Source organism: Impatiens glandulifera, chromosome 3 (assembly GCF_907164915.1).
Source record: "Impatiens glandulifera chromosome 3, dImpGla2.1, whole genome shotgun sequence".
NCBI classification, from domain to species: domain Eukaryota; kingdom Viridiplantae; phylum Streptophyta; class Magnoliopsida; order Ericales; family Balsaminaceae; genus Impatiens; species Impatiens glandulifera.
Window position 1 is genome coordinate 10643432 of NC_061864.1, and position 60028 is coordinate 10703459.

General features: G+C 28.8%; 8 protein-coding genes across 10 annotated transcripts; 6 read left to right on the top strand and 2 right to left on the bottom strand.

Moving 5' to 3' along the window:
• Positions 1–308: 308 nt before the first annotated feature.
• Positions 309–3861, top strand: LOC124931380 (glutaminyl-peptide cyclotransferase-like). 2 transcript variants are annotated; one of them, XM_047471830.1, is made up of 11 exons: positions 309–619; positions 826–882; positions 1168–1203; positions 1774–1838; positions 1945–2008; positions 2652–2769; positions 3075–3172; positions 3253–3323; positions 3409–3436; positions 3515–3569; positions 3665–3861. In XM_047471830.1, exons 1-11 carry the CDS (start codon positions 404–406, stop codon positions 3775–3777), a joined length of 921 nt encoding a protein of 306 aa, XP_047327786.1. In that variant the 5' UTR covers positions 309–403; the 3' UTR covers positions 3778–3861. The 2 variants fall into 2 exon arrangements, with proteins under 2 accessions (XP_047327786.1, XP_047327787.1); XM_047471831.1 differs by lacking the exon at positions 3409–3436 and having other exon boundaries at positions 3665–3806.
• Positions 3862–5011: 1150 nt separating this feature from the next.
• On the top strand, positions 5012–6836 carry LOC124932217 (probable RNA-binding protein 18). The gene is made up of 4 exons (XM_047472835.1): positions 5012–5174; positions 5734–5807; positions 5883–6009; positions 6508–6836. The coding sequence occupies exons 1-4, from the start codon at positions 5172–5174 to the stop codon at positions 6805–6807; spliced, it is 504 nt and encodes a 167-aa protein (XP_047328791.1). The 5' UTR covers positions 5012–5171; the 3' UTR covers positions 6808–6836.
• Positions 6837–8480: 1644 nt separating this feature from the next.
• LOC124930322 (protein DETOXIFICATION 35) lies at positions 8481–10837 on the top strand. Its single transcript, XM_047470677.1, has 7 exons — positions 8481–8921; positions 9013–9638; positions 9731–9787; positions 9864–10102; positions 10179–10297; positions 10381–10467; positions 10583–10837. The coding sequence occupies exons 1-7, from the start codon at positions 8640–8642 to the stop codon at positions 10646–10648; spliced, it is 1476 nt and encodes a 491-aa protein (XP_047326633.1). The 5' UTR covers positions 8481–8639; the 3' UTR covers positions 10649–10837.
• Positions 10838–12646: 1809 nt separating this feature from the next.
• LOC124930323 (protein SRC2-like) lies at positions 12647–13820 on the top strand. Its single transcript, XM_047470678.1, has one exon. It carries the CDS (start codon positions 12702–12704, stop codon positions 13605–13607), a length of 906 nt encoding a protein of 301 aa, XP_047326634.1. The 5' UTR covers positions 12647–12701; the 3' UTR covers positions 13608–13820.
• Positions 13821–33843: 20023 nt separating this feature from the next.
• Positions 33844–36220, top strand: LOC124931369. The gene is made up of 2 exons (XM_047471817.1): positions 33844–34167; positions 34781–36220. The coding sequence occupies exons 1-2, from the start codon at positions 34075–34077 to the stop codon at positions 35945–35947; spliced, it is 1260 nt and encodes a 419-aa protein (XP_047327773.1). The 5' UTR covers positions 33844–34074; the 3' UTR covers positions 35948–36220.
• A 2581-nt stretch (positions 36221–38801) lies between these two features.
• Positions 38802–40821, top strand: LOC124929184 (probable CoA ligase CCL9). Its single transcript, XM_047469477.1, has 4 exons — positions 38802–39092; positions 39164–40214; positions 40290–40393; positions 40482–40821. The coding sequence occupies exons 1-4, from the start codon at positions 38892–38894 to the stop codon at positions 40698–40700; spliced, it is 1575 nt and encodes a 524-aa protein (XP_047325433.1). The 5' UTR covers positions 38802–38891; the 3' UTR covers positions 40701–40821.
• Positions 40807–41969, bottom strand: LOC124929185. 2 transcript variants are annotated; one of them, XM_047469478.1, is made up of 2 exons: positions 41807–41969; positions 40807–41676 (listed from the first exon to the last, which is right to left on the bottom strand). In XM_047469478.1, the coding sequence occupies exon 2, from the start codon at positions 41674–41676 to the stop codon at positions 40909–40911; it is 768 nt and encodes a 255-aa protein (XP_047325434.1). In that variant the 5' UTR covers positions 41807–41969; the 3' UTR covers positions 40807–40908. The 2 variants fall into 2 exon arrangements, with proteins under 2 accessions (XP_047325434.1, XP_047325435.1); XM_047469479.1 differs by having other exon boundaries at positions 40807–41690; positions 41807–41923.
• A 14838-nt stretch (positions 41970–56807) lies between these two features.
• LOC124929693 (myb-like protein X) lies at positions 56808–59309 on the bottom strand. The gene has a single exon (XM_047470092.1). The coding sequence runs from the start codon at positions 59307–59309 to the stop codon at positions 56808–56810; it is 2502 nt and encodes an 833-aa protein (XP_047326048.1).
• Positions 59310–60028: the final 719 nt, after the last annotated feature.

Here is a 60028-nt window from a genome sequence, read left to right on the forward strand (position 1 = left end):
TAGGTAGGAATTTTTATATTTATTTTTATATTTGATTCCTATTTAAAAACACATTAAATTTATTATCATATATATATAACATATCATTATTATATATTACATTTATTTATTTTTTTAAGATAATATTTATATATTAGACATAAATTATTTAATTTAATATAATTTCTCTATTTCTTATCGATATATAACAAATATTCTAAAGTAAAAGGTTTTGACTTTGGGATCTGTAAATAAATTTGATGTATAAGATAGTAAGTAATACGGAAAATCATTTTTATGTATAAATAAAACTGCAAGGTTAAGTCTCTCTCTCACATCAGCCAACGACCGACCGACCACGGTCCAGATACCAGAGTCTAGCCGACCGTGGACTTGAAAGAAAGAAAGAAAAGTAACAGCATCCATGGCCAGCGGTTCAATAAGGAAGAAGATAAGCAACAGCAACGGCTCTTCATCTTTATCTAAACATATGAGGAAAATCTCCATTGTTCTCCTCTTTCTCGTTATTTACGTTGCTAGCATTCCATCGAACGTCTCGAGTGTGTCCGGATCTTCCGTCGGAATCTATTCCATCAAAGTCGTCAACGAGTATCCTCACGATCCTAGAGCCTTCACTCAGGTAAAAGCGCTGCTGCTGCCTGATGAGACTTAATTTGATTTCGAAAACTTATATATATATATATATATGACGTAAACTGATCAGTTGATTAAACCCTCGTGGTCCGTGGAACATGTGATGGGATTTTGCTACAATTTCTAATTTTACATGTTTTCTTTTGCTCGTAAATACTCAATAATTGGGCGTGCTTGATTGATTGATTCCAGGGCCTCCTCTACAGTGGAAATGATACTCTATTTGAATCAACTGGCCTCAATGGACAGGTACCATTCATTCCTTGCAACAACTCATGTATTTGAATCAAGAGCAAATCTTTCTGTCTTCTATTTTTGATTATTGATAATGCCTCTTCTGGCGGAACATGCTATGCTAGGGTGGGTGGTGGTCCCGCTTATGGGGTCAAATCAATATGCTTTAAGAAGAAATATTTTGAATATTATAAATCACTATCTATTTTCCACAGCTTTCCTCTTAAAGTATGCTAGTTTGATTTCATGATAAGTCTTGTTAATTTGTACCATTGACACTTCTGTTCTAAATTGTTTCAGTCATCTGTTAGGAAGGTGTCTCTCCATACGGGAAAGGTACAAATATTACTGACTCTCTGTAAATTTTATTATATCTTTGCAATTCTGGGATAGGATCCTTGTGCCCAAAAGGTGATTGTTTTTTAGTCACATCAAGCTCCTCTGTGAGGAGACAAAGATTCTTTTGGTCACAGAAGATCTAAGTCCTATTTTTCTGCCTCCATTTCTTAAAAACACTTTAAAAATTTTCTCTCTTGATGAAATATTATTTCTCTATATGATTTTAAAGTTGTTTTAAGAAAGGGACAGCCATTCGGACATGACCTGGGACAGCAGATCCAGCCTCCACTTGATGTCCTTCCAATTATCTAAAATCTGTCACTAAGATAATTTCAGTATAAAAGATATGGAGATCGAACCTTGTTATATTGTATTGCATTGCATCACCACCTTGTAAAAACTATGAAAACGTGTAAATTTAATGTGCTTCACTCTTATGTTATGTATATTTGTGTCAATGGTGTGCATAGAACATTGGGTCCTGATATTTGTGTTTTCTCATATGTTTTTTATTTTATTTTATTTTACCTGGTTATGACTGAAATATCTTTTTCCTTGTCTTCCCAGGTGGAAGCCATACACAAGCTTCCTCATGTTATTTTTGGGGAGGGATTAACCCTTATCCATGACCGGTATGTGAGGAAACAACTGTTATCTTAGATCCAAAACTAAATTCATGGAATTGGGTTTTACTTAAGTTAGGTTTCTCATATATTACTTTTTTTATGCTTTCTGTAGGTTGTATCAAGTGATCTGGAAGGAGAAAACTGGTTTCATATATGATCGTTATAATTTAAGCAAAGTTTGTGCTTCTCCTGTTCTTCTTACATTTGTTTCTTGGGATTGCTCTTTATTAGTTCATCTAATGGTTATTTGGATTTACTGATACCCCATTTAGATATTCATGTCATACGATCCTTTTAGTTCCCTAAGGTAATGTTTGGTTGAGGCGGAATTGGAATTGGGGTCCAATTTCAAATCTTTTGTTTGTTAGAGGAATTATAATTTCAACGAAATTAAAAATGTATCTGAATCTCTTAAAGTTTCAATTCCATGATTTCACCAAATTAAGAATTGAATTGTAATTCAATCCAATTCTTACAAAATTAGAATAAGAATTCTAATTCCATTTATTGATTGAAAAGGTTCCCATGTGTTCACCATAATAAGCTCTCATATAAAAAGATACCATTTGACAAAAGTATAATCTGGACTAATAATGTGCACCAAGACTAGGGTCACTCCAAGCAAATCTTCTTCTTATATATATATAGATAGATAGATAGATACAAGTGCCTCATGGATTCATAATGGAAATTTTCTCCCGCATTTTTGTTTGTTTTTATTCATTTGTCTTAACTATTGATTATTGTTAATATTTTCATGATTCACAAAACTGTTTTTCTATTTCTGCTTACTATTTCCACCCTTGCACCCTTTGGCAGGTAAAGAAATTTACTCATCAAATGAAAGATGGTTGGGGTCTGGCAACTGATGGGAAAGTTCTTTATGGGAGTGATGGAACTTCCACTTTATACCAGATGGATCCCCAAACATTAAAAGGTTTGTCAAGTAAAGTACTGTTAATCCCATATTCACTTATTAGAGTCTTAGTTTGGTGGTAGTGTACTGGAACTTCTACTTTGTTCCAGATCATACCACAAAATGAAAGGTTTGATTGTTCTCTTAATAAACTCTTGTTTCTCATCTCAAAGGATGACTTTTACCTTTTTTGAGGATGTCTTGTTCTCTTAGTTGCTTTGTTAGTCCCATTTACTGCTATTATAGAATTTGTCCTGTTATTCTGCTTATGTTTATGCCCTATTATGTGACTTTATTGCTGTGTCTGAAGTTCCTTTCCTTTGCAGTGATTAAGAAAAACATTGTCAAGTATAAAGATCATGAAGTATTCAATCTAAATGAACTAGAATATATAAATGGTGAAATCTGGGCAAATGTTTGGCAGGTATTGCCTCTTTTGCTCGTATGCTATTTCCTCTTAGGCTCTTACATAAGCTAACAATATATTTTTTTTTTGTTTTTCAGACGGACTGCATTGCAAGAATCTCTACCAAAGATGGCACTGTTTTGAGTTGGATTCTCCTTCCGAAATTAAGGTGGCTTCATTTTTCTTCTATTCTGCAATAAATTCTATTATCAGTGATTTTATTTGTTGGCTGAATTTACTATATCATTGAACAGGGAGGGACTGATAGCATCTGGCCACAGTGTATGTCTTTTTTATTATTAGTAGTAGATTTGAGTGCTTTATATGTTTCTTGATCCTGAAATGTGTTTTTACTTCCAGGGTATTGATGTGTTGAACGGCATTGCGTGGGATAAAGATAACAATAGGATCTTTGGTAAATCAACTATGGCTAGCTAATATTATTTATCTCTTCCAAGTTATATAATAAATAGGCTGTGAAAATCATTTTGGTGAGTGTAATTTTTACAGTGACTGGGAAACGTTGGCCAAAGATATACGAGATAAAGTTGCTACCTAGCACAAAGGAGGCTGCATCTAGAGGAGGAGGCGTAGAGAAACTTTGTTTTCGTCAACGATTTTGAAAAAAATAAAGATTGACATTAATCTTTTATTTATAAAATTACTTGATGAATTTAATTAAATTCTCAGATTTGAAATAAGAGAAACGAAATCCCAATTCACCATCAACATATAAAGGGCATTTGTACTAGGTTCCCTATTTTGTATCCCTAAAAATAATATAAAATAATAATATCTCTATTTTAGAGAATCAAAATATAAATTATTCTACATTACCATTTTTATCTTTATCTATATATCATTTAAATATTCATTAAAACAATCAATTTTTTAACCACTTAATTACTTATTTATATATATTTAAATATTCATAAAAGAGAAAATATATTATTTTATTATTTAAAGATGTTACAGTAATCCCTAAATATAAAGTAAAACATTTTTTTATAATTTTTATATTATTTATCTTTATAATAGATATAAAACACATTTTAAGGATTATACTATAAATGTCTTAAATATGCCTTAAATGAGTTTAATTGTAAAAAAAACATTTGCTTTTTAAATTTATTTAAATTTAATTTAAAAAGAATTTAAGTTGAAACAGATTTAATTATAGTTATTTGTTTTATATAGGTTTTTGACTATTCATTTCAGAGTTTATTTTTATTAAAATAATTTAAAAGATATTAATATATAATAATAATAATATAAAAAATAACAATTTAAGATAAAATATATTTTAATATTTTAATTAATAAATTATAAAAATTATAAAATGAGCATTAATTATGTCTATTTATATGGACTTGTTTATTTTGAATTAAATCTAATAATTTTAAAAAAATTAATATTTTTTCAATTAAATATTTTTTTTATTTTTATCAAATTAACTGATTTAAATAAAATATCTACAATGTAATTTTTAACAACAACGTCATCATGATATCAATTAAAATCATTCTCAAACTAAAATATTATTAAATAATTAATTAAGAAACAAGATCTATCTAAATCTCCCTTTCCTTTTCCCTGAATGATCTCTTGTGAATCTGTTCCTTTAGATCGAGACCTAATTTTAGAGTTCAAATCGTCGTCAATCAATCATTGGAGCTGCCGTAACTTGTAAGTATTTGGCCCCGTTTAATCTATATATGAAACGTTGATTTTATGGCTTGAGGAGGGTTTCGTTGGAGGTTCGATTTAAGAGTATATCCTGAAATATAAACATAGTTGATCTGGAAACTGTCAAAATTACTACTTTCATTCTTATAACCTTTCATGTAGACATATGATGTATAAATCGAGAAATTTAAGTTGTATGAAGGAGTTTTAGGTTATACTGAATTGTAAAGATGAAGTTTCACATGATTGTGCTTTCTTTTTCCTCTTCTCAGGTTGATCAATATATCCTGTAACGGTGGCCTTCTCTAGAATTTCCTTGGTTAATTTTCCCATGGTAATTACTAATTATCACAATTCTTGATATGTATTTCTGATTTCTTGTAGATTTTTTCAAGAATTTGGTCACTCATCAATCTGTATTCTCACATACCACAGTTGTTAGATTTCTAAGGTTTTGTTTCTTTTTGCAATTGAGGAAGTTACAAAATGGGAGAGAGTCGTTTTTCTGTTTATGTTTCTACTGAATAATCGAAACTCTAGCAATTATAGGACATCTTCCTCTTGACTAAATGCCCTATCTCTATTAAAAGTGCATGTATCTCCTGTTAATAAAAACTAAGTATCACTGCAAATGATGAGATTCATTTCATCTTAAATCTGTACTTGTTAAAGAAGCTTAATCTTTTGCACTTTGTAGTTGATTATCTGTGGACTTATCACTATTGGATCATCTTGGATGTTGCTGTTATTGATTCAGGACTTGATTTCTCATTTTGCATAGTCATTGACTAATCATATTTTATTGCAGTAATTTCTTTGTCGCCAGATATCTTATATTGGCTTTCTCCTTTCTGATGTTTCCTCCAAATCTTTGTAATTTCAACTGTTTTCAGGATGCAAGTGGCTTTGTTGAAGAAAAGTCTGAGTGCAGACTCTATATTGGCAATCTTGATTACAAGATATCTGAGTAAGCAGTATTAGACTTCAAACTGATGTTGTTCTCTTGGCTGCATAATTAAAGATATGTTTGCCAATATTGCAGGGCAACTTTAATTAAGATGTTCTCTCCATTTGGGAAAATTGTAGCAGAAGATTTCCTATTGCACACACGTGGCCCTAAACGCGGAGAACCACGTGGGTTTGCGTTTATCCAGTTCAGTAATAGAGAGGTAAGTTTGCAGAACGAATATTGATTATGGGTGCATTTGATCAAACTAAAATTAATAGTTGAATGCTGAATATTGAAGTTAAAACATTTAAAAGATAAATGTTGAATAAATCAAATGAAAATTTCTAAAAAAATTTAGGACTCTGATGTGTAAGTTGATTTGAGAAAATCTGGAACTAATATTACTGTGTTAAGTGAAGTCATATGTACTTTATCGAGTTAAGCTATCCATTTTAGCTTAATTTTCTAGATTAGTTTGAGATGAATTTAATTATTTAAGTGATTTTAAACAAACAGTTATGAAATTAACTTAATTCAATTAAGAACTTAATTAATTTAAATTAAGTGATAGCTATGTTTGTTTGTGTCATTTTTGTACATTTTCACAATGTTGAACTGAAGAGAACTCTCTATATATAATAGAATTTTTAAAATAAAATGTACTATTATTATGATGTGTGAGCAACAGCTAATGTAAATTTGTAAAGTGAGGATGCAGGAAGCTAAATTGGCAAAGGTAAAGATGAATGGGAGATTGGTTTGTGGACGTCCATTAATTGTACGTCTTGAAAGTGAGAAACACCAGGCTGAAATGACCCACAACTCTGGTGCAGTCTTTGGCTGTGAGAATGGTTCCGGACTTGGAGGAAGTAGTTCGGGGCAGGTGAGCCGAAGTGCGAAAATAGCTGCTATAAAGAACAAGCTTAAAACTATGGAGGGAGAAAGTGAAAGTGTTAAAAAGAAGCAAAAACAGTCACAAATGACTTGTTCTAGTCTAGATAGCTTGGCACCTTCATAAAGTGTAGTGTTAGTTTAGATAGTTTTTGACCAACCTAACTTATTCTATGTTTTTTACATCACTTTTTGGAATATTGAATGATTCCAATATGATCCATTGACATTGAATGTAATATGTGGCAGTTAATAATAACAAGATTTAGGCCTTGTTCTCTTTAGGTTATTTAAAAAACCCACACAAAATCCATTTTCCAATCACTTCTCTTCCATCACTCATATCATTAACCAAAATACAAAAATACCCTTTATTTTAAATTATTATTTTATATTTTATTTATAAATATCAATACTTTTTAAGTCTTTTTACTAAAAATAATCATTACTTTCTTAAAATTATCACCTATCATCTAAATTTTCTCTCTCTTGGTTTTTTTAAAAACCAAGAACCGAACAAGGCCTTACCCATAAAATTTATCTTCAATTGTCATTAAAATCATCTAAATTTAAGTAAGGATCATGTTAGTGGGTTGTTAGGCTAAACGAGAAACATACTTGTATTAATTGCATTATTAAGCAATTCTAAAATATTGAACTTCATCAAGAATAACAAATAAGACATCCTTTGTTAAATGCAGTTTTAAGATATTTCTAAATTTTTGTACATAAACCTCAATATAATTAATGATAAACAAATAACTCAAAGACTTTTTCATCCTTTGTTAATTGCAGTTTTAACCATAGACAAAATTTTAATCTAAACCATTAAAATAATTCATGAAAAAACATAACAGCAAAGGTCATGTATAGAGATTCCAAGACCCATCCTTTGTTTATTGCAATTTTAACCATCTTAATTATTTAGAATTTTAAGCCAATGACAAATATTTTAACCTAATTCTTAAACTAGTTAGTTGATAGAAAAGAAAAAAAAAGTTAACGCCAAATATCACTATTGCATTTTTAAGCAATTCTCAAAATTTAAACTTAATCTTTAAGCTAACTCACTAAATACTAATAACAGCCCTGATCAAAACAAACGGTGATTTACATGTCTGATCATGGTTATATAAAAAAATCTCATTTAATAAAAAATTGGGATTTTTAGAATTATTAATGTGATATTTTTTATATTTAAAATTTATAAAAATAAAATAAAAATATTTTATTTAATTAAATAATTTAATGTTTTAAAAATAAATAATTAAATAAAAATAACTTAAAAATCGACTCTGCATATTATCTCCAAACACCTTTCATACCAAACAACCAATAAGACTTAAGGCATTGTTTGATGAGTAATATTTATTTGATTAATTACTTAATTTTTTCAATCTAAACATTTATATGGATAGTTAGAAAAAACAAAAAACAAAAATAGTTTTATTTAATACAAAAACTATATCAATTAACCCAGATAATAAAAATTTCCATCAAATTTTGTTTTTAAAAATGGACTTATTTACAAAGAAAATTGAGAAAGCCTACTTTATAAGGAGTCACGTGTCTCACTTGGAACCTTTCATCCCACCAACCAAACACCCGGATTCCTTTTCTTTTCTTTTCTTTTGGCTGAATAATACAAATTTCCATCCATCGTGCAATATTTGTTTGAGTAAAAAATTCAATTTCATTCTCAATAAATTTGGGATTGTAATTTCTAAAACTAAAAAAAATAAAAATAAAAATACATCCAACAATTAACCACCGACTAGCTCAAGATGTCACTAGTTTAATTTCAAATTATCTCTTTGCCGGGAAAAATCCTATAGAGATTATTAAATATTCATAAATCTTTCTGGTTATTGTCGGGTCCATTAACTATTATTTATTAAGGCTGTCAAGTCCCATTTTCCTCATCCAATTGTTGTCGGCGCCGGAGTTTTGAGTGCGAATATGGAAGCAACTCCATTGCTGGTAAATGATTCCGGTGAACCGGAGCTGATCAATGAGGAAGGAGATTACAGGGCTTTGGAGAGCTTTAAGGAATTGAGGAAAATGTTCTGGATAGAAAGTGTCAAAGTGTGGAAAATCGCCGGTCCGATTATAGTAACGGTTCTCTGCCAGTATGGAACAAATTCAGCAACCAACATTTTTGTCGGTCACATGGGCGATATTCAGCTTTCTTCCGTTTCAATCGCTCTCTCTGTTATTAACATGTTTGCTTTTGGATTCATGGTAACTAGCTAGCTAGCTAGATCTAATTCATTCCTTCATTCTTTAATGTTAATTTCATGACATTAATTAATTTATCATTCTTAACTTGTAGCTGGGCATGGGAAGTGCACTTGAAACACTCTGTGGACAAGCATATGGAGCCGGCCAAGTTCACTTACTCGGCATTTATATGCAACGTTCGTGGATAATCCTCACAATCGCCGCAATCATCTTATCTCCAATTTACATATTCGCCACCCCAATCCTAAAGATCCTCGGCCAACAAGATGAAATCGCTGATCTAGCTGGAGTATTCACCATCCAGATCCTTCCCCAGCTGTTCTCGCTTGCTCTCTGTTTCCCCACTCAGAAGTTTCTCCAAGCTCAAAGCAAAGTGAACGCGCTTGCCTGGATCGGAATCGCATGCTTACTTCTTCATGTTGGCCTCCTCTGGTTATTCATTATCGGCCTTGGAATGGGCACGACAGGAGCTGCCATAGCATTTGATATATCCGGTTGGGTGCTTTCGTTGGCTCAAATCGGTTATGCTATCGGTTGGTGTAAGGAGGGATGGACTGGACTGTCGTGGTCCGCGTTTAAGGACTTATGGGCTTTCGTTAGACTCTCGATTGCTTCGGCTGTTATGTTATGTCTTGAGGTTTGGTATATGATGAGCATAATCATCCTTACTGGTCATCTTGACAATGCTGTACTTGCTGTTGGATCCCTTTCCATTTGGTAAGTATACATATATAATATACCCAAAAAGGAAAATTGAATTGGTTAGAACAGGGTTTATGCATGGCTTTATGTCTTTTTCTTCTTTGCAGCATGAATTTTAATGGGTGGGAAGCAATGATATTCATTGGAGTAAATGCTGCAATAAGGTAGTGGAAAAAGATACATGGGTAAGGTTTCCAGTTGTTATAAGTTTGGTGATTGTATTTGTTGTACGTGTTTCAGTGTTCGTGTATCGAATGAACTTGGATTTGGTCATCCTAGAGCTGCCAAGTATGCCGTATACGTGATTGTGATTCAATCATTGGTGTTCGGTTTAGTGTGCATGGGACTTATCTTGGCATTCAAGAACGATTTCGCCATTATATTCACAGATAGCAAAGACATGCGTCAAGCCGTGGCCAAACTAGCATACCTTCTCGGCTTCACCATGCTTCTCAACAGCGTTCAGCCAGTCATATCAGGTCCATTTCTTTCTTTTATATGATCTTTCTTAATTAGATCAACCTAGCCTTGATTTGTTTGTTGGATATTAAGCAGGGGTGGCTGTAGGGGGCGGTTGGCAAGCTCTAGTGGCGTATATTAACTTGGGATGTTACTATGTCTTTGGGCTTCCTTTCGGCTACTTGCTCGGTTATGTTGCCAATTTTGGAGTACAAGTGAGTAGCCGTTTTCTTAGTTAGCCGGGGTTGGTTCTTGAATCTTGATTGGTATAATAATAATAATAATAATAATAATACAGGGTCTTTGGGGAGGTATGATAGCGGGAACGGGGATGCAGACAATTCTTCTATTGATTGTGCTCTACAAGACAAACTGGAAGAAAGAGGTGAATTAATTAAAACATTTGTTACATTTGAGTCTCGTGATGTTTTTGTTGTTGTTGTTGTTGTTGTGTGGGAAACCAACAACTAATTAGGAAGTGGAATGTGTTCTGTTTGCAGGTGGAGCAAACCACAGAGAGGATGAGGAAGTGGGGAGGCCAAGATTTAAACAATAATCATGTTTGATGATGAATCATGAATCATGAATGTCTCTTTCTCTTATGAGTATTTTTTTTACTATTGGTGGTGCATGCATGGCCTTTCGATGATTATTTAAATTATTAGAGTCAGCATCAGTTGTAGCATTTTATTTCTTTTAGTTTAGGATTATTTGAGTCTTTGACAAAAAGAACATTCTCTAGTCAATATCTATTTCTTTGGTATTTTTGTCTTACAATTAACATTGACTTCATTTGAAAAAAAATGTATGGCAATCTAAGTCTCACAAGGAATGTCTTATGATATTTTTCAAAATTATTAGCACGCAATTGTGAATAGTAAAGTATCACCCCAACTATAATAATTTAAGTTTTGAATTTAGGTCAAGACTAAGGCTGTTGTTAGATACCCCATGTCACAAGTTTTTGGTGACTATTTTTTTTATTTTATTTTTTTATTTGAAACATAAAATACTCATGTTTGATAATTCAAGTGTGAGATTTATGTTTAAGATTTCAAATGTAACAAGTTAAATTTTAATTTAAAATATATTTAGGTGTTGTGTAGATCAACTAACTAGTAAGTTATAAAATAAGCAATCTAGGAATCCAAGTTGGATCGGAATGGAGAAATTAAAGTAAGTTTTGTTTTGAAAAAAATAATAGATAAACAAACTTAAAATTTAAAAAAAAATTAAAGATAATGTAACATTGTTTGATAAAAAATTATAATAATTAATATTTATATCTTCTCAAAGTAATGCTTCCAATCATTTTTCTAAAAATAATAATATGTTAAATATGTATATATATATATATATATATATAAATTTTAGGTATAAATTTAGTTGAATTTTGTATTTGACCGTAAAATTATTTAACAAAGTATTTTTTAATAAATTTGATAAATTTAATAATTTAAGAATGCTAAAGTCCAAAAGCGGGACTAGATGAAAGAAGAAAACATCTCTTTATAGAACAAACACAACTTTTGTTTTACTACCTTTTAAAATTTGTTGTATTTTTTATTTATAAAAGTTTGATGAAAAATCAATCACAACATTGTGAAATATATTTTTATAACATGAATTTCATCTTTTAAAATAGACAAAACTCCATTTTCTTTTTTAATTTACATGAGTTATTTAAATAAATGTAAAGTTTGGGAACAAAGAATCCAAACAGCTCCTCAAAACCGTGTTAAGTCCGCGTATAATTTTAGTGGGGATTTACTTCAATTGCAAGTCGCTAACAAATCGAATATTCCCCACCCAAATTATTTGAAAAAAAGAAAAGTCATGCCCATTTTTTATCCTTACCTAGCTATCTATTTATTTAGGCAAATTTTGTAAAAAATATATTTTTAAATAAATAAATATTTTTTAAGTATATTAATAGATAAAATAATAAACTTTATTAAAAACTTATTTTTTTAAGTGGTTATTAAATATTAGGAACAAGACCCTTGTTCTAGATTGTTCTCAACTAATCTGGTTGAATTTGCCTATTACAAAAATAATTATTCAATATTATTATTATACAAATATTCTCAGGGTACACATATATTAATATTTAGAATATATTTGGAATAACAATTTGAATTATATAATTAATGAAATAATATAAAATGTAAATTAGTATAGTCAAGAAAAATAAGGTCTACGTTCCTCTAGAATATAGTTAAAACAACATTCTACTACCCAATAATAATCACACACGTGTAACTAAGACAGTAGCATGGACTCTTCCCTAATTTTATCCTGTTCCCGCTCATTTATTGACAATTATACCCTTTCCAATTGAACATTGTTTTGTTTACTTGTGTGATTTTTATATGGAATGTAATATTACCTTGAACTAAACTATTTAAATGATCAATTGTAATATTATTTTAAAATATAAAAAAAAATTTATAAAATGTTTCTTTTAGAAGGCTGAGGGACCGGGCGGTAAGCAAATATCAGACTGATATAGGGGTAGTATAGTAATAGATTACAAAAGATTTGCTATATATAGCAACACCAATTTATCCCAATTCAACCCGAATCAATTTCACAGAATTTCTCAAGTTTCCATCATCAATGGCTTCCCGTGAAATCGAGGTAACCGTGATATCGGCAAAAGATCTGAAAAACGTGAACTGGCGCCACGGCCGGGTCAAACCATACGTCGTCATTTGGGTAGACCCGAAAAACAAGTGCACTACCCGGGTCGACGAAGAGGGTGACACATGTCCTTACTGGGACCAGACCATTACTATCCCGTTAACCGCCCCGATCGACGAAACCACCCTCTACATCGACATCGTCCACGCCGGCGCCGAACAAGACACCAAACCCCTCATCGGATCCGCTAAACTCCCCCTCCACCGTGACTTTTTCAATGATCCTGAACAAGCGATTCGCAAACTCGATCTAAAGAGACCCTCCGGCCGCCCTCAGGGAAAGATCGAAATCTCCGTCCGCGAAGTCCGCCGGTATCCTGCTCCGGATCCGTACTATGCCCAATCATATGGTGCGGGAAAAACATCAATTGATTACTCTCAGCCTCCTCCTCCTCCTCCTGCTTACAGAAATCCATACGGTTACGATCAGTCGTACGGACAGGGACAGCCTCAGTCGGGTTACGGTTACGATCAGTCGTACGGACAGGGACAGGGACAGCCTCAGCCGGGTTATGGATACGGTGGCCAGTCGTACGGGCAGCCTCAGACGCAGCCGGGTTATGGATACGGATACGGTCAGGGGGGCGGGGGTTACGGTAGCCAACAGGATCCGTATGGGCAGCAGCAGGTTGGAGTGAAGAAAGAGAGCAAATTTGGAGGTATGGGGACGGGATTGGCTGTGGGTGCGGTTGCAGGGGTATTAGGTGGACTTGCTCTGGCGGAAGGAGCGGAATACGTGGAGGATAAGATCGAAGATGATGTGGCGGAGAAGGTGGAGGATGATCTCGCCGCCGACGACGACTACGGCGACGATGACTTCTAGAAGAAACTGCATGCTCTGTTTACCGGTGGTTGACGTTGACGACGGTTGCTTTTTCCTTTTTTTATGCTAAATAAATGAAAATTATTCTTCTTCTTTAATTTTTGTTTTTCTTCGTAAAGAGTATCTTTCGCAATTGTTTGATTCGAGATGTTCTCTTGATTTCCGATCATAATATAATAATAATAATAATAATAATAATATTTTTATTTTTAATTTAATTAATTAAATAAATAAGTATCACTCTAATTTTTTTTTATAAAATATGCACACTCTGTTAATCAATTTATTAATTAAAATATAATATATTTAAAAATAAATCTTATTTTATTCTTATATATTCATACTATTTAATTGGTTTTTTATTAAAAATAAAATTTAGCTTTTCATTATTCGTTTAGTTTAACGAGAATCTGAAGAAGACAACCAATTAGCTGCCTAGGCATGCCAAATAAATACAGTTCTTTTTCTTTACTTTTTTCAATTTTTAAAATTGGAAGACCTTAACTAATTTTTAAAATAGTATAAATCAATATAATAAATTTTCATTTTAATATAAAGTATACATCTGTATTGATCTCGTGATTTAATTAAGGTGCTTAGAATTTGAACAGTATAACACACAATTTAGGTAACACTTTACCTATTATGGGTCATTTTCTTTATACAATATATTGTCATAATTATTATAAATAATAATAGTTATATTATTGGTTATATATGACAAACTTTCTAAATTATATTTTATTGTAAAACTTGTTGGGAATCCATTATACATGCATTTGTGGAATCAAATTGAGGCAAACATCATAAGTTATGTAGCATCAAGTAATTGTAGTATAGGGGTAATTAATTTGGTATATACTTTCTTTCTATCGTTTGTCATTTTCTTTTTTTAATTTTTTTTCAGAAATATATATATTTTAAGGTCTGCACGCAACATGTCTAAGTTTGTAGTTATAGTTTTAAATGACTTCTAGTTATCCATCGCTTTCTAAATCCATAAAAAAAAATCTGTTACTACCTAATAATCATGATAGAAAACATATGAATTGGCTTGCCTTGCTTTAACAGTTGGTCACCCATTGCATATTAGGGTTTTATTTGTAGTTATATATTTTATGGTCTCTTTTGTTTTTATATAATTTTTAAAAAGTTAACACAATCCACTAGTTATGATTTAACCCTTCTTAATTAGAATTGAATATCAAATTTTTGTTCTCTTAAGCATAACTTTTTCAACCTGAACTAACTAATGAGTTCGGTTAATTTGGTCACTATTAATATAACTAAAATAAAAATTCTTATTACCAATAGAATCAAATATTAAACTAGTTGTTAAAGTAGATTTTATTTTAAAGGTTTAAAATCAAAGTCTCAGATAATAAAAATATTAATAATCAGTACCAATAACATAATTATATGTTTTTTTTTTCAAAAAAAATTCATATTAAATCGTTTAAGCATAGCAACCAAACATGACATGAAAAATAAATTGAAAATAAGAAATTAATAAAATAAGAAAAAACAATACTCAATAAATTATTGAGCTCGTAAATTTTCGAGAAAAACGATTAATTCTTCAATAGACTCTACTCGTTTTTCTGAACATATCTCAGAAAACGTCATAATAATAGTATTATGAATATATGCATTGGACGACTATGATCATTAAAAGTTCGACGATTTTTCTCCAACTAGATAGTCTACCAAAACATAATTAGGATAATAACTCAAATATGTAGACGTGTCATATTAGTCGTGTCATATCAGTCGCATCAATCCAAACTTCTCAACAACTACTCAAATACTTAGGCATCATCCAATGAATCTCAGTAATACTCCACAAAAGACTCCAAATATTAGTCATCCCTCGACAATACAAAAGTAAGTGAGTTGGTGATTCAATTTCTTTGTGACACATACGACTAGCAATAATACAACATCATGCATATAACACTTTATTCAACGAACGAGATTTTAACGTAATCTTTGACTCCCAAAGTTTTTTCCCATTAAAAATTATATGGAATCATCTTAGCGAACAACTTGTAGAAATATCCCACATGAAAACTATCCATATATTTCTAACGCATAACATCTTGTTCAGACGGGAACATGACTTGTTTGCGTCCTACCAAAAATAAAACTCTATTTTGGGATGAAGTCTCCATAACGTTTAATCTCCTTCTATATCTAATTCGGCTAGCGAAACCACTAGACCGATGATCAAACATGTTCTTAACTGTGTCATTTCTACATATAGCAATGAAAGCAATTAATATTAGAATACGTCGTAGCGAAACTTTTGACACTACACCAAATATCATCCCAAAATCTAATCGAATAACCATCCCTATAATGAATCTAGACTGCTCACAAATTTTTTTTTACATAAAATAATTTCTCTTTCAAATGCTACACCTTTTTGGATAATTAGACATTTTGGTAAACCAACAAGACCAATCATTACAATACTTACATCTGATTATCGATGTTCAAATAATATTTGACTTCGTTGCAAATCTACTACACCATTTTGATAGAAGAGCCTTATTAAAAGAGAAAGAATGATATATACAACACCCTTATACAACACCTTCGAATAGCACCTACCTCATTTGGAAAGAAAGAAAAATATTTTCTCTTTCTTTCCAAATGAGGTACGTAGGTGCTATGCGAAGGTGTTGTATATATCATTACTTTAAAAGAAATAAGATCTTGAATATCTAGACCTCTTTGATTTTTAAAATATTTAATCTTATATCAACTAACTATATGACAAGACGATGATTTAGAAGATTCTTATATAAATTTACACATTATTCTCTCTATTTTCACCGCCACACTTTTGAGGAGAATTAATAACGACATCATATATGTGGGCATAGATGACAACACAATTTTAATGAGGATTAGCCAACCCCCTTTCAAGATTATTTTATTTTTCCAATTAAATAGTTACATTCCATTTTATTGATAATCGGGTCCCAAGAGGCATTGGATCGTAATTTAGAATCTAATGGCATGCTAATATATGTTGACAGAAGACTACAAATTTTGAACTCAAACACATTTGACAACATCATCCTTCTTCTATTCGAAACAGAATTTTCATCCTTCTTCTATTCGAAACAGAATTTTAAAAATCATATGTCCGACTTATTAATAAGATTAACTCGAATACCAGAATATGCACCGAATAAGTATGAAATATCTCAAAAATGTTTAAAATTCATATATAGTATGAACTATGTAGTGCGTGTCATCAAAAAAATATATATATATATAGTTGATTAAATTATTAAAGAGAAAATATGGTTACGAGCAAACTGTAATTTAAGAAATAATAATAATAATTTTCAGCTGATTTAATTTGTGTAATATTTTTTCTTAAATCAACGTCGCTAATTCCGGCCATCACACTATATATATACCACAGTACTGATATAAATTATCTTCACATTGTTCATGGATTTCATAACTGTACATGGATATATTCTTCTCGTTATTTTTATTTTTCCATCATTTCAAATTGTTTTATTAAAATGAAAGATTTAAGAGACAAAATATTTCATGTTCTATATCTAGTAATAATATTCTAATTTAAAATTAATATGGAGTTCAGATTAGCCACCTATAAGGCTATAAATAATTTCGGATAAAAAATTCATATCAACTTATATTTTAAGTTAAGCTAATATAAAATTGTAGATAAACTCGATAAGTATTACTTTTCTTAATGATAATGGAGTTAAAGATTTGCAACAATCAAATGACATAACATTCTAAGTTAGAAACATAATCATATTGATTTCTCTTTATGTAATTTTAAATTATATATATGTCTTTCTATTTCTTTAACTTTTTATTATTTAAAAAAAGTATTTCAAAATTTCTTTTTTTTGAATTTTTATTACAAAATTATTATAAATATTTATTTTATTTGAAATTAGATAATTATTAGACAAATTCTTAATTACTAATATGATTTAATTCAAATTAAAAACCACTCCAATTTAAAATATATATTAAACTCAAACTACCAACTACTAATATTAAACATAAAAAGAAACACTGATAATAAAAAGAGAAATGACAGAGGAGCGGGAAAAATAATGACAAAAAAGTTTAGGGAAATGATGTGTCATCCCTTAGTGGATTGAAAATCTAAATATTTTCTCTTCTATTAAAATTTTAATCCACTCTAGAGATAACACCTCATTTTCCTAGACTTTCTTGTCATTATTTATGAACCACATAAAATTAATAGATGAAAAAAATAATTAATTAAAATAAAAAATAATAATTTTATATTTAACTTTTTATTCTCTTATATATATATATATAATATATTTAAAATTTTATTATTTGATTTATTAATTAAAAAAAATGAGTGAGCAAGATTGACTAAAAAAACGAAACATTATAAAATTTTATTTTATTTTTATTTAAAGAAGAACTAGTCTAACACTCCACTGTCTTACAGCTTAAATTTAATTTCAGATGTAGTCAATTTTTATCACTAAACTAACTTTATATACTAAAACAAAATGATAAATCTCAAGGTATCCTCATATTTACTTTTCAAATTTATAAAATACACCAAAGCCCTAGTCTTCTATCTCATTCATATTCTCATCTAGATCGAATGTAAGTTACATTCTGATTTTTTTTTATTTAATAAATCAAGTAACAAAATATATAAATCTATATATTTTTAAATATATATTAAATTTAATATATACATATAAAAGAGAGAATAAAAAGTTAAATATAAAAATTATTATTAGTTTTCTAATTTATTTAATTATTACTTTCATCTATTAATTTTGTACGGTTAATAGTTAATTAATTTATTTATGTATTTTTAAAATGAGTAATAATATATTTGATAATTTAAATGAGAATGACGTGAAATTAATATGTTTGTATAACATTGTATATAATCCGAAAACCACCTTCTCAGATGAGCTCCCTTCTAAATATTTAAACTCAATCCTCAGTTATATTATTTTATTAACCCAATAAATAAACATAATTTGTAAAAATTGAAATGTTGTTAGATAACACTTTCTATATAAAATAATATAATTATTATATCGATAAAAAAAAAATAAACCTAATTCACTAGGTAGATAGAAACAATTTTAACTAATGGGAAGGAGATTTAAATTGAGGTCCAATACACAATCTGGCTCATATAGTTAATAAATATTAAAATTAACATTATGCCGTAATTGCATTTTTAAATCACATTTAGCATTAATTGGAGTGAATTGAGTAACCTCTTAATCATCAATAATATTTCAGTAACCATTTAAAGACGAATCTCACATAAAATATTTCAATTTAATAATTTAGGTAGAAAATAATTATGTATTAAATATGCAATTAATAAAAATATATTAATATTTGATATAAGTAGATATTATATATATATATATATATATATATATATATATATTAAATAGTTAATTATTTATAATTAATGAATAAAAATGGTTAATTTATTACTTAATTAAATTTGCATACTTTAACATTCTCTTAATATAAATACTCTTTGTTCTAACTCATCCTATTACATCAAACCATAAACATCTTTTCTACGTTTTCTTTTTGTTTTTTCTAATGGCTAAGATTGTTCTTTCATTCATCATCCTATTTGTCATTATAAACACTTTTGGTATGATTTTATTACTTTTTCTCATCAGAAAAAAATATTTGATCCAATGAAAATTAATTAATTATATGTTTTTTATATATTCAGGTATTTTTGTAGCAGATTCTCAATTGATACATCCAGTATATCAAGCGTGCCTAATTAACGACGATTGTACATACTATGGTTATGATTACTGTGAACAACCTGGTTTTTGTGCAAAACCACGTTATTGTGTCTGCAACATAAAACATTCACTTGCACCAAGAAAAACCTTACAAAATTAGAATCCCTCTAACATTATTGATATGTACCTCTCTAAAATGTGATAATTTAAGTAATTTATGTTAAGGCTTCAACTTTATCAAATAAATCAATTTGATCTTTTATTTATACTATTATAAGCAAGTTATATTACTATACATAATTTTGTTATATCATATTTTCCAATAAATTCACTTATACAGAATAATCTTTTTTTTACATAATATAGAAAATTCTAATATGAAATAATATCCATATCCTAACAAATTTAAAATTATAAATGACATGTTTGTGTTGTTTCTCAATACATAAACAATCTCACATATTTTGCAAGATCTTAAAAAAAGTATTTAACAAGATAGTTAATATATAACAAATACACATAACATTAAATATATTAATTAAGATTTAAAATAGGTAGTTCAAATAGCCAGAGTAGTTGTTTAAGAAAAACCAAAATTCACATATTAGATTCTCATTTAGAACATCTTAATTTGATCTTAATTTGAAGAAGCAATGAAATAACACATTTTAATAACACTTTTAAATCTCATTACAATGGTAAGCTTTCAAATAATAATATGAAATTTCTAAATTTCTAAAAATTAAAACTAGTTGTGAGAATTCATTAAATTATATATATATATTAAAAATGAAAAAAAAAAATCGTTTAATCACAACGACAAACATGAAAAAAAAAACGGTACTTAATAAGTTCTCAAGCTCGTAAATCTTCGAGAAGAAAGATTAATTCTTCGATAGCTTTTCTGAACGAATCTCAAAAAGCGTCATAATAATAGTATTATGAATGATACGCATCGAACGACTACGATTATTAAAAGTTCGAAGATTTCTCTCCAACCAGTTAGTCCACCAAAAAATAATTGGAACGATAATCCAAATATGTAAGTATGTCATATCAAGAGCATAAAATCCAAACTTCTAGCAACTAGCCAAAGACTCGGGCATCACCCAATAAATCTCAGTAATACACATAAGAGAATCTAAATGCTAGTCACCCATCGACAATGCAAAAGTAAGTGAGTTTCCGATTCAACTTTTTCGTGATATATACGACTAGCCATAATACAACATTTTTTCATGCACATATCATTTGTTAAAATTTCATCATGAATAACGCTTCATCCAAAGAACGAGATCTTGAATGGAATCTTTGGCTCCCAAAGTTTTTTTCTCAACAAAAATTATTTAGAATCATCTTAACGAATAACTTGTAGCAATGCCCCACATGGAAACTATCCAAATATTTCCAACGCATAACGTCTTATTCAGACAGGGATACTTGCCCGCGTCTTACAAAAAATAAAATTCTATTATGGGACGAAGTCTCCACTCTCCATAATGTTTAATCTCTTTCTATATCTAATTCGGCTAGCAAAATCACTAAACCGATGATCATACATGTCATTAACTGTGTCATTTATACATCATAGCCAGACTTTTAACACTACACCAAATGTCATCTCAAAATCTAATCGAAGAACCATTCTACAATGAATCTAAATTTCTCACGAAAACTTTCTACATAAAATAAATTCCCCTCCAAATGCTACACCATGTTGGATAATTAGACATTTTTGTGAACCAAATAGACCAATTATTATCATATTTACATCTAATTATCGATGCCCAAAGACTATTCGACTTTGTTGCAAATCTATTATACTATTTTGATAGATGAGTCTTATTAAAAGAAATAAGATCTCGAATATCCAGACTTCATTGATTTTTAAAACATTTAACATTATCTCAACTAATTAACTAGATGACAAAACGATGAGTTAGAAGATTCTTATACAAATTTACACATTATTCTCTCCATTTTCACCGCCATACTCTTGGAGATAATGAATAACGACATAATATATTTGAGCATAAATATAACACATTTTAATGAGGATTAGTCGACCCCCTTTCAAGATTATTTTAATTTTCCATCTAAATAGTTTACATTTCATTATAGTGATAATTAGGTTTGTAATTTAGCATCTAATGGAATACCAAGATATGTTGACGGAAGACCACCAACTCTAACCCCTAACACATTTGATAATTTCATCCTTTTTCTATTCGAAACCAAATTTGAAAAAAATAATGTTTAACCTATTAAGATTAACTCGAAGAACGGTACATGCACCGATACCGAATAACAATAAAATATTCCAAAGTTGTTTAAAATTCCTATAGATAGCATGAGAGCATGTCATCGGACGAAAAATAAATATATAGTTTATTAATTCTTATACAAGAGAAACTATGGTTCTCAGCACACTTAGCCCTCTTCTTCTTATGTGCCTGTGTGTAATTTTAAAAAATAAATCAACTGATTTAATTTGTGTGTAACGATGGAAATATAACGTCGCTAATTCCGGCCATCACACTATATACCGCAATACTAATATCTATTGCCTTCGCATTGTTCATAGATCTCATAACTGTTTATGGATATCTTCTTGTTATTTTTATTTTTTCATCATATCAAACAATATATTTTATTAAAAGGAAAGATTTAAGATATTAATAATATTCTAATTTAAAATTACTATTGGATTGAGATTAGCCACTATAAATAATTTTAGATAATTCATCAATCTACTATTTTATTAAGAATAATGATAGGGGAACTAAAGATTTATAATGTAACATGTCACCTTATAAACATGAAGTATATCGATTTCACTTTTGTGATTTTAAATTATATATAATTTAAAATAGGAGTGATAGGGGAGGAAATTTGAGGGAGAGAATGTGGAAGGGAATGATGTTACTACATCATTGTTGATAAAAAGATAAAAGTTGAAGAGAGAGAGAAAAGAGAAATTTTTTGTTATTTTTTTGCCTATCAAATTGCGCCACATCATTCTTATCTCAATTCTCTCCCTCAAATTCCTTCTACCAATCATTTCTTATATATATATATATATATATATATATATATATATATATATATATATATATATATATATATATATATATAAAAGCATTTAATAATTTTTCTTCTTTAATTTCTTATTATTTTAAAAAAGTATTTAATAATTTTTTCTTAAATTTTTATTATAAAATTATTATAAATATTGACCTTATTTAAAATTGAATTATTATAAGATAAATTCTTAATTACTAAGATGAATTAACTTAAATTACAAACTACTTCTATTTAAAATATATACAATTCAAACTATCCATACGGACTAATATTAACATATATCAAAGAAAAACACTAATAAATAAAAGTTAACATAATATAATATGATAATATGGTAGTACAAATTACTTTAGTTAATTGAGTTTTTAATATATCTTATACAAAAACTAACAAAATAGACGAAATGAGCCTTCTAAGAGAAAAATAAGTAATAAGAGACTTAAAAAAAACAAATAAGAGTACAATATATATTGTTAATTTTAAATATATATATATATTGTTAATTTTAAATGTAATATATATTTAAAAATTTGTTATTTGATTTATTATTTAAAAAAAAAAAGAATAACTAAAAAAAACTCAAAGCATCATAGATTTATATACTAAGAAATTTGGTAACTCACAATATCCTAATATTTAGTTTTTAAATTTATAAAAAATAAAAAACACAATCAGTCTTCTACCTTTAAATCCAGTGATGGATCAATACAGGGGTTCGGATGGTTTCAACCAATTTTTTTTTACAGTTCAAATTTGACTAAACCTGCTAATTTCTTAAAAAAATTAATATACTTAAATATTTTTTTATTTAATTATTAAAAAGAAATAAAACTTATATTTATCCACTAATTTTATTCAGAATTTTCTCGTTACTTTTTAAGTTCACCTCAAATTTTTTTTAAGCCCACCCCAACCCTAATTCTTGGGTTCGGTCTCTGTATAAATCTAATGTCAATAAGTTAGATTCTAATTTTTTTAATTTAATAAATTAAATAACAATATATATATATATATATATATATTTAAATATATAAGAGAATAAAAAATTAAATATAAATTGTTTTTTAATAATTTAAATATATAAGAGAATAAAAAATTAAATATAAATTGTTTTTTAATATAATTAATTATTACTTTTATCTATTAATTTTGTGCCGTTATTAGTTAATAAATTTATTTATGTATTTTTAAAATACTTGATAATTTAAATGAGAATGATGTGAAATTAATATATTTGTATAACATTATAAAAAAAATATATGAAAACCACCTCCTCAGTCGAGCTCCCTCTAAATATTTAAACTTAATCATCAGTCATATTATTTTATTAACTCAATAAATAAAACTAACTTGTAAAAATTGAAAGGTTGTTAGTATTTTGAGATATTTTGTAAACTAAATAATTGTAATATTAATAGTTGTTACATAACATTTTCTATATAAAATAATATAAATATTATACCGAACAAAAAAATAAACATTATTCACTAGGTAGCTGAAAATAATTTTAACTAAGGGGAGGAGATTTAAATTGAGGTCCAATACATTCTAGTTTAAAATAAATGTTAAGCATTTCAGACAACCTGGCTCAAATAGTTAATAAATATTAAAATTAACATTATCCAGTAATTACATTCTTAAATAACATTTAGTATTATTTGGATTTTGACGTGAATTGAGTAACCTCTAAATCATCAATAATATTTCAATAACCATTTAAAAGATGAATCTCACATAAAATATTTTAATTTGATAATTTAGGTAGAAAATAATTATGTATTAAATATGCAATTAATAAAAATATATTTATATTTGATATAAGTAGGTATTATATATATTAAATAGTTAATTTTTAATTAATGAATAAAAATCATTTATTTATTACTTAATTAAAGTAACAGACTTTAACCTTTTCTTAATATAAATACTCCCGATTCTAAATCATCATATAACATCAAAACATAAACATTTGTTCCTTCTTTTCTTTTTGTTTGTTCTAATGGCTAAGATGGTTCTTACATTCATCATCTTATTTGTCATTATCAACACTTTTGGTATAATTTTATTACTTTCTTATTACTGAAAAATAAATTTGATCAAATGAAAATTAATTAGTTATATCTCTTTATATGTTCAGGTATTTTTGTAGCAGATTCTCAATTGATACATCCAGTATATCAAGCGTGTCTAATTAACGACGATTGTACATATTATGGTTATGATTATTGTGAACAACCTGGTTTTTGTGCAAAACCACGTTATTGTGTCTGCAACATAAAACATTCACTCGCACCAAGAAAAACCTTACAAAACTAGAATACGTCTAATATCGAAATGTACCTTTCTAGAATGTAATACCGTAAGTTTAATTTATGTTAAGGGCCTAAGGTTTCAACTTTATTAAATAAATCAATATCTTTTATTTATTACTTTACATCATTTGGTTATATCCTATTTTCCAATAAATTCACTAATACAGAATCATTGTCTTTTCACATGATATAGAAAATTATAATATGAAATAATATCATATCCTAACAAATTTATATAAATGACATTTCTCTCTACATAAACAATATCACATCTTTTGCAAGATCTTCAAAAAGAGTATATTAATTAAGATTTAAAATAGTTAGAGTAGTTGTGAATAAAAAAAAATTATAGATTCTCATTTAAAACATCTTAACTTAAAAATAACTTTTTTTAATAATACTTTTAAATCTCATTATAATTTTAAGTTTTCAACTAATAATAATATAAAATTTTAATAATTCTAAAAAGTAAAACTAGTGTGAGAGTTTATTAAATTATATATATATATATATATATATATATATATATATATATATATATATATATAATATATGAAAATGTTCAAGTATATTAAAAATGAAAAAAAAAAACGTTTAAACAAAACGACAAAACATAACATTAAAATAAAAATAAGAAAAAATTGTACTTAATAAATTATTAAACTCTTAAATTCTCGAGAATAACGTTTAACTCTCATGCAGACTCTACTGGTTTTCCTAAACGGATCTTAGAAAATATCATAATAATAGTATTATAAATGATACACATCGAACAACTACGATCATTAAAAGTTCGACGATTTCTTTCCAACCAATTAGTTCATCAAAAAATAATTGGGATGGTAACTCAAATATATAGGTCTGTCATATCAGTCGAATAAATGCAAACTTTAATTTCTAACAACTACTCAAAGACTCGGACATCACTTAATGAATTTCAGTAATACTGCACAAAAGAATCTAATTACTAGTTACCCTTGACAATACAAAAGTAAATGAGTTTTCGATACAACCTATTTGTAACACATACGACTAACCATAATAAAAAATTCGATCTGATTAAATAAGATATTGCATTGAACAAAATATAACACCAACTCAAATATGAATAATAAAAAAAAGAAAATCAAAGTTGCCAATAATCTGTTTTTTCTTTTGCTATAGATAGAAAATAATAGAAGAAGACCGTTTAATTAGTAACTAATGTAGATATTGATGTACACCATTAGAGCAGTACATTAGAGCAGTACTCGATCTTTTTATCGACAAGGTTTCCAAAAACTGCATTATTCATCATTAAACAATCATTTTATATACACCCCAATATATCAGTGATTATAATTTAAGTAAACATGTTTACTTTTATGATTTATTTATTTTTTATTGATGTAAATGCAAATGTTATAGAATTAAAATCCTCAAAATGTATTTGGTCATTAAAGTTTGGTGTGATCGTTAAAAATGTGATCAGTAGAGCTAATAATAGAACAAATGAAGTAAAAAAAAAACATATAAATCATAATTAACTTTTTTTTCTTAGAAATAGAGAAGATGTGAGAGTTCAAGAAAATTCAAATAAACAAACTATGACGCAAAGTTGTTTCTAGGGACAACAATATGGGCACATTACATCCACCATTTCTGTTTAGTTATGTTTATAGGATTTAATTTTAATATCAACCTCGTCATGTTTGGTTCGTCATGTTTGGTTCGTCAGGTTTGGTTGGGAGATTTTTTTTTTGTGAGACATCGTTTATATTATATTTTATAAAAAAAAATGTTTATAATAAATTATATTTTTATATGATATATTGTTATATATTACAAAAATTATTATTATAAAAAAAACTTAAAACTCTCACTAACTAAATATTTTGATTTCAACATGAGTGTAATTTAATCTATTATAATAATTTTATAACAAATTAAACAACAAAATTTGACTTGCAATTAAAAGGTGTCACAATAGATTGTAGATACAAGCAAATTATAATATTTTCATAGCAAAAAGTTATGTAACATTTTCATTCTTTATCAATAAATTGCAACTGTTGCCATTTTGAAAATAAATAAAAACATTAGTAATAACCAAATTCAATATATTATTGAGTTATGTATCAAAAATTAAATAATCAAAATAAATTATAAATAGTTCCTAAATATAGTTTAAATGGAAGTGGAAGTTATAATTGTGAAGTTAATTTTATGTATTTAAAAAAATAAAAAAAAAAAGTTATAAATGGTTGTAAAATCTTAAATTATTTGAACTAATTTAACATTTTACATGATTATGGCCCAATTCCTTCCCTAGTCAATTTGGGCTGAAATCTTTGATGGATATTAAAGCTTCTATAGGCCCACTAGAAATATTATCCTTCTTTAGTAATCTTTAAAAACAAAACAAGATTTTTATAAAGGTTAGAATATTCGTTTTATTAATGGTACAAATGTCCAATAAACAGTAAAATATATTAATCTTATTAAAAATAATCATTATTTTATTATAAATTATCATTAAAATATTTTCTAAATAAATACTGAACCAAAAAAAGTAAGTAATAATAATTTAAAATAAAATATTTTAGAATTTTATAATAAGATTAACCTATATAATTTATATTACAAACATCAAATTCTCGTTCAAATATCTAGAATCACAAAAGAAAAAAAATGCATATGAGCATATATTGGTTATTAATTAAGGACATTTTGAAAACATCCTAAATAAAAATATGACAAAAGAAATAAAGAATCCTAATATATAACTTCCTTAGAAAATTCCTCTAAAGGGTTTAATTAATTAGGCTATCTCTTTCATCTTTCTCTTGCCCAAAGGTAGGTACAGTTTCAATAGAAAATACATAATAGGTTCTGTAAGACCTTCTTCTGAATTTGGATTTTCTTAAAAATTCATTCAAAATCAAATTTTAAATTAATTACATCACTCATTTCATTAACTAAAATACTAAAATATTTTCTATTTTAAATTATTTTTTTTATTTTATTCATATATATTAATATCCTTTAAGTTGTTTTATTCAAAATAATCATCACTTCCTCAAAATCATCATCAATTATTACTTTTTTTATTTTTAGATTTTTTTAAAAACCCCAATCCGAACAAAAACAAGGCGTAAGTCATGTGATTATAATTAATACATCTTATATTTTATAACGTCCTAGCTAGCTAGGAATTTATGAATTAGAGTCCAATATTAGATTAGACTATAGAATTATCTTATTTTTTATTATTATTAGACTAGCTAGCCATACAATACAATATACAATATACAAATAGTATTAATTGGATGTGACGTTGAGAAATAAAGTTGAAATAATTATGAATGGGGTCCTATCTATCTATCTATGTATACAGAGCTGATACACATATAAAAATAATAATAACATTTAAGTGTTTATTTGAATATACACATATTACACTTTTAATTACAGATCAACCACCACCTACTCTCAATACATGTGGTATGTTGGGTTAGCTTTTTCCTCATCGGGACCCATTCCTATATTTCCTTTTCTTTCCTTTTAGCAAATATATATATATATATATCCGACGGTGCTAATTAAGCAGCCACGCTTTGTGGGTCCACGCCAATTCTATCTAAATTAATCTCCATCCATATATAATTAATGCAATATTTAAGTAATTGGTTAATCATAATTAAATAAAGTTTCATATATTTGTTTTCGAATGAAAAAACAAAAGTGTTTAAATTATATATATTTAAATGTGAAAATATGTCATCTTCTTCTAAAGTATTCCATGCATTGTGTTTGTGGGGGAGGATAGAATATTATATATAGATCAGATGGATGAAAAGTGCATGCATAATAAAATAAAATAAAATAAAATAATTGAAGGAAGGGGGAGTTGGATTTGGAAAGGCTTAATTAGTAGACTTTCCACTTCAATTATATGTGAATTTTTGGAAAGTACCTTTCTTTCTAATTCAATAACTCCTCCCTCCCTCCCTCCCTCCACTAACTTGCAGCATCTTTTCTCATCACTCATTATTTTTCTGTCAACTTTTGGGACTCCATCCTCCTCCTCCTCTCTTAAATAATTGTTTTTTCATTTCTATTATTCTTACTAGCTAGTATTATCTTCAAACCAAATAAGTTGGCCATTTTTTCATTTTTAAAAAAAAAAAAAATAACATTTTATTTTGATTAAATTTGTCATTTTAAAAGAAAATTATGTACCTTTACCTAAAAGTTTGGCAAAAACTAATTTTAGACACTTTTTACTTAATAAAGTGTTCTATATATATATCCACTTCAATCACATTTTTTATATAAAATATTTAAATTTAATTTTATTAAATTAATCACTTTTAATTAATGTTACACTTATATATATATATATATATATATATATATATATATATATATATATATATATATATATATATATATATATATATATATATATATATATATATAGCACTTCTTAAAAGAATTCACATAGATATTAAGGGTTTATAATTACATCATCATCCATTCTCATGCAATGTCAATGAATTCGCAGATATTGTGGGACACCATTGTTAAGATTATTTATTTTAATTATCATTTTTCTTTATTCTATTAGAATCCGGTTGCTTTTATAAAGATTTTTCACCCTGATAATAAAGAGCTATAGTTTGATTTTTTTTTTTTTTTTTAAAGTTATTGAGAGTATATTTTGAAAGTGAAAAATGTATAGAATGTATTTAATGATAAAATATAATGTATAAATAATTAACCAGTGTTAATTGGAAATTAATTTCATAATAACTTATTAAAATATTAATGTTTCATCAAAATAATTTTGGTAAAAAAAGGACTAGAGAGAAAGATCAGTAATGGGAGTTGAGAGTTGAGAGGGTCATTATCAAGGATAAGGTAAGTATTGGACAGATCCCAACTGTGCGACCTACCAAAACCATTATTATTATTATTATTGCCTACAATTTTTTTTAACATATATGAGCTATATTGATTCAGCTTATTTGGTAAAGAGTCAATTTTATTTATTTATTATAATATTATATTATTTGAAGCGTCGGGCGTTCAGAGTTCGAATTTGTTGTCTCATAATATGTTCTATTAGCTGTCCACTTGTTTAAAATACTTCAAAATCATGAGAGAATTTTAAAAGGATTTTAAATAAAGAACAACTAGTATGACATATGATTTATATTGAGTTATTTTGTTCGGTGTTTAGTTCACTAAGCGCATTTTTGTTTTGATTTTTTTTACATTAAATTAAAGATTCACTAATTTTTGTTTTCATACATTATATTCATGTCCCTTAACAATAATTTATTGCTCCATTTTTATGTGTGTTTGTTACGCTTAATCACTTTAACTTATACTTTTTAATTGTTCTAAATTATCTGTTATTCGCTAAATGTTTAAATATATTTGATTTTATTTACTAGTGATAGTTTATTTGTTAAAGCTAATGCAACGGCGGAGCTACGTTGAGGGCTGCGTTGGGCTGTAGCCCAGCGTAAATGTTTTAAAATATTATATATACATATTTAACATATAAAGCCTTGTCCAATTGGCTTTTCATCTAAATGTTATACATGAGGTCAGGTGATCAAACCCTGACCTCAACTTCTTTTTAATTCTATTATAATTTCAAGGATGATTTGGTGATCAAACCCTTTACTAATGTAATAATAGTATTTATAAAACTACGTTTATATAATAATTATATATTATTATTTTTATTAATTTGAATATAATTAATAATACAAATGATTTAAAAAGGTTAAAATATAAAAATTAAAATAATAATTTATATAAATATAAAGTTAAAATAGTTTTTTATATTTCTGAACGATTTACATGATTAATATTTTATAATCGTAATTTTGAGTGTTTATTCACTTAATAATATTTATTTACCACAATTTTATATTTTTATTCATATTTATATTTTCTTTTTTACTTTTTATCACATTCACACAAAAATTAGGCTGAAATTCATTAATTAGACTTGTATGTTTTTTTTAATTATTTATATATTTATTTTTTTATTATTTAAAACTTAATTAATTTAACTTCTCATTTTGTTTTAATATATATATATTTTTAAATAGAGTATTCTTATATTTTATTAAGTTTCGTATATTTATTTTATTTTAGTAAAGGTATTTTTATAACTATTTAATTAATATGTTTACTTATTACTCATTTTAGTATAATACATAGTGGAGGGGAAATTACCAATATTAAAGGTATATCGAAAATACCGTACCGCAATATATCGAAAATATCAATTTTTAAGATATATCGAAAAAAAGGTAAGGTATGATACCATTTCGAAATTATTGGTACGATAAAGGTATGAGATTTTTAAGATTTTGTTATATCGAGATATACCGAAATAATATTTATAAGTTAATATATATATATATAATACTTATAAGGAAATAATTAAATATATTTCATATTAATTTAATTATAAAAATATAATTTTTAAATAATATCAAAATATAATTATACTAAAATATTATTCAATATATGCAATTTCTACCTTATGAATGAGATTGATTTTTTTTAAGTTAATATGTTTTTTTGGTATCAAAGGTATAATATTGATACCGTACAAAAATTAAAGTATACAGAAATTAAGGTAAGATAAATGTATGAATTTTTTGTATACCGAAATTAAGGTATATCGAAATCAAAGTATATCGAAATTAAGGTAAGGTAAATGTATGCATTTTTTGCATACCGAAATTTTAAATAAGGTATAAAACATAGATAAAACACTAAGGTATACCGTACCGACCCACCCCTAATAATACTTATAAAATTTTCAGCCCAGTTCAAAAAAAAATCCTGGATTCGCCCTTGAGCTAATGCATTAGTTTATTATAGAATCGCAACTTATTATCGCTTACAAGTTAAATCTTTGTTTCGATTAAAATATTTAAATAACTCATTCAAGTTATTTAAATAATATTATTTAATATGAGTTCTGAAAAGTTATATTATTCTTTAAGAAGGTCAATGTATATTAAAAATAAATAAATATTTAAGCAGAACAATAAAACATGACATAAAAAGTAAAAAGAAAAAAAGGTACTTAATAAATTATCGAGTTTGTAAATTCTCGAGAAGAACGATTAACTTTCCGACATACTCTATTGATTTTTCTGAACGAAATTCAGAAAACATCATAATAATAACATTACGAAGTTGTCGGCGCTGTGGGACCTTTGTTTATATTTTTTTGGAATTTGTTGGAAGGATCTCTCCTCTTTTATCGATACTTTCTCATAAATCGAATGAAAAGTTATATTATTGGGTGAAACAACTTATGAAAAGAAATAATTAACATTTTAATTAATTAATTTGATTGATGAAGTAATATATTTAAAAATAGTGTCTTATTTAAAGATGATTTAAATCAACTAGGCACAAAATAGATCAATGACAGATGTGTCATGTGCGTGTGATGAATTGTTTGAGTCATAGTTATTTTGAAGTTTTACTTCTTTATCTAAAGTATATATTAGGTGGTGTTTAATTTATTGAAGAGTTCTTTATGCAATTTTGTTTGTTTGTTTGTTAAGAAGTATAATTTTAAAAAAAATATTGTTTAGTTAATATAATTGATAAGAAGATGAATAAAAATATAGTGAATTATTGGAATAAGTCCAACCTGCCCATTATTTCAGATTTGATGCCAAACTTATATTATATAGAAAGTGATAGCACAAAAATCATGAAAGTAAGGGGGGTAATGCACACGTGAATTTCTCTACTTTTAAATGCAACCATTTAACAAAAACTTTTAACTAATAATTAAAAGTAATCAACCGAAAAACTCCTGATGATCAATTCTTGTAGATTAATTAGGTCATCATGTTTCTCTATTTAGGTCCTGTTTGGAGATAATGAGAGGGGGTACTAGAGGAGGAGGACATAAACTAAACTAAACTAATTAATTAAGTAAGTAAGTATACTATACAGGTATTAAGTAGTATATTAAATGAAAATGAATAGATAGCAAATATGTATATGACAAATATAATCATCATCTTTATTATTATGCTTATGCTAAGCTGTCTGCCTGTCTAGTGGGACAATTCTAAGAAGGTACATGCCACGTGACACTTTCTTTTTTAATTATTATATCTCATTTTCCAACTTTGCTTTCTTTTTTATTCATGATGGGCTACAAATAGATCATACAATACAATACGGCTTTGTTTTCAATTCAATTCAATCCGATCATATCCTTATATTGTTTAATTAATCATTAGAGGAGTTTTAAGTATAATGATACTATGTTGATTAATGATCCGGATCTTGATTATTTGATTTTATTAAAATTTATTTTTTATATAATTAAAGAAAGGGTATTTTAATAGTTTGTTTCAATTAATTCATAATAAAGAACCCAAATTTGATAATTTGATCCATATTTTTTTTGGGAAAAATATATATTAATTATCATACTTTAGTTTTAGTTTAGATGTATTTAATAATAGATGAAGATTAATATGCATGTTTATAAAAAAAAATACTCTATTTTATTTAAATATGTATACATTTAATAAATAAAACTTTTCCTTTGAAACTCAATTTCAAGTGTATTTTTTTAGTTTTTAAATTTTAAAAGCTTAATTTGACATATAAGAAAAGTTGAGGGGTATTTTTATCCTTAAATAATGTTACAAGTATTAAGGATTTTTATTATGGCCAATTGGGGGTGTCAGTCAGTCATCATCTTTTTCTGACACAGCTGGCGGCGCGATCCCGTCACCATAACTTGGTGATGAAAGTCAGTCACTCTCTGCGCAAAATAACATGGATCATCAACAACCCGGTTCACTTTTCACCGGATCCACCGTCGGAGATCAGAGTTGGGCCGCCGACATGTGGCGGCGCCGATTATGTAGTAATTTTCCAATTATTAAATAATTAGGCTGACTGAAAGAGGGTATTATCGTCAATTCTTATATCCAGTCATTTGTTGTTGTTTGGACCAAACACTTCTCTTCCTTAATTAATTAAGCTTTTGCCATGGCTGCTCTTTCTCTCTCATCATCCCTACATCTTCTAACATGATTACAAAATAACAGCTAGAGAGATATTATAAAAAGTAGAGAGAAGCTCAATATTTTATTTCATCTTCATTTATAAATGTCATCAACGCTTTGTTAACCTCTCATCTACCAAAAATTCATGCCAATTTCACTACTATTTACTTCCCAATTCTGCTGGCTTTCGCCGGGAAGTTAATCCGTCGCCGGAGGAGCAATGAACGCCGTACACAACAGCGTTGAAACTGTTAACGCCGCAGCTACCGCCATAGTCTCTGCTGAGAGCCGTGTTCAGCCGATAGCAGTTCGTGTATGTACATGCTTATACAGTGATTTGTTTTGTTTTTCTATGTTTTGTTTGAAATTCAACTTCTCCCGGTTGGTTGGATGGATGAAATCTGTATCGGTTATATATGGAAATTCAGTGTCTTCTCTCTTTCTCTATACTAATCATGTAACATATATACCTTGTTGTCTGAGAATAGAATCTATGCAATATCCAAATGGAATTTGATTCGTTGCAGTTATGTTTGTTCTAAGGATCTTGCTTTAGACTTTCTGTCGGAGACCTAGAACTGTTTAATTTCACAAATCTTTCTTATCTCGGTTGAATAGAGCAGATCATATGCTCTGGAGGAAGTTTTGTTGATTGTCAAATCTTTCACAATAGTACGAATAGTAGTCATGTATCTCAGTTAAGATGTATACTTGCAAGTTGAAGAAGATCTTGGATTTGCAGTTGATATGAACACAATCAACAGATTTTGGCCATTGATATGTCAATGGTACAGTGATAACATGTATTGAACAGGGATTGGAATGAAATTGTATATGGATAGTCTTTTAGTTACTATAATAATTGAATGAAAAGGGGAAATAGTTATTATAAGACCTAATTGATAAATAATTCCATTTGATTGCAGAGGAAAAGATGGGGAATTCGCTGGAATTTATACTGGTGTTTTGGATCTCACAAACAGACGAAGAAAATAAGCCACTCTGTTCTAGTTCCAGAGACAGTTGTGGCCGGAGTTCCTCCAGTAACTAGTTTCAATACTGAAAACATGGTTCGCCCAATTAACACAGTTCTATTACCTTTCATTGCTCCTCCTTCTTCCCCTGCTTCGTTTCTCCAGTCAGATCCTCCATCTTCCACTCAATCACCATCTTCTGGGCTTCTCTCCCTTTCAACAGCAGCAGCAGCGAATGCTTACTCCTCCTCTTCCAATTCAGCCACAGTTTTTGCAATTGGACCTTATGCTCACGAAACCCAACTTGTTTCACCCCCAGTTTTTTCCACCTTCACTACAGAACCATCGACAGCCTCTTTCACTCCCCCAACTGAACCAGTTCAATTCCCAACCACAACACCTTCTTCTCCAGAAGTTCCTTTTGCTCAACTTTTGGCATCATCACTAGGCCGAGCTAGAAGGAACAACGGAGGAGGTCAGCAAAAGTTCCTGTTGTCACAGTATGAATACCAACCGTATCCACTTCATCAAGGAAGCAACCTGGTATCCCCTGGTTCAGGTGTATCATCACCTTTCCTCCCAGGGAAATCATCCATTGGAGGGGAAGTACCGAAGCTCCTCAACTTTGATTATTTTGGAACTGGAAAATGGGGTTCGAGATTAGGATCAGGCTGCTTGACACCAGATGGCACTGAACCTGTCTCTCGAGACAGTTACATCCATGTAAACCAAATGTCGGAGGTGGCATCACTTGGAGATGATCAGGAGATAGTTGATCATAGAGTTTCCTTTGAATTGATTGGTCAGGAGGTTTCTTTAGCAGCAAAAGTTTCGGAATCTTTACAAGACGTTGGGTTGTGTAATGAAACACGAAAGAAGGCTGCTGCAGCTGCTTCTGTTATGGAAGAAGGAGATCAAGAGCAGTGCCCACTGAAGCAAAGATCGGTCTCAATGGGGTCTGTGAAAGAGTTCAATTTCGATAACAGAAAGGAGGAGGAAGTGTCGAATAAGACAACACTGAATACTACGAAATGGTGGGTTAATAATGATGGGGATGAGGAGAAGGAGGTTAAGAATAAATGGGCATTCTTCTCAATGGTTCAATCAGGAGCCAGCTAGTGTGGTAATAATATTATTGGGGTTCAAAATGGTGAGGATTTTTAGTTTGAGCATTCTTTTCTTTCATGACCAATTTATTTGATTATTATATATATATATATTATTTCCCCCTTTCATCAGTACACTCTAGAAAGCTAGAAAGTGAGCTTCTTTTTGGTTATTAAATCAAAATATCCATACATCAGTGTAAATGTATACTAGATATTGTATTTGTGGTGGTTTCCCTGCTTTTCTTTTTCATGTAATAATATAGAGATTACCAAATACATTAGATGAAGAAGAAATGTTGGCATCTGACTTGGTACTCTAATTAAGAGATCTTGATTGATTAAGTTATTTGCCTTCATATTGATTTATTGTTTGTATTCCTCAGTCAAATTTGTTGTATTCAGTTCTCCTATTTTTATATATTGTCTTCAAAAACTTAATGCTGTAATCTAAGAGTTAAGAATGGTGCTCAGTAATCTAAGAGTTAAGAATGGTGCTCGAAAGATTAAAGGTCATAAGTTCTTGAAAAATTAAATGTCACGGGTTCGATTCATACTTAAAATGTCATCTAACTTTGTTTGAACGTCAACATATATTTTTTTATATTTTTTGCTATTGCAATCGATTTAACATATTTTTTTTATTGGATTACATATTTTCATTGTTTTAATATACCTGACCTGACTGGCCCTTTGACATGTGAACTCCTAGTATTGGTCTCCAACCAACTTTCTTGTATAACCAAACAGAGGAAGTATGTAAGAATCTCTATCGGAAAAGTATAACTAGTTTAATATATGCAAAACATTACACTTGTACAAAACAACATTTTTACTGTCACAATGTTTTCACATGAAAAAACAAACAATTTTTCTTATAATATTATGTGGAAAAAAGTTGAATTCATGCACTATTTGATTGATGTCTTTATCAAACACATTTTCATTACCTTACTTATTAGTTTTACTATTTATCTAGTTTTCACGTTTGTAAGAAATAAATAAACATTGAGAATAACGCTTGTAAGTTTATTTCTCTTATGCTTTGATTAAATAGTTTAAAATTATAGTTTGTTTATACGATTAGATAAAGCTTAATTATGGATGTAATTTTGAATACATAAAGATAACAAAATTTCCAAACTAATGCCTTTTAATAGAAATACTAAATTTAGAGTTGAGTTTAGTTCCTATGAGATATGGATAAATAAGTTTTTTTTTTCAAATATGTTTTTTTGGGTTGAAATAATTTGTGAGTTCATTATAAATTTTATTTTATTTTATATTTTAGATTTACTAATTAATTGACAAATTACAAGTCTATTAGGTTTTGTTATTTAAAAAAAACATTCATGATCAATAAAAATAATTTTTTTTAGTATGCTAATTATATAATCATCTTATCTTCTAAATAATAAAAATAAAAAATTATCCAAGGAGCTGATGAAGAACATTAAATTCCTTATCACCACCCTCTTTAATAAAACTGTCCATACTTTTCAAGGAAGAGATGAGAATTTATAAAGTATTATATTAAATAAAGGAACTAAATATAGTTATTAGAATAAGCCAATGAGACTTTTGGTATTCTCAAGTAAGTAAATTAAATACAAATTGTTGTTTGAGGCTTTTTATGTTGTTTAACATTAATAGGATATTGTTGAAGATTTTAACCAAACTGAAAAAGGGTCGCTGTAATTAAAATCGATCAGCAGTTACAAAATGTTGCTAAATATTACAGTCAGTTTCTAAAAGCGTCGCTATATAATCTCTATAAAACTCATTACACTCAATCAGCAGTTTATATAAGTTTTTGAAAATTTATATTAATTTTATTAATCATATATACCATTATAATTATGTGAATGTAATCGTGGATCGTGAATCATGATACATAGTTGTAAATCAATAATACAACATTGTTATGCTTAATTAATTTGACCAAAATATCACATGCACCTGGATCGATTAATTATAAATTTATTTAATTAGTTTTCACAATTAATGTGTTAACCAAAAGTCATGGGAAAATAAAATAAAGAAACCAAAATTCATTATTAGGTTTATATATTTGACCAAATGCTTTTATGAAATGATTTAGAATCTTTATATATTTTAATTTTAATTTAATGTAAGGTCTTATTGAGTGAATTTTGAGATTAAAAAAATAGATACCTAATATTATTGGACATTAATAATAAATTTAAATAAAGCAAATGAAAAATAAAATAAATGAATTGTACAATGCTAGTTGGATGTGAGAAATAAAATTTGACTTGTCTTTTAAAAGGAAATAATGTGCTGACGAGGTTATGTGTGTTGCCACGTCTTGCTTGATAGTTACTCCAATACAAGTTCAATTTTTTTTATTTATTATATATTTTTTTAATTTGTTTGTGAGATTTTAAATATCTCTTTTATTCTTATTTAATACGGACATATTGTATTATAAGTAATAATTTGTTAAAATAATTTTACTTAACAAAATATTATAAACACTAAATTTAACCAATAAAAATTAATAATCCCTTCACAATTATTAATATTAAACGTTTCTTGTTTCCCTTAACATGAAGAATGATGCGAGCTAGGTGGTCACATTAAATTTGAATACTTTTTGTTAAGCATAAGTCCAAAACCTATTTATAAAACAAAACATTAAATATATAATTCTATAACATCGTTAGCCCCACTTAAAATGAAAGCGTCCTATGAAGAAAAAAGCGAAGAATAACGGGTGTGTTTTTATCATGATCTTTAAATTTATTTGAGTAGAGTCGTATACAAATAAAACACCCTTTTTTTTATCTCTCTCTCCGCCAAAAGCCATTTTGATTCTCTCCTTCCTTCCTTCCTCGATGCATCCGCAGCATTTCTCTGCAACTCAAAACCCATTCTTATAATTAGTTCCTTCTCATAACCCATTTTCTCATTCTCATATCTATCTCCATATCAACATGGCCGATCCAACTCTTACCGGTCTGCTGACGGAAGCGGCTCAAAACTTTCCTTCCCGACGAGCAATCTCTGTTTCAGGTAAATTCGATGTGACCCACTCCCTCCTTCAACGTCTCGTTCACCGTGCCGCTTCTCGCCTCATCGCCGCCGGAATTAACCCCGGTGACGTCGTCGCTCTCACTTTCCCTAACACCATCGAGGTATGTACTAATTGCTGTCGGTCAATACGCACTTTCTTCGTTGAGATTTTAACATTAATCATGTGATTCAGTTTGTCATAACGTTCCTTGCGGTTATCCGAGTCAGAGCAACGGCGGCGCCGTTGAATCCAGCTTATACTTTCGACGAATTCGAATTCTACCTCTCCGACTCAGAGTCCAAGCTCCTATTGACAAACAAGGAAGGAAATGAATCGGCTCAACTCGCCGCCGATAAACTCATGATTCCCCATCTCAAAGCCGAGTTCACCGGAGTTGATTCGGAAGACGTGACTCTCTCTCCGGAGAAATCGGAACCCGATTTTGACTCGGTATCCAAGATAACCAACGACCCACAAGATATCGCACTTTTCCTTCACACCTCAGGCACCACGAGTCGGCCCAAGGGTGTGCCACTGAGCCAACTCAACCTAGCCTCGTCCGTTCAAAACATCAAATCGGTCTACAAACTAACCCACTCCGACTCAACCGTAATCGTCCTTCCTCTCTTTCACGTTCACGGCTTACTCGCCGGATTACTGAGTTCACTCGCCTCCGGTGCCGCCGTAACCCTCCCAGCAGCCGGCCGCTTCTCAGCCTCAACTTTCTGGTCAGACATGAAGAAATATGAAGCCACGTGGTATACTGCTGTACCCACAATCCACCAAATCATTCTAGACCGTCATTTCTCCAAACCCGAGCCCGTTTACCCAAAACTACGGTTCATCCGGAGTTGCAGTGCCTCGTTGGCACCCGTTATATTGGCCCGACTAGAGGAGGCTTTTTGCGCTCCAGTACTCGAAGCATACGCAATGACAGAGGCGACCCATTTGATGTCGTCGAACCCATTACCCGAAAATGGACCGCACAAGCCAGGATCGGTGGGTAAACCCGTGGGTCAAGAAATGGCAATATTGGATGTAAATGGGATTGAACAAGAAACAGGCCAAAATGGTGAGGTTTGTATTAGGGGAGGAAATGTGACAAAAGGGTATAAAAACAATCCGGAGGCTAACAAGACTGCCTTCGGGTTTGGGTGGTTCCACACTGGCGATATCGGGTACTTGGATTCGGATGGTTACTTGCATTTGGTGGGTCGTATAAAGGAGTTGATCAATAGAGGAGGTAAAAAAACTAAACATTTTAAGATTTTTTGTTTTGTTGATGACAAAATTTGTAACCAAATTAGATTTGTTTCAGGTGAGAAGATATCCCCAATTGAAGTAGATGCTGTCCTTTTGTCCCATCCAGACATTGCCCAAGGTGTTGCGTTTGGGGTACCCGATGACAAGTATGGGGAAGAGGTATGGTATGCATTTGGTTTATGTATTTTGATGAAATGTTGTTTTACAAGAATCAGCTAGCTAATACCACCATATTTGGTGATTGTAGATAAATTGTGCTGTGATTCCCCGGGAAGGACAGAACATTGACGAGGAAGAGGTGTTGAGATTCTGTAAGAAGAATTTGGCTTCGTTCAAGGTCCCAAAGAAGGTGTTCATCACTGACTCGTTGCCCAAAACTGCAAGCGGGAAGATCCAAAGGCGCATCGTGTCTGAGCATTTCCTGTCTCAGATCTCGACTGCTAAAGTCCCCAAGTTTGGAGCTTAGCTAAATTCAATTCTACCTGTCCACAACAGTTACTTCAAAATAAATAAAAATTTCTCATTACGAGTTTGTTTATATGAGGAATGTAATCATTTATACCATAGTATACTCAATATTTTAATAATTAATATATATATATATGTATTGATAATTTAACAAAAAGGAATTACTTTATATCTTGCAAAGTAAAGAAAGATAGTTAAGATATATATCATGAAAAGACACGTTGAAAGATGATGGAATAGACTCCTCCCGTCATGAAATCTATGGATAAAACAGTTGCATCAAGAACCCCCTCCAAAATCCCTTCACCAATACTGTCGAGCTTATTATTCTTCTTCTTCTTGTTCTTCGTCCTGTTCCTTTGACCTCTAGAAGACGCGTTACTTGTTTTCTTTGGCAGCTTCATATAATTTGATTTGTTTCCAGATTGCAAATGAAATCCCCCTTCATCAATCTCAAACTCTTGCTCATATTTCTTATCATCGTCATCATCATAATCATGTACTACTACATGGTCATGAATATCATCGGCTGATAGTTGACTATGCTTGTCTATTCTGGGTATCATCTTTGACCCATCATAGATCACAAGTGTTGCTTGACCAAGCTCATACTTCTTCTCATCTACTTCAGTAATCTCTGTCTCGTCCTCCTCTACTCTGTTTTCTTCTTCTTCTTCTTCTTCTTCTTTCGGAAGCTCTGTTACTGTAGGCTGACCATGATGATCTGCTTTGTGAACAACATAATCAACTTTAAGAACGAACACCGAAAATACAAGTACGGGCATGAGGGTGGCCATGGCTAACAGATGCGCCAGATTCATATAGCAGAAAAGGAAGGTGGTGAAGACGCCCAGCACCAAATTAAAGAGGAACAATATGGGCGCCTGTAATTGGTCATGGTCATCTTCCTGCTTAATATCTTTTTCTTTACAATTTTGCTTCTCATCCTTCCCATTTTTCTTAGTCACAGCCATCTGTAAGTTAAAGACTTCAAAATAAGAATTATTCATGAATACATCTCATTTCATTCACATATTCAGATCGATCATGGTCAATTTCAATAACAGATCTGAGAGTTTACAAGAACAGTAATAGATAACTTACAGATCAATCAATCAATCAATTAATCTGGGTTTCGGAGATGAACAAGCAAAATGTAAAGTTGGATCTTCAATCTAAGACAACTCTCAAATAACTTGCAAACAAACAATATGAGGAGAGGTGGGGTTCTTATTTATATATGGGTCTTATTGGCGTGATTTCCACGAAAGAGGGGTGGTATCTATCCACCTTTTTGAGTATATACTACATACTACTGATTACGAAGATTCCAGAAGTGGAGAGTGTGAGAGACCGTACAAGGGCGGCTCTACCTTTTTCAGTCTTCTTTATTAAGGAATTATAAGGGCTTGTTTGAATTGTGGTTTTTTAAATAACATTGGTAATGATTTTAAGTAGATTGAGATTTTAATTTATGAAATTACTTAATAATTATTAATATATAATAATAAAATAATAAATAATAATTTAAAATAATATTTTAGTAAATAAATTAAGTGATATAATGAATGAACGAGATTGAATTAATATTTCATTAGTTATTTAAATAAAACATATGTTTTTTAATATTATTTAAAAATAAATATTTAATTAAATTTATTTTATAGTTAAAATTTAAATTTTATAAGAATAAAGTATTTTTATATATATATATATTTTTGTTTTGTTAATGAAAAAAATATTTGATTATTGAAAAAATAGGTATATATAAAATAGTTAAATTTTAGGTAAGAAACAAAATCAGAGATTTGTTAGGAATAAACAAATATATATTATTTAATAAAACCTTAATAACAATTAATTAAAATTATAAATGAAAATAAAATAACACAATAACAAAGATATATTACATGAAATCCTTTCTAAATTAATAAATAAAATCCTAGAGTTTGTTTTCCAAATAGATGTTCATATTCTATGAGTCATATAATATTTGTAGATTAAGGAGAAATTGCCTAGTTATATTCAAATCCAAATAAGCTTACGTCTAATCCCACTATGAACTTTTCTTGGAGACAAAGAAAAAAGAAAGAAAAGGACTTTTCATGACTATGTTGTTTATTTTAATTGAATGAAATTGGCCCCGTTGACCCAACTTTGGAGTTTAGGGATATTTTTTTAAAAATTAATTTTTAATATGTTGTTATGTGTTTGTTTAGAAAAAATAATATTTTGATTTTTTTAATTATATATTAACCAATTTAATAATATTTATTTATTTAATTTTAGTGTTTCCAAATATTATGAGTTAATTCTTGATCTTCTTTATCATCCCCTTCATCCACTCAAGTCTCACCCCACCCTCTTTTTAGTTGACTCTTGTTTAGTCCTTATGTTCAGCCAATTCAATGCCATATTTTTATATTTTATTTATCATATTTACATATCTAATATCATCTTATGTTAGGATTTAGTTTGATTCACTTTATCTTCAGTTTATTCACTCTAATTTATTTTGTTTATTTAGTATTTTGATAATATTCATCTTATTTTAATTGTTAATGCTGGGTATGTTTGATTAATCTTAAATGTGAGTTTGTTTGATCTTAGTTATTTTAGATATTTTTTAGGGTTTAACTAAAATTAAAATATTGTTTGATAAAAGAGAATTTATTTGAATTTTGAATTGGTTGAACTACCAAAATGTCTTTGTATATTAAATTTTAAATTTAATAAAAATAAAGAAAAATATTTTAACATTTTATTTAATAAAATGTGTAATTTGATAATGATATAATCGAAAACTAGATCTAACTCTGCTGCTATATCCAAAGTCTAAAACTACGTACATATCATGATCAATAACATGATAGAGTACGTAGTTTCCTTACAAAGAAATTTTGCCTTACATAAGAAAAATTCATATGAAATATAACATCAAATCATATATATATAAATCATTATTTTCATTAAATAGTCTTAATAAACAAATTCATGTTTCCTTACAAAGTTCTAAAGTATAAAGTCTTTATATTTACATATTAAAATATTTAATTAAAATAAAAAATTAACAAACAATTACTTTTTTTATAAAGAGTTAATTACCATTAATTCAAATAAAAATTTACATATAAAAAATTAATTTACAAATAATACAAAATTAAAACAATTAATGAGAATATAAATGTTAAATATTATGATAAATTTATAAAAATTAAAATTTTAATTTTGAGGAGAATCAACAATTTTAAAACATATTGAGAATTACTCTAAATACAAACTTGTTTGAATTTCGTAATGTCGACGAGCGAGAAAATAGAGTAAATCGAACAAACGTGTCAGAAGAATCTCTACCAAATATTTTGAATAATAATAAAATTTGTTCGTATCCGTGGGTTGATAAACATTAAGCGACACAAAAAAGTATTATGTCAAGTGATTATTGACTAACTACATGTAAAGTCAAAATAAGGAAAAATTCATACAAATTAAGGGATGATACAGGTAAAAGAGTCTTCAAATGAAAGAACAGTTAAAATAACTCTTTATTAAATAAAAGATAAATAACTATGACATTTTTATATATTTTGTTGCTAAAAAGAGGATAAATATAGACTCGAAAAAAAAAATCACAAAGACAATTGATGTGTATGAACGACAACAAACGACCTATCAAAAATTAAGAAATTTTTTCAAATAATAAAAATCCTAAGTAACAAATTTTATCCGATTTTGATTAAAATATATATCTCATCGAACATAGTACAACACCAACTCAATTAGTCTAACTATTTTTTGAACTTGTTGTTGATGTAAATTTTTGTCCGATACATCCTCTATAATGGACTAATATGATGTTAAATCCCATTAAAAATATAGCAGGAAGTTTAAAATTCTTCAATATCAATAATCAGCAGGAAAATTAAGTGCTCTATAAATTGAATTAAGAAGAGAATGGAATTCTTTAATATGAATACCTAGATATTATTTTCTCCCCTGTTAAGCCTAAAAACAAAATTACTAAGCGTTCTCTCCAAAATCGTGCCACTCTTTCCTTCAAGTTCTTGACTTTTGTAAGTAATATCATAATTAAGTTCCTATGTATAGAAAATTATAAAATTCTTCATTTCATGGTATAAATTCTTGTAAATGAGTTTTAATTAATTAATTAAAGAAGAAATTCACTCCACTCTGTAACAAATCTACAAAAGAATTGGTTAAAGTCAATACCCCCTCTAATAACTCTCGACCCTTATTCCCTTTTCCGAGTTTATCTAATTTCTTCCACTTCTCCTCCAATTTCATGTAGCAGGAGACATGAAATCGATAGTTTCTACAAGTTGATACATAGGAGAATCCCGAGAAGTAACCATGTTTCCTATATTTTTTGCACTTATAACAACGAATCCCATAGTGAACAATATCGGTTTCACATAGGATATATTTCATTTTCCCAACACTGAACTCATCCTTCAAATTATCGTAACAAGCTGGTCGTAGGTCCCCTCTTTTGGCCTTGCAAATTGGACGATCAACATGTTGGTGGGCAGGAAATGGGTCTTCGAAATTCCACTCGTACCCCAGCATTAATTGTTGTGTTCTCATTCTTGAGAGCCATCTGTAATTATGGTACATGTACAAAATTATTATAGTTAATTAGCCTTAATTAGTAATTAGATAGTGTTAGAGAAGTTACTTCAAATAAATTATAATGTGATACTAGCTAGCAGAAAGAAAAAACATGTGAAAACAATTTCTTATCATTATTTTTTTACCATTCTATATCTTAGTTAAAATAGTTAAGTGTTTTATTTAAGAGATCAAAATTTTTTTAGTCACTCTAACTACAACAAGAGAGAAAATATTGCACAGATTTCATTCATTCAATGTCACATATTCATATCATCAAGTCCATTTAAATGTATTGTTTTCTTTTTTATAAAGATTAATGAAAAAAAAATGTTATAAAAAAGTCAAATTAATTTCAAAATAACAGATTATATGAAATTAAGTTCAAACAGAAAGCAGCTTGTTACCTTATCAATTGTTGTTTCTGTGATCAACAAGCAAAATGTGAAGTTGGATCTTCAATGCAATAGACAACTCCCAAGTAATTCTTTTCGATTCTTAAAACATAATATAGGATCTAAAAACTTATACTTTACTTCTGAATGAAAGTCGATTCCTTTATATAGGGTACTAGACTAATTAAGGATGCGGAAAAGAAACACGTTTACTTGCTCACTCTAAAAGGAATTTTTCTTGGAAGCAAAAGGAAATAAATTTAAATATATAAAACCAAGACCTTTTCAAAAACAATTATATAAAAATTGGGAAGGAATAAATTAGAGAGAGAGGGAGAATGTCAAGAAATAGAAGAAAGAGAGGGGAGCCGAGCCGAGCCAAACCATGTAATAAAGATCTTTTCAAATCTTAAGTTTTTTAAATGGGAGTTTTTAAAGGGTAAATACAAAATATTGTAAATATGTCCTGAACGTTTACATTATTTTGATATTGGCCCTTTTTAAACTTTAACATTTTTGAGTTAATCAATTGGAGAAGGTTGAAGAAGTATTGAAAGGAGAGATGGGTTCTGATTTATGAATGGGATTTGGGAAGAGAAATATTAGATTTGGAAAGGAGGATATTAAAAAAATTATCACTATTGAATCAATGATTTGAGGGAAAATATTAGCTTCTCAAAAGTTGGTATTATTATGTTAAAAGTATATTTTGGTTCTTTAATAAAATGGTCAAAATAGTTATTGGAAGCTTGAAGCTATTTGTGTATTTAGGGAATAGGGATGGAACTTTAAATTAAACTTATTTAAGGCTCAAACTTTCAAAAATGTGTATAAATTGTTTCTTCAACCTTAATATATTGAACATCCATTTAATATATTTTAGACAGGGTATATATATATTAAAAAAACATAGTGAACACGCGAAAAAATTCTTGTGTGATTTCAATATTATTTTTAATAAATAGTTTTTATTAAAAAGGGAATCTACCAAAGATTAAGTGAAAGTGAACACCCCTTTCAATCCATGTAACAACCTAATAATTAATATAAGATTGATCTCAATATTATACTTTATTTGATCAATTAATTAAAGAAAGTATATTAATTATTCCTTTTAAATTTATACCAGGGAAAGACACAACTAGACTAACCACGCGGAAGAAAACACGTTTACTTGCTCACTACAATAATTAAATTCTTGGAATCAAAATAAAACCAAGAACTTTTCAAATAATTAAATTTATTTGCAAAATGAAGAGAGGTGGAAGCTGAGCCAATCCAAACCCTTCAAAACTCCAGTATTTTTAAATGGGAGAAATTAAATTTTAAGGGCATATAAAAAGAACAGTGTAAATATGTCCTTAAAGTTTACACTAATTTCATATTGACCCTATATACTTGAAATATTCTATTTATGCATATTAATTATTCAAACCTTCAAAATAACATTAACTGTTCAACTTCAAAATTAGTAAACCAACAGAACTTTTATTAAACTAAAATAATTATATATATATATATATATTTAATATTTGGACTTAATTATTTAATATATTATATATTATCGAGGTAAAATAAGGTGTTATCTAGTTTATAAATTGTAGTTTAGGTCTTAAAATTATTTTATAAAAAATTAATACAAAATTTTAAAATTATAATATAAAAATTATACTAGCTTAGTGTTAAATTATTATTATTATTATTATTATTATTATTAATGAGTAGAAAAGAATGAAAAATGGATAAGTAGCATAGCTAGTTAGGGAGGGGCAATGAAGTGGACATTAATAGTACAATAATAATAATAATTGATTATTTCACAAATAAAGCAAAGTAGTAGTACCTTTGGTTTATTGATAAGTTATAATAATATATATATATATATATATATATATATATATATATAGTTCTAAATTAGAAGAATAAGTAGAGATGAAGTATTGATCAATTCAACGGTTGAAAAAAGAAAGAAAATCTCCTCCTCCGGTGAAGGCATTTATGAAAACATCACATGCCCCATCAGTCGCCTCCAAAATCGCCCGAGTCATCCCTCCCCCACCATTACGGCGGGTCTTCTTCTTCTTCTTCTTCTTGATGCGAAGAATATCATTATTCTCATCAATTTGCAACATCTCTTTCTCATTATTGTCCTTTTGCGCCTCATCATCAATTACTACCTCATCTGATTTCATGTCCTCCTCGAGCTTAATAGCTTTACGATACATCATTTTCAACCTGTTGTCAATTTGCCTCTTCTCTATCCAATGATTCAGGTCTTTTTGCTCCTCATCACTTACTTGTGGCTTTTTTACATGAAAATTAATAATCTCAGGAGGCCTGTCTTGGTCCACGAGTACTCTAGTAGGATTTTGCTCATGATTAATATGCAGAAGATCATCCGATACTACTGCATGGTGTCGTCGTCGTCCATCCGTCGACTTTTGACCAATTATGAGCATGAAAATGAAAAGCATGGCCATGAAGATGAAGAAGATGGCCATGGCCATGGCCAAACCCTTGACCAACTCTTTCACAATGGTAATGGCCAACTCCTTGCCCATGGAAAACAGAGTCATGCCATTGTTATAGAAGAAAACTATAATGGTGAGCTTTAGGACGAACATAACAAAAGTTATATGCAAGGGCTCACTCCTTGACGTTGCTCTGACGTTTCCAGCAGCAGCATCATCATTATTATCGTGGTCGTCGTCGTCATCATCATCGTCGTCATCGGGACAATTAACTGGCTGTGGGTCACCAGCTTGCTGCTTGTCTAATTTGTTCATGTTCTCATTCTTAATGAGCGCGTAGCCAGCTAAAAACATGGCCATGAAGAAACCCTCGACCATGTGAATGAAGCCATTGAAGTGATCCTTGGCCATGTCAATGAAGAGATCCTTGGCCATGTCCTTGGCTATGGAGAACAGAGACGTGCGATACAAATAGAAGAAAGGTAAGGTGACAATAATTAAGACCACATATTTCAGTATTATTATTATTGTAGGCGTAGTACTCTGCAGCTTCTTCAACAGCTTCTTCTTCTTCTTCTGCTTTGGCTGACGATCATCTTCTTCTTCTTCTTCTACCTTTGAATTATTTTCATCATCAGGGGCGGAGCCATGTTTAACCTCATGACTTAGGCTGTAGCCCGGGTGTCCTTGCCTCCGATGCATAATTTGTTTGTATATAGAGAGAGATTAAAGGCAAATCTCAGCCCGGGTGTCATGTATAATTTGTTTTATAAAGAGTATATATAGAGAGAGAGATTAAAAGAACTTAAACAAAAATTATATAATCTATTATATAATAATAAAACATACTAGGTAGTCTATTACTAAAAAATTATATAATTTGTATTATATTTTAATACATACATATTAAACCACTAAAAAATTATATAATTTATTCCTAATTACAAAACATTCATTTCTCAACTTTTTAACCCCTAATATTAGTCCAAATCTTAATTAGAAAATTTTAAATTCATTCTCTTACCAGATTTATATAACTTAATGTGTTTTTTATCCGTCATTTTATTATTATTATATACAATGTTATAGTTATTTGTGTTTGTGTGAATCGTTTTTATACTCTTAATGTTTCAATGATAATTTTTTAGTATAGGATATATAATGGTTGAGAATCTTAAAATTCAATATCGACGTGTAACGTCAAATTCATAGTGGAAAAAGAAAAATAATATTATATATATTTTTTTAAGCAATATTTGATAATCATTCATTATTTTAGTCACAATAATTTCAGACGAGAAATTAGAATAAAAAATAAAATAATAATAATTACAGACTGTTTTAAAATAAAGTAAAAGATAAAATTAAAATTAAAATAAAAAATAATTTTAATAATTAATATTATATATAATAATAATGCAATATAAATGTACAATATGCTAATTATGCACATAATCAAATGCATCACGCAATGAATATGTTGGTTTAAAAAAAACAATAAATGTACCCGATACTAATTATGCACATAACCAAATGCATCACGCAATGAATGTGTTTCAAAAAAAGCTAAAGAATAAAGGATGGTGCAAGGTCATTATAATTGGTGAGAACCAGACATTATAAGAGTTTTCATTGAAGACACAATGTACTTATATAGAAACCCTAGTCTGAGGAGTTTAGCATGGTTTATGTTTAGAAATCTTTTAAATTGTCAAATTATAAAATAAATAGGACTCTATTTCAACTTTAGTTATGTTATGGGTAAATAATTTTAAAAATAATAAATTACAAATATGAATGAAAATAAAATAACACAATAACCCAAATATTTTACTTAAAAACTTTCTCAAATTAAAAAGTAAAATTACAAAACTCTTCCAAATCAGGGTTCACCAAGTTTGAGTATTAATTAGTGTGAAAAATCTTCACAAATATATTTTTTTAATTTAAATAGTAAAAAAAGTGAATACTCAAACTTAATAGTCTTCTTTATTTTATGTCCAAGTCTCCAACTTTTAACTTTTATATGATTAAGAATTAGATGCATTAAATATTTGTAGGGTCGCGTTAATTAAATATTAAGGAGGAATTGCCTATACTCAAATCCAAGTAGGCTTACGTGTAATTCCATTATCAAGTTTTTCTTTGGAGGCAAAGAAAAAAAAGTCCGGATTCAAAGAAAACAGAAAAGGACGTCTCATGTCTGTTTATATTGTTTATTTTAATTGAGTGAAATAAAATAAAATTTTGTTTTGTGTTATTTTTTTTCTTTATTTTTTTTCAACTAATATATTTATGTTCAAGTTTAGTTTTTATTATTTTATTTTTTATTTACATTTGAACAATTAAAATTCATTATTAAATATATATATATATATATAATATTACATGATCTTTTATTTTTTTATATAAAATAATATTTGAAATGTATATATATATATTAAAATATAAATAATAATATATATATATATATATCAAAATATAAATAATCAAATTTATAAAAAATAATAAATGATATATATATATATATATATATATTAAAATATAAATAATTAAATTTATACAAAACAATTCAATATATATATCAAAATATAAATAATCAAGTTTATAAAAATAATAATTAAAATATATATATCAAAATATAAACAATCAAATTTATAAAAAATAAATAATTGATATATATATATATATTAAATTATAAATAATAAAATTTATAAAAATAATAATTTAATTATATATCAAACTATAAATAATCAAATTTATAAAAATAATAAGTTAAATATTTTGACAAAAAATAATAATTTAAACATATATATATGTATATATTTAATAATGAGTTTTAATTGTTAAAATTAAATAAAAAAATAAGAATTTGAATTTGAATAATAAAATAAATTAATTTAGAATAAAGAACCAATGTTAGCTTATAGAGTTTAACTTAAAAAAACATTAGATTGAAAACCAGCCCTCAAGTCTAACCCTAATTTCTTTTTAGTCCTTATGTTCCAGTTCACTTTACTCTTGTTTAGGCCATATGTTCAACCAATTTGCTCATCATTTTCTTAATTTAGAGTATTTTTGTAAAAAATATTTTTTAAAAGTATTTTACATTTTTCATCTTTTAATCTATGTGTTAATTTTATTCGTCTTCTACACAACTAATTACTCGCTCTATTTTTTTTTTCCTGTTGGATAATAATCTAACGCAATATATATTGATTAAACTTAAACTTATTTATATTTTATATATTTATAATAATATTTAATGATAAATATTATTTATATATATATTTTTTAAATATTAATCACTTTACTTTTTAAATATTTTTTTATAAATTATTAATATTATATAACTCACTGCTTAATTATATATTTATAAATTTAATATTTTATATTTAAAATAATTTGATTTTTTTATTAATTTCAAATATTGATAAATTACTTACATCAAAAAAATAATTTATTTTAAAATAAATTATATATATATTAAGTTTTAGTATCGTTTAACCCGATCTCTGAATTGAGAGGCCTACTTTTAAATTATCAATTTTTCATAACTATATACTTAAATATAGGTTTGATTTAATATATATTATTATTATTATTTTAAAATATTTTTTTTATATTAAACACGTATAGTTAGTGACTTTGTAAATAGAGGAGTGACAATACAATAAAAATGGTAATAAAAAGATACAAACAAATAATAATAATAATTAAGCCTCAAAATCAAACACACTACAAAAAGTTTCTTCTGCATCCGTTTTCCATGCCACAGCCCATTTCAGCTCAGGTCATCAAAATGTAAAGTTGGATGCGAACTTTCAAAGTAATGTTTGCATGGCTTGCTAAAACAAAAATAAAGAAAAATAATTGAAGTAAGAAAAGAAATGATGTATCATCTGATTAGCTGATAAAATAAAATAATTTTTTTATCTTCTTTTTTTCCTAACACTTTTTTTTTATAATGTCAAATATTTTCTCTCATTTTCTCCTCCAAATTCCCCTTATCACTCTTCTACAAATAATATAAGATTCTAATCATTAAGGACACGTAAAATAACATGTTTAATTACTTGCTCACTAATTTTTTTTTCTTTGATGCAAAAGGAAATAAATTTTAATACGATCAATACCTTTCCAAAAAAAATTAAAAAATGAAATATAAGAAAGAAAAAGGGAATCGAGTCAAACCCTGAAAAGATTTTTTCAAATCTTCAGTATTTAAAAGGAGAAATTAAATTTTAAGGTCAAATACAAAATAATGTAAATATGTCCTTAACATTTACATTATTTTGATATTGGCCCATTTAAGCTTTAAGGAGTTCATGTTTAGTTTAACATTTTTGAGTTAATCAATCTTATCCTATCAATGGATGAGGCTGAAGAATGAATATGTTGATTCCAGATAAGGAGAGATGAGTTATAATTTATGAATGCGATTTGGGAAGAGAAATATTAGATTTAGGTTTCAAGAGGATATCATATTTTCAATATCACATTTTTTTTCCGACGATGATGATATGCAGTACATGGTTCATGCCACCTACAAGAATTTTAAGCACTTTCGAAATATTTTATAGGTATTTGGTGTATCTTCCAGTCTTCGAGTGAATTTTTTTCTCAAATCTTGTTTCAAATAAAAGAATGATGATGTTGACAATTGTGTTGGAGTTCAGAATTTGTGATTTTCCATCAACATATCTTGGTATGCCATTGGGTGTTAAGTTACGATTTATTGTCTCTTGTGACCCGATTATCAATAAAATAAAATGTAAATTGTCTAGATGGAAAAGTAAAATAATCTCGAAAGAGGGTCGGTTAATCTTCATTAAGTTGTCATCTATGCTCACATATATTATGTCTTTATTCATTTTTCCCAAGAGTGTGACAGTAAAAATGGAGAAATTAATGTGTAAATTTCTATGAGTATCCTCTAATTCATCTTTTTGTCATTTAGTTAGTTGGAACAAAGTTAAATGTTTTAAAGATGAAAGATGTTTTGATATTCGAGATATTATTTTCTTTAATAAGGCTCTTCTATCAAAATGGTGTTGTAGATTTGTTAAGGAACCGAATAGTCTTTGACATCGATGATCAAATGTAAGTATGGATACAATTGGTCTGATTTGGTTCACAAAAATGTCTAATTATCAAGAGGGGTGTAGCATTTTGAGTGAAATTTATTCTATGTGAAAAAGTTTTCGTGAACAATTTAGATTCATTGTGTGGATGATTATTCGATTAGTTTTTGGACTACATTTGGTTGACACTACGATGTATCATGAGCTTGCTTCCATTGCTATATGTAGAAATCACACAATTAAGGACATCAATTTAGAAATTTAGCTAGCCGAATTAAATATAAAAGGAGATTAAACATTATAGAGAGTTCGTCATGTTAGGATTTGTATCTCCCAAATCCGACCTGCTTGAAAACAATCTGTAAAAAACACAAGAAAAAAGAACACAAGAATACACAGATTTATAGTGGTTCACTCAAATTGAGCTACATCCACTTCAGACACCACCAGATTTCACTATGAAGAAGCAGAAAGAATATAGAGTTTTTGTCTCACATTTTATCTCTCTAAAATTCTTTCTCTCACTTGTAAACTCTTAATAATCACTTATTTATAGGGTAAATATTCAGGTAATAAACTTAAATAACTCTTGGTCAGGCCCAAACCCAAAACCAAATATAAACCCAATAAATTCTAATTAACACTTGTAGAGTTTATTATAAGTGTAGTCTCAATAACTCATCACGTTCCATAATAGAGTTTTTCTTTTGGTAAGACATAAACAAGTGTCTTCGTCTGAACAAGACGGTATGCATTGACAAAACATTGATAGTTTTCATGTGGGACATTGCTACAAATTGTTCGCTAAAATGACTTAATATAATTTTTGTTGGGAGAAACTTTGGGAGTCAAAGATTTTATCCAAAATCTCATTCTTTGGATGTAGCGTTATTTACGGTAGAATTCTTACGGATGATATTGCATAATAAAAGTTGTATTATGGTTAGTCGTTGTCATATGTGTTACAAAGAGGTTAAATCGGCAACTCACTTACTTTTGCATTTTTGATAGTGATTAGTATTTGGAGTCTTTTATGGAGTATCACTGGGATTCATTGGATGATGCCCAAGTCTTTGAATAGCTGTTGGGAAATTTGGATTGATGCGACTAATATGGCAGACCAACATAATCGGGTTAACATCCCAATTATTTTTTGGTGGACTACTTGGTTGAAGCGAAAAATCGTCGAACTTTCACTGATTATAATCGTCTGATTCGTATAATTCATAATGTTATTATTATGATGCTTTCTGAGATTTATTTCGAAAATCCGGTAGAGTTCGTCGGAGAGTTATTCGTTCTTCAGAAAGACTTACGAGTTCCAAAACCTATTGAGTAAAGTTTTTTTTAAATTTTTTGTTTTTTATATTATGTTTTAATCGTTGTATTTAAACGATTTTTTTTTATCATTTTTAATATATATGAATATTTTTAAATGCTATAAATATTAGGTGTTAAATATTTAATTTAGGTAGAACCTTAGAAACTCCTAGCTAATCTAATTAATTTTATTTTTAAAATTTCTGGAGATATACAGAATTTAGTAGGTTTAATTTTTTTTCTGCAGTCTAATATAGTCGCCCCTGTCTAGATCCGTATTTGAATACCTAATATTTTTTTTTCATAAATTATTAAGTAAATTGAACATTCCCTCTAAAATGTGAGTTTTTCTTGTCCAACATATTCTTTTTTTGTTAAACTAATTATTTGAGGCTTGAATTTGAACTATTTGTGTATTTAGGAATGGAACTTTAAATTCAACATATTTAAGGTTCAAACTTTCAAAAATGTGTATAAATTTATGCTTCAAGCTTAATATATTAAACATCGATATAATATATTTTAGACATGGCATGTATATATTTTTATATATGTAAGAAACATATAGAAAACGAGAAAAAGTCGAGGGTGGATGCTCCCATGCAAAATAGTAAAGCTTGATTAAAAGAATGAAAAAAATCATACAGGGTGATTATTAATATAAAGTATACATTGTTGAGAATGAGTTGGATCAATTAAAGTAGAAATTTACACCTCCCCCAAACAAATCTACCAAAGAATCAGTTAAATTGAGCACCCCCTCTAAAATCTCTTCAACACCAATACCACCAACGACGAGCTTTTGTTTCTTCCATTTGTGAAAAGATTTAATGTAGCAGGAGACATGAAATCGATAGTTTCCACAAGCAGAGACATACGACAATCCCGAGAAGTAATTTCCATGATTAATCCTATGATTTTTGCACTCATAGCAACGTATCCCAATATTATCGGTTTCACAGAGGTAATATTTCCTGTTCCCAGCACATAATTCACCCTTCAACTCCATATATATATATTGTAACAATCTAGCTAAGATTAAATATAAGATCTCAATATTATTTGAATTGAAGGAAGTATTTATCTATTCCTTTTATATTTATACTAGCTAGCTAGATGGAGGAGCTGAAGGGGGACACTAGTTAGAGTAACCACACGTAAGAAAACACGTTTACTTGATCATCAATAAAATAATTATTCTAATTGGAATTAAAATAAAACAAGACCTTTTCAAATAAATAAATAAATATATTTGCAAAATGAAAAGCGAAGGAAGCCGAGCCAAACCGAATACCTTTTCAAATCTCCAGGGCATATATGTAAAAAGAATTAATAGTGTAAATATGCCCTTAAAGTTTACACTAATTTCATATTGACCCGTTTTAAATTAACGAAAACTGCTTCTATTTATAATTTAACATTTTTACGCATTCGATAGTGAGTGCCATATATGGGTTTGACATGTCATGAGCATCAGTTTAATTAAAATTTTTAAAATATCTGTAGCCCGGTGGATTTAATATAATTAATAAATAATGTGGAAATTTATTTTCTAGAAGCCCGGTGGCCCTTAAGCAAGCATGTTCAATTATATTGTATTATGTTGGTTCTAGTTCTAGATTTTGGAGTTAAACAAGAAGCTGACAAAAAATGGCTATACAAATTATAAACAGACCAATATATATTTGTTTGAGATGTTACATAAATATTTCTAATTATATATGAAGTTGTCAAAATATATATTTTTGAACAACTAATTAATCAATATGTATAATTAAAAGACACGTACGTACGTACTCGTTTGATGTAAAAATGATTGTTGTATCTCTTATTAATTAGTAATTAAAATATTAGTATATATATATATATATATTTGAGATTGAGGAGTGGAAATAGTTATTAGGTTAATTATTAATGAGCAGAAAATAATGAAAATGGAACAAGTAGCATTGATTGATAAGCTAGCTAGGTAGCTAGGGGCATAACAAATTAATATTACAACAATAATAATAATAATAATTGAGATTATATGAGAAAGTAAACAAAAAGTATATAGTAATAAAGCAAAGGGTACGTACATAGATAAATGGAAACTAAATTATAAACATACAATTACTAGCTAGGAATCAAAGGAGGTAGCCGCGGGAGAGTGGGGGATCCGTGGTTGGATTGAATCCTTTCAGACTATATATAATCTCTTAATTAATTAAGTTGATCCGGCGAGGCCTTTAAGTATGAAATCAGCTCCCTTATTAAACGCCTCCAAAACCGCCCGAGTCTTCCCTCCTCCTCCACCACCACGAGGGCGGATCGTCATGATGTGGTGATCATCATCATCATCATCATGAGTTGTTGTGCTATACCGCCTAGACGAGCTTGTGCTGGCTTGGCATGGCATCATCCCTCCAGCACGAGGGCAGATCGTCTTCTTGATGTGGTGATAATCATCATCATTATATGTTCTAGTAGAAGAGCTCGTGCTGGCTTGGCATGGCGTCATCCCTCCACCATGAGGGTGGGTCGTCGTCGTCTTCTCCATGTTCGTCTTCCTCCTCTTGTTCTTCTCCTCGTGCCTTGTAGGAGCTTGATCAATTTGATTGCCTTTTTGCGTCGTCTCATCACATTCCTCCAAACTCGCACCTCCACCATGAGGGCGGGCCTTGTTCTTGTTGTTCTTCTTGATGAGATTATCATAAGTTGCTTTGCTAGACGAGGTGCTGGCTTGGCTTGTCTTGTCCTCCTTCTCAGACCTTATAGCTGGATCATTATTAATCTTAATTTGCAACTTGACTTTTTTCTCCTTATCACATTCCTCCAAACTCGCCTGAGTCATCCCTCCACCATGAGGGCCATCCTTGTTCTTATTGATGTGGTGATCATCAGTTGATTTGCTAGATGAGGTACTGGATTGACTTGCCTTGTCCTTCTTCTTGAGGCTTTTAGGTTGATCATTATTAATCTTAATTTGCAACTTCTCTTTCCCACTATTGCATTTTTGCGCCTCATCACATCCCTCCAAAATCGCCGGAGTCATCCCACCACCATGAGGGAGGGCCTTGTTCTTGTTGTTTTTCTTAATGAAATGATCATTAGTTGCTTTGCTAGACGAGGTGCTGGCTTGGCTTGCCTTATCCTCCTCCTCCTCCTCCTCGGGCATTGTAGTTTGATCATTATTAATTTTAATTTGCAACTTCACCTCTCTACCATGAGGGCGGGCCTTGTTCTTGTTGTTCTTCTTGATGTGTTGATCATCATTTTCTTTGCTAGACGAGACGTTAGTTGGACTTGTTTTGTCCTCCTTCTCGGACATTGTAGTTTGATCATTATTAATCTTAATTTGTAACTTCTCTTTCACACGATTAACTTTTTGCTCCTCATCACATTCCTCCAAACTCGTCTGAGTCACCCTTCCAGCATGAGGGCCATCCTTGTTCTTGTTGTTCTTCTTGATGTGTTGATCATCATTTTCTTTGCTAGACGATATGTTGGGTTGACTTGTTTTGTTCTCCTTGGACATTGTAGTTTGATCATTATTAATCTTAATTTGTAACTTCTCTTTCAAACCATTAACTTTTTGCTCTTCATTACATTCCTCCAAACTTGTCTGAGTCACCCCTCTAGCATGAGGACGGGCCTTGTTCTTGTTGTTCTTCTTGATGTGTTGATCATCATTTTCTTTGCTAAACGAGATGTTGGCTTGACTTGTTTTGTCCTCCTTCTTGGACCTTGCAGTTTGATCATTATTAATCTTAATTTGCAACTTCTCGTTATCGGCACATTCCTCCAAACTCGTCTCAGTCACCCCTCCAGCATGAGAGCCATCCTTGTTCTTGTTATTCTTCTTGATGTGTTGATCATCATTTTCTTTCCTAGACGAGATGTTGGCTTCACTTGTTTTGTCCTCCTTCTCGGACCTCGTAGTTTGATCATTATTAATCTTAATTTGCAACTTCTCTTTCAAACAATTAACTTTTTGCTTCTCATCACATTCCTCCAAACTCGTCTGAGTCACCCCTCCAGCATGAGGGCCATCCTTGTTCTTATTGTTCTTCTTTATGTGGTGATCATTAGTTGCTTTGCTAGACGAGGTGCTGGATTGACTTGCCTTGTCTTCCTTCTTGGACATGGCAGCTTGATCATTGTTAATATTTAACCTCTCTTTCCAACGATTTAGTTTTTGCTCCTCATTTAATTCCTCCCAACTCGCCTGAGTAATCCCTCCACCGTGAGGGCCATCCTTGTTCTTATTGTTCTTCTTTATGTGGTGATCATTAGTTTCTTTGCTAGACGAGGTGCTGGATTGACTTGCCTTGTCTTCCTTCTTGGACATGGCAGCTTGATCATTGTTAATATTTAACCTCTCTTTCCAACGATTTAGTTTTTGCTCCTCATTTAATTCCTCCCAACTCGCCTGAGTAATCCCTCCACCATGAGGGCCATCCTTGTTCTTATTGTTCTTTTTGATGCGGTGATCATCAGTTGCTTTGCTAGACGAGGTGCTGGATTGACTTGCCTTGTCCTCCTTCTCGGTGGACATGGTAGTTTGATCATTATTAATCTTAATTTGCAACTTTTCTTTCCGACGATTGACTTTTTGTTCCTCGTCACAATACTCCAAACTCGCCCTAGTCATCCCTCCACCATGAGGTCGAGCCTTGTTCATATTGTTCTTCACCTTCCTTCCATTTTTTTTTCTTCGACCACACATCTATAAATAGATCTGTTATATATACAAATATATATATATATATATATAGTCACACAATTAATAAAATTAACAAACCAAAGTATTAATCTTAATTTGCAAAATCAAACCACGTATTATTTACTACTAACCTTGTTGCTGGTACCTTAAAATATATATTAATGTAGACGGTTTGGCTTATTAAAAATGAAATCATCATCCACGGCTTTTGTTGTGGTTATTTCATGGGTTTTTTATTAAAAAAATCATTTGAGTTTTTTATTAAATAATTGATATTTTTGTATTTAAAATTTATATTTAATAAAAAATAAAAAGGGATATTTTAATTTATTAAATTAATAATTTGATATTATTTAAAATGACAATAATGTTAGTGTAAATATTCTATTTTTACATTCAAATTTAAATAAATAATAAATAAAATAATGATAAAGTTGGGCTATTTTAAAATAAAATAATAGAAAAATTAAATAAAAATTAAAAAATAGACTAAATATAATATATATTTGACACTAATGTAATTTATATTTATTTTAATTACATATCTAAAAAAAAATTAAAAAATTAAAAAAATAACTTTAATAATTAATATTTATATATAATTTAATAATATAAAAAATAATAATAATAATAATATTGCATATAGAATTTTGTTAGAGGAAAAATAAATAATCGTGGAAAAATTAACTATACCACAAAATATCGATTTTTTTTTATATATT

Excerpts from the sequence above, each read along its gene's own strand:
- LOC124931369 (XM_047471817.1), top strand. The coding sequence starts at position 34,075 with ATGAACGCCGTACACAACAGCGTTGAAACTGTTAACGCCGCAGCTACC. Across the intron at positions 34,168-34,780 it reads TTCAGCCGATAGCAGTTCGT|AGGAAAAGATGGGGAATTCG; the intron begins GTATGTACATGC and ends ATTTGATTGCAG.
- LOC124929185 (XM_047469478.1), bottom strand. The coding sequence starts at position 41,676 with ATGGCTGTGACTAAGAAAAATGGGAAGGATGAGAAGCAAAATTGTAAA.
- LOC124930323 (XM_047470678.1), top strand. The coding sequence starts at position 12,702 with ATGGCTTCCCGTGAAATCGAGGTAACCGTGATATCGGCAAAAGATCTG.
- LOC124929693 (XM_047470092.1), bottom strand. The coding sequence starts at position 59,309 with ATGTGTGGTCGAAGAAAAAAAAATGGAAGGAAGGTGAAGAACAATATG.
- LOC124929184 (XM_047469477.1), top strand. The coding sequence starts at position 38,892 with ATGGCCGATCCAACTCTTACCGGTCTGCTGACGGAAGCGGCTCAAAAC. Across the intron at positions 40,215-40,289 it reads GGAGTTGATCAATAGAGGAG|GTGAGAAGATATCCCCAATT; the intron begins GTAAAAAAACTA and ends GATTTGTTTCAG. Across the intron at positions 40,394-40,481 it reads ATGACAAGTATGGGGAAGAG|ATAAATTGTGCTGTGATTCC; the intron begins GTATGGTATGCA and ends TGGTGATTGTAG.
- LOC124932217 (XM_047472835.1), top strand. Across the intron at positions 5,808-5,882 it reads CTTGATTACAAGATATCTGA|GGCAACTTTAATTAAGATGT; the intron begins GTAAGCAGTATT and ends CCAATATTGCAG. Across the intron at positions 6,010-6,507 it reads TCCAGTTCAGTAATAGAGAG|GAAGCTAAATTGGCAAAGGT; the intron begins GTAAGTTTGCAG and ends GTGAGGATGCAG.
- LOC124931380 (XM_047471830.1), top strand. The coding sequence starts at position 404 with ATGGCCAGCGGTTCAATAAGGAAGAAGATAAGCAACAGCAACGGCTCT. Across the intron at positions 2,009-2,651 it reads ATCGTTATAATTTAAGCAAA|GTAAAGAAATTTACTCATCA; the intron begins GTTTGTGCTTCT and ends ACCCTTTGGCAG. Across the intron at positions 3,173-3,252 it reads TCTGGGCAAATGTTTGGCAG|ACGGACTGCATTGCAAGAAT; the intron begins GTATTGCCTCTT and ends TTTGTTTTTCAG.
- LOC124930322 (XM_047470677.1), top strand. The coding sequence starts at position 8,640 with ATGGAAGCAACTCCATTGCTGGTAAATGATTCCGGTGAACCGGAGCTG. Across the intron at positions 8,922-9,012 it reads TGTTTGCTTTTGGATTCATG|CTGGGCATGGGAAGTGCACT; the intron begins GTAACTAGCTAG and ends CTTAACTTGTAG. Across the intron at positions 9,788-9,863 it reads GGAGTAAATGCTGCAATAAG|TGTTCGTGTATCGAATGAAC; the intron begins GTAGTGGAAAAA and ends TACGTGTTTCAG.